The sequence below is a fragment of the Chiloscyllium punctatum genome, chromosome 1 (assembly GCF_047496795.1).
Source record: "Chiloscyllium punctatum isolate Juve2018m chromosome 1, sChiPun1.3, whole genome shotgun sequence".
Taxonomy (NCBI): Eukaryota; Metazoa; Chordata; class Chondrichthyes; order Orectolobiformes; family Hemiscylliidae; genus Chiloscyllium; species Chiloscyllium punctatum.
Genome location: NC_092739.1, coordinates 24,062,031 through 24,130,883, shown reverse-complemented (window position 1 = coordinate 24,130,883; position 68,853 = coordinate 24,062,031). Strand labels below are relative to the sequence as shown.

General features: G+C 41.4%; 1 protein-coding gene across 1 annotated transcript; it reads left to right on the top strand.

The window, feature by feature from the left end:
* Positions 1–28,224: 28,224 nt before the first annotated feature.
* Positions 28,225–68,508, top strand: LOC140481699 (von Willebrand factor A domain-containing protein 2-like). Its single transcript, XM_072578280.1, has 16 exons — positions 28,225–28,380; positions 31,321–31,384; positions 32,423–32,497; positions 38,943–39,076; positions 41,033–41,142; positions 41,296–41,487; positions 41,585–41,718; positions 44,000–44,144; positions 46,028–46,083; positions 47,525–47,632; positions 49,752–49,799; positions 52,109–52,126; positions 52,217–52,780; positions 56,802–57,353; positions 67,504–67,572; positions 68,456–68,508. The coding sequence occupies exons 2-15, from the start codon at positions 31,321–31,323 to the stop codon at positions 67,512–67,514; spliced, it is 2,211 nt and encodes a 736-aa protein (XP_072434381.1). The 5' UTR covers positions 28,225–28,380; the 3' UTR covers positions 67,515–67,572; positions 68,456–68,508.
* Positions 68,509–68,853: the final 345 nt, after the last annotated feature.

The following is a 68,853-nucleotide window of genomic DNA, read 5'->3' as shown; positions in this document are numbered from 1 at the left end:
CTGGTGACATCTTGAAAAATGTTCATATGACAGAGGAGGAAGTGCTCAATGTCTTGAAACACATAAAAGTGGATAAATCCCCAGGACCTGATCAGGTGTACCCTAGATCTCTGTGGGAAGCTAGGAAAGTGATTGCTGGGCCTCTTGCTGAGATATTTGTATCATCAATAGTCACAGATGAGGTACAGGAAGACTGGAGGTTGGCTAACGTGGTACCACTGTTTAAGAAGTGTGGTAAGGACAAGCCAGGGAACAAGAGACCAGTAAGCCTGACGTCAGTGGTGGGCAAGTTGTTGGAGTCAATCTGAAGGGACAGGATCTACATGTATTTGGAAAGACAAGGACTGTTTAGGGATAGTCAACATGGCTTTGTGCATGGGAAATCATGTCTCACAAACTTGATTGAGTTTTTTTGAAGACATAACAAAGATGAGGGCAGAGTGGTAGGCGTGATCTATATGGACTTCAGTAAGGCATTTGACAAGGTTCCCCATGGGAAACTGGTTAGCAAGGTTAGATCTCATGGAATACAGGGAGAACTCGCCATTTGGATACAGAACTGGCTCAAAGGTAGAAGACAGAGAGTGGTGGTGGAGTGTTGTTTTTCAGACTGGAGGCCTGTGACCAGTGGAGTGCCTCAAGGATCAGTGCTAGGTCCACTATTTTTCAGCATTTATATAAATGATTTGGATGCGAGCATAAGAGGTACAGTTAGTAAGTTTGCAGATGACACCAAAATTGGAGGTGTAGTGGACAGTGAAGAGGGTTACCTCAGATTACAATGGGATCTTGATCAGATGGGCCAGTGGGCTGAGAAGTGGCAGATGGAGCTTAATTTAGATAAATGCAAGGTGCATTTTGTGAATGCATTTTGGGAAAGCAAATCTTAGCAGGACTTATATACTTAATGGTAAGGTCCTAGGGAGTGTTGCTGAATTTGGAGTGCATGTCATAGCTCCTTGAAAGTGGAGTCGCAGGTAGATAGGATACTGAAGAAGGTGTTTGGTATGCTTTCCTTTATTGATCAGAGTATTGAGTACAGGAGTTGGGACGTCATGTTGCGGCTGTACAGGACATTGGTTAGGCCACTGTTGGAATATTGCATGCAATTCTGGTCTCCTTTCTATTGGAAAGATATTGTGAAACTTGAAAGGGGATAAGAAAATATTTACAAGGGTGTTGCCAGGGTTGGAGGATTTGAGCTAGAGGAAGAGGTTGAATAGACTGTGACTGTTTTCCCTGGAACATCGGAGGCTGGGGGATGACCTTATAGACATTTATAAAATCATGAGGGGCATGGATAGGATAAATAGGCAAAGTCTCTTCCCTGGGGTCAGGGAGTCCAGAACTAGATGGCATAGGTTTAGGGTGAGAGTGGAAAGATATAAAAGGGACAACGTTTTCACACAAAGGGTGGTATATGTATGGAATGAGCTGCCAGAGGAAGTGGTGGAGGCTGGTACAATTGCAACATTTTAGTGGCATTTGGATGGGTATATGAATAGGAAGGCTTTGGAGGGATATGGGCTGGGTGCTAGCAGGTGGGACTAGATTGGGTTGGGATATCTGGTTGGTATGGACAAGTTGGACTGAAGGGTCTGTTTCCGTGCTGTACATCTCTATGACTCTATGTCCCTCATGACTTTATAAACCTCTATAAGTTCATCCCTCAACCTCCAATGCTCCAGTGAAAAAAGTCACAATCTATCTGTAGAACTCAAACCCTTCAGTCCTGGTAATATCCTGGTAAATTCATTTTGAATCCTCTCTAGTACTGGAACCAATTAGACTTGGCATTATGCAGTGAAGTAGAATTATCTCATAGTGAAGGCATGCATCAGTAGCAACAACCATAATGGAATTGAATTTTACAATCAGAATGAGAGAGAAAAAAACATTTCTTTTAAATTTAAATAAAGGCAATTATGACGGCATGAAAGCAAAGTTGGCTGAAGTGAATTGGCAAATTAGGTTGAAGAATCACTCAATAGAGCTGTGGTGGCAGATATGGAGGACAGTGTAAGAAACAGCATGCAGCGACTAAACAAAAATGAGTTAAAAATAGGGCGTCTGAGAAAGCTAGCCAGAAATATAAAAGCAACTGGTAAAAGCTTCTACAAAATATTTTACAAAGAAATGAATTAGAGAATTGATAATAGAAAATAAGATGGCAGATATAAATATGTATTTTGTATCAGCCTTCACTAAAAAGGATAAAGGAAACATCACCAAATCAGTTAAACATGAGGAAAAAGCAGGGAGAAACTCAGGAAAATTAGATCTCATAAGAGAAGTGGTGCTGAGTAAATTGTTGGATTTGCAGGCTAGGAAGTGCTTGGGTTCTGATGGACTTCATCCCAGGGCCTTCAGAGAAGTGGCTCGTGAGACAGTTAGTGCATGGGTTATACTTTTCCAAAGCTCCCTTGATTTGGGTAAAGTTCCTTTCGATTGGAAGATAGCCAACATAAGTTTATTCAAAAAGAGAGGAAGATGGAAAGCAGGAATCTACAAACCAGTAGCTTAATATCTGTCACAGGGAAAATATTAGATGTTATTGTTAAAGCAGGACGCATAAATAAGTTCAAGGTAATCAGGCAGAGTCAAAATAGTTTGTGAAAGGGAAATCATATTGAACCAATCTATCGGCGTACTTGGAGGAAGTATAATGTTGTGTTGATAAAGGGAACTGATGGATGTACTTAGATTTCCCAGAGGCTCCTTGTTCGCATGTATGTATTAAATCTACAGTATAAATGAATGTTTGATGATACATTTGTTTGGACAAAGTCAGGAGTCATACAACACCAGATTATAGTCCAATGAGCTAATTTGAAATCACAAGCTTTCGGAGAGCTGCTTCTTTGTCAGGTGACTTCCTAGCACCTCAAAATTTGTTTGGGCTTAGGAATAGTTCGGCAAAAGGTCTCAGGGAACAATTGTCTCTATTTGTCTCTGAAACCTGTTCCTATTTCTTTTCATCCTGGACCTGTCCTGTTTGAGAGCCCCTCCATGGGATGCAGACACGAGAACTGGGAAAGTAGGGCAAGATTTGAACGTGTGTGTATAGGTTTCAATTCCTTGCCTGTGCCTTTCTGTGAGCAGATGGAATTTACCTGTTGGCTTCCTTATCCAGTCATCAGGTTTCTTATAGAGTGCGCTTCAGGCACAATTAATAGAGTTCAACAGCTCCTCAGAATGTAGAGCACCTAATTAGCAACCTGACAACAACCAAATCCAGACTGCTTGCACACTTTAACATAAATCTGAAAGAACAAGTTTGGCTATAGTTCTTGTGTAGTGTGCATAAGTAGGAAAATGAAAACATGAGACACAGACATATTGAGTGTTGAACAGAGATATGTGAAGAAAATCATTGGAGCCTGCCCTACTCGGCTCAAACAAAAACAATCTAATTTTATTAACTTCTAAAAATCTTTACTCTCTCCCTCTGTTGCAATGTTGCTCACCTTTTTCCTCTGGGTGTGTAATCTATCTTTAGTTGTGTTTAGTAATTGTCATTTGTTCAAGTTTATTTTTTTTTAGATTAGATTAGATTACTTACAGTGTGGAAACAGGCCCTTCGGCCCAACAAGTCCACACCGCCCCACCGAAGCATAACCCACCCATACCCCTACATCTACATCTACATCTACCCCTTACCTAACACTACGGGCAATTTAGCATGGACATCTTTTGGACTGTGGGAGGAAACCAGAGCACCCGGAGGAAACCCATGCAGACACGGGGAGAACGTGCAAACTCCACACAGTCAGTCGCCTGAGGCGGGAATTGAACCCGGGTCTCTGGCGCTGTGAGGCAGCAGTGCTAACCACTATGCCACCGTGCCGCCCATACAAGACAGTCTGGGTTTTAGCTATTTTTAAGCTATTTTTTACAGATGTCTTTAAATCTGGTTTTTATTTTGGGGTGCTCTGGACAAGTGAGGAGTAATAAGCTAAATTTTCCTTTCTCTTCATCAGTCAATTGTCCATAACAACATACATTTTAAAGGAAGTATTTTAGACTCCAAAAATTTTAAAAATAGCAAAAGAATAAGGTGGGAATGGGATAGGCAAATTAAGAGCTATAGAGGTAATCTCTGTGTGGACCCTGAAGACATGAACACAGTCCTCAATGAATACTTTGCACAGTTTTCACAATGCAAAAGGACAGCATCAGTGCAGACATCAAAGTGGGAGACTGTGAAATATTGGAAGAAATTAACATATATGGAGACAGAAGTTACAAATAGGTTTAGTGCCTTACAAGTGGATAAATCCACGGACCTGGCTGAGATGCATCCTGAGGTGTTGATTGGAAAGGATGAAAATATCAGGGACCCTGGTAATAATTTGCTGTTCCAAAGGAGTCAAGGATGACTAACATTGTCCCATTATTTAAAAGGGAAGAAAGAATAGACCAGAAAATGACAAACCAATTTAACCTTGGTAATGGGCAGGTTGTTAGAATGAATTCTGAGAGACAAAATATATTTGTACTTTGTAAGGCAGGAATTAATCAGGAATTTTCACCAGGGATTTGTAGAAGGAACGTTGTGTTTGACAAATTTGATTGAATTTTTTTGAGGAGGTAACCAGGCATATTGATGTGGCTAATACATTTAACTTGGTCTATGCAGAATTTAGCCAGGCTTTTGATAAGGTGCCTCATGGCAAACTGCTCCAAGAAAACAGAAGCCAGAGGGATCCAAGGCAAAGTGGCCTGTTGGACCCAAACTTTGCCAAGAGGCAGAAGGCAGAGAGTAATGATGGAGGGATGTTTCTGTGACTGCATGTCTGGTTCCTTCAGGGTCCTATGGGGCTGAATGCTGGGGCTCTTGTTGTTTGTGGTCTGCATTAATGATTTGGATTTAAATGGAAGGGGTATAATTAAGGTGCTTGTGGATCACATGAAAGTTGCTAAGGTAGTAAGTAATGAGGAGGATAGCTATAAACTGCAGGAGGACATTATCAGACTGGTCAGCTTGGCAGAGCGGTGGCCAACGAAAATCAATCCAGAATAGTTTGTGATAATGCATTTTGGCAGCGCACACAGGGCAAGAGATTACACTATTCTATGGTGGAACCGTGAAAAGTACTGAAGATCAGAAGGCGCTTTGCATATCTATAGATCCTTGAAGGTAGCAGGACAGGTCAATAAAGTGGTTTAAAAAGCATATATTGGATAAGGCATAGAATACAAGGGGGGGGGAGTTTATGCTGGAAGTGTATAAATTAGGCCACACCTGAAGTATTCTCTGCAATCCTCATGACCACGTTATAGGAAGGATGTGATTGCACTGGAGAGGATGCAGAGGAGATTCACCAGGATGCTGCCTGGCTGGAAGGTCTGAGCAATGAGAGATGATTGAGTAGGCTAGGATTGTTTCTCTGGAGCAACACAAGGGGGCCTGATAGAGGAGTAGAAGATTGTAGAGGAATAGATTGGGTGAAAAGGAAGGGACTCTGTCCATTAGTCAAGAGGTCAATTACTAGGGGACATCGATGTAAAGTGAAAAGTTAATGGGGGAGTTAAGGAAAACTGTCCTCATCCAGACAATTGTGATAGCCTAGAACTCACTACCTGAAATGGTATCCTGGATTAGTGGTGCTGGAAGAGCACAGCAGTTTAGGCAGCATCCAACGAGCAGCGAAATCGACGTTTCGGGCAAAAGCCGTCGATTTCGCTGCTCGTTGGATGCTGCCTGAACTGCTGTGCTCTTCCAGCACCACTAATCCAGGATTTGGTTTTCAGCATCTGCAGTCATTGTTTTTACCTGAAATGGTAGTCAACTCAGAAACTCTCAAAAGATTTGAACAGTATTTAGATGTTTACCCTCATTACTGCAGCCTGCAGGGCTATGGACCAAGACTCGGAAAATGGGATTAGAGTAGATCTTTGTTGACCAATGCAGACATGATGGGCCAAAAGGCCTCCTTCTGTGCTGTAAACATCTATGAGTCTATGACTCCTGCAGTTTTCAGTAAAAGGCACAAGGTATTCAGGTAAGCTTACATCAGAGGGAAAGATAACATTTATTCACAATACTCCCTGGAATGTAAATGTAATGAACACTTTCTTACTCATTCAGACACAAACAAACACACACACATACACAAATACACACAAAATACACACAGCCAGATTAAGAGAATACAAGAAATGAATCATGTTCTGATAGTATCCTTTAAGGTGTATATAGTCAGGTCTGGATGGACTCCCTTGTGCAGTTCTTTGAAGAAGAATAGAAGTTTGAAGTATATGATTTTTCAGACAAGTTTCTGGTCAAGTTTCTGGCAAATCCTTTCAGATGAAAATGAATTTGAACTCCTTGTACTGCCCAATTTAATTGATTGTTAGGCAGGTCTCTGTTCTTTTGGCTGGGGAAATTGTCCCTTCTGTCTTGTTGGTTTCCAGACTGGCTAGCTTCTGTCTTGTTCATGAAATAATAAGATTGATAATCTAAAAACAGTTTGGGCAAAAAGTGCACAGTTCCATTGTCCATTCAGAATGATTTGGAAGTTCAAAGACATTGCTATACTATTGGGAGATGGATTGGCATCAAGTTATAATGAACTAGTTTGCACACAGCTTTATTTGTTATATTTCAACTTGGAGACATGAAATCTGCATTTGAGTTCTAGGTAAGCCCACAAGGAATAGACGATATGAATTCAACAGCTAGTTTTCTCTTGCTATGTCCACATGGAGGGCACTCCATCCACTTTTTAGATTTTTAAGAACTTTCTGAAAGCATGTTCAGACATGAAGTAATGCTTTATTCATGCAGAAATCACAGAAGACCACCTGATTGGCAGTAGTTACCTTGGGTCAAGGTAAATTGTTGATCTGACATACTGTCCTTTCATTTCTGAAGTAAAAAAAATTCTACCATCTCCATACACTCACGCACTTATAACAAACATGACAGGGATCACCTACAGCATAAACGGCTGCTGCGATCGGTTTCATTCCTGCTGGGTAGACAGCACTAAAATCACCCATAAAATGTACAAGGTTTTCTGTTTTGACCTACAAGCAACAACGGTCAATCTTAATGTGTGCAATCAGGATTATCTGATTGATTTGGCAAAGTGCTGAAATTCAGCAATGAATTTACTTACAATATATTTGTCAGCTGGAAACAAGGTGCAGGAGATGTAATCTGGGAGGGATTACATGTACACGCCCATTCCACCAAACAACTAGAGGAAGGAAACAGTTGTAAAATACCAGTTGTCAGAAGGAATAAAAGATACCTACCAGAAACTACTAAAGGAAGAAATGGCAAGCAAAGAACATCTAAGTAAGTTACAAATTTAAAAGGCATCTGGATGGGTACATGAATAGGAAAGGTTTAGAGGGATATGGGCCAAGTGGGACGAGGCCAGGTTGGGATGTCTTGTAGGCATGGGCGAGTTGGACTAAAGGATCCTCTGTGTATATCTCCCCTATTAACTAGTATTCATTCTAATAATGGACAAGAGTAATTAATGGCTCATCTACAAGTAAAAACTGCAGCCATGTTCTTGAAACCAGAGCTAGCTCAGGTGTACTGCAAGAACAAGGAGCAGGTTGAGAAATATATAACAACAGGGTATTTGATAGATAGTCAGGGGAAGAGAGAGGGATTTCAGTTGTGAATTCAAAGTGGCATTTTGCTGCCCTGGTGCCAAGGTCCAGGAGTCATGGAGAAGCTGCAGAATACTCTGAAGAGGAGAATTAACACCTAATGGTCATGATCCATATCCATACCAACACCATTGGTGGAATGAGGTTCAGCAAGCATGTCTAAGGAAGACAAGAAAGAGACTAGCAAGCAGGATCTCAAAAGGTGGTAATCTCCAGTTTACTCTCAGCACCCTGAGATAGTGATAGAAAATAGGAGACAAGAGCAAATGAATGTGAAATTGGTAAGATGGTGTGGTAGGTAGTGCTTTAGATTCCTGGGACAATGGGAGAAGTTCCTGGAGCGATGGGATCAGTTTGAAGGCTGCACCAGAACTACCATGTGGGGAATGTGTTAGTGCTGTTGCAGAGATTTCAAACAAACTTGACGGTGGGATGAGAACCACAAGGTAAAATGCAATGGGAAGAAACAAGGTGCACAAAGAATTAGGAGAGAAAGCATGCATTAGAGTAAGATAAAGCAGGCCATGTTTTTGGGGCATGTATGTGAATGCATGGAAAATGTGTGGAAAATCAGGTTGGTGAATGGGAGATGCAGGTTGTCTTGAGAGAATATGGTAATGCGACGATAATAGAGATTTCACTCAAAAATGGCAGGACTAGGTCCTAAATCTCAGTGTCTTGTTCTGTGCTGCCATGCGCTGTTCTCATCCCTGGTGTTTCTATCCCTGGTAGGGATTTGATAAAGTATCACATTGTAGGTTTGTCATGCAACATTGAAGACCATGGCCAGAATCTTACCAGGTTTTGAGCAATGTGGATGATGGTGATATGTGTGATAAATTCAATGAGTCCCATCTCAACACTGTGATCATCTTGCCATATCATGTTCACTTTCCCTAAACAAATTGGGGAGAATCTTGCTTGGTAGTGTAAAATTCTCAATTGACGCTTAATATTGCTTATTAAACACTTTACTGACAGTCCAACTCACTTTTGGTTGTGATTTAACAAAACTCACTATTAAAATTACCATCAGGAAACCTCATCATGGATACCAAAGCAGGCTCTTGGCAGGTTCAACATGCCACTTGTTTCAAGGGATCTCCATGTTGGACACTAGGCACCAACATCTCAGGGCACTCTCCATGAGCACTAGCCACATACATCCTATGTTCTGAGACATTGACATCTAATATGTGCCACTGTCTGTGAATCCTTTTTGCACATATCCAATCCACCTATAATATATTTCTGCCTTTCAATACTGTATCTCGGGATGTACCTGCAAACATCGATGTAATGCTGCAGTAAGAACGCTGTGCTCAGGGGCATGCACTCAGCTCACTGTCTGGACCAGGTGGCTCTCAAGACTCTTTGCTTGCTTTCCTGGTGCTCATTCAATCTGATCCTACCTCGTTAATAGTAGCAGCACTGCCTTGTATTGTCTTGCCTTGCTAATTTGCATGTTTGACTAATCTTGGTTGTGGAGGTAAATTTAATTATGGCTCTCAATAAGGAATTAGGTAAACACCAGCAAGACTATGAGGAAAAGGATTAGCTGAGGTACTCTTGCGGAGAGCTGGCAATGGACATGCCTGGGCAAATGTCCTCCTGCATTAAATCACACTGATCAGTGTGATTTTGAGAGACGTTATATAGACAACAAAAGATATACAAACAGCTGGAATGATGAGATGTAAACTTAAAGGATTCGAGCTATTTAATGTTAAAATGTATTTATTCCAGTTTGCAAGATTGAGGTAATTAGAATACCCTCACCGTTGAAAGATGTTAGTAGTCCTTTGTAGTTTTCAAATTGGAAATAATTCAATGATCTATGGTTACATTTTGTTTTTAATTATAGACCTGAGTGAAGTCTTTTAAGCCATTAGAGTACTGAATCTTCAATTATTCTGAAACTTTAGACAGGCACTTAGGAAAGAACAATCATTAATAGATAGATGGAATTAGAATGATACTGTCGGAAATAGTGTGGAATCCCTATTGCAGTTGGTAGTTGAATGAGATGCTCTGCAAAGAAATATGGAAGGTGGTTTTTCTTCACCCATGTATTTTTAGAGCCTTGGACTGAAGCAAAATTGTATCTACATTCACTGCCTTCCAAAGTATTTACAGAAGGACTAGGTCTCTTTTTTTTAAAAGTGTCACTAATTTGAGCGAAAAAATAAGTTTGACTAAAAATTACTGAGGGACTATTTTCAATAGGTAACACAACTTCTAAGAGTTTCTACTTCATAAAAAAAGTGCACAAAACATGACAAAATAACCACTGACAACTTAGTTACAAAAGCTGGATCGGGTGGATTCAAATATGGAATCTTTGAAGTGATAGGGGACAGTATGGAGAGGAAGCACTGTGTAGGAGAGGGGACAGTGGCTTGCTGGGGTGCTAGGGTTAAAGGGGTGTTTTGATGGGAGTGGGGTGATAGCAGATTTTCAGAAGAAAGGTACTACACCTGCAGTGGGAGAATTAGCTTTATGGATGGCAGGGTGGGGTGGGGAGGAGGGTAAGTTGGAAACAGGATTGAGGGAGTAGTAGATGGGTCTCATAGACAAGATGAGCTCAGCAGGAGATGGAGGGGGTGGGGTTAGATAACCACAGACAGATGAGTGGTCAGGTCTAGAGTGGGGGCGTCTGACAGTCCATCCCCATGGCAATGTGAATCATATACACATTAACTTAAAATGTTAATTAACTAGCCTCTGCACACTAAACTTAATTTGATCATAGAATTTAATAGCCAGTTTAAGGCATCGTGGTGTAAAAAATCTGAAATTCCTAGTATCCTTCTGGGATTTGGAGACCAGCAATCTATCCACTATCAACACAGCTGCCATGGTCATTACTTATAACCAGTGTGACTATCTCACCCTTCCTCCCCAGTAAGACAGCATGGGAGCCCCAATGCCTCCCTCACTTCCTACTTTAACTAATAAATCAAATGAGCCAGGTTCATTGATGGACAGAACACCAAACAGATCACATGACACCCTTTATTTCTAATGTAGAGAGGCCCAAAACACAAAAATTGGACCAGGGTTACTTTCTGCTAATGTGAAGCCTCCTTGAGGTTATCTAAAGGCTGTTGAAACCTCAAAAAAGAGAGCTGCACGTAACCTGCAGGTAATCCTGGCAGAAGATCTCACAGAGAAAGATTATGCTGCAAGGGCATCTCTGCTTTTCGTGCGGGGGGGGGGGCAGAGATGCAAGGGCATCTCTGTTTTAGGGGAATTGGTGGAGGGTGTCAACAGGAGAAGGGAAGATGTCCAGATGAGATACTGAAGGATCACATCACAGAGAGGTGCAATAAAGGTGCTTGATGTCTTGACAATGGTTGCTAGGTAAGAATCCAAACTAAGTGTGGGGCTTGAATTGCCCATTATTTACATTGCGCTAGCTAAGTTCCAACCAACATGCTCCCATCCACCCAAACTTTTCCATTTCTGCTTCCGAGCGCTGTCCTACAATCACTGTCGTGCACTGTCCCACTTTCTGTTCCTGTTACTTTTATTGGCACACTCTCTACCTGCTACTCTCCTCATTTAGATTCTTCACCCACTATGCACTCCACTCTCCTCACTGACCTCTCACAATTACCCCTCCACCTGCATCCACCTATCACTTTCCCAGCTACCTTCACCTCAGTCCCACCCCCCACCCCTCAATTTATCTCTCAGCATCCTTCCCCATCCGCATTCCTGATGAGGGGGCTTCTGCCCGACTCTTCTGCTCCTCAGATGCTGCCTGACCTGCTGCATTTTTCCAGCACCACACTTTTTGACACTGATAATAATCCCCCTTCTTTCTTGTAACATTCATCATGTCGGAGGGGTGGTCAATCTGGGAATGCACATTAATGGAATTTTGGAATTCTGGGTAGCACCCAGAACTACGCCTGAAAGCAGAAAATATTAACAAATAAAGGTTCTCCATCGTTAGGAACAGAAAACCTGCCACATTTTCTGGTAATCAGACACTTTATTGGTGGTTGGCAGATTTTTCTACTGGCATTAGTACTCAGACTGAGAAGAAAAAAGGCTGCCAACAGAAGCTGGTAGCTGTAGCACAAGGCAGTGCCCAACAAGGGTCATGGCTGCTGTCATTACAGCCCTCACCAGATTCCCAGGATGACGCAGATAACCTGGAACAGATGAATGTTCTTGGGTGGTGGGAGTATCTTGCAGGGTGGGTTTTGACAGATGAAGGGGTCTGAACTAAGGAGGGGGGATGTCAGCAGCCACCCCATTGACCTATGTCCAGTCTCTCAATTGAACACAGATTAGTGTGGATCAGAGGAACTAGCTGCCACTCTGCCTACACTGGTTCACCTGTCAGGTGGCCTGACTCTCTCTTGCACTCCCAGCAGGCAATGGGGTAGGAACATGGGAGGCCCTGCCCAGAACCTCATTCCAGTTGAGGTGGAAATATGGTGGGGCTCTGGTACATCATCATTCCTCCATATCCTCATTTCATTTTCTCCCTGCCTCCAGATTTCCCACCTCAGAACTGGAAGATTCTGTCCTCTAATGGCCCAGATCTTCCAGTCTCCGCATACTCAGAGACCAGGCAGAGGCCAAGAGACGTTTACTAGGACCGGACACACTAATCCTATAGGAATTGCTTGGGAAGCTTATAATTCCAAAGGACAATTTCCCTGCTCCATGTGACTCTTCAAGAAAGCCTTCAGCTCTGAGTTAGAAGCAGAGACTCCAGTCAGTTCCAACATACTTACTTGGAAAATTGCCCAGGAAACGTTAAACAGAATATTTTTGATTGGGTTTAATTTATTAAAAAATTGATTTGGCATGTTTGTTTACAGAATCACATGTGTTTCAGTGCAAAAGGAGACCATTCCACTCATCATACCTGTACTGGCTCAATAAATGAACATCATTACCGAGAGCCAATTTCCATCTTCCCCATACCTTGCACATTATTTTTATTCAAATAATAATCCAATACCCCACTGAAAGTTTCAATTTGACTTGCCTGCATCATATTTCTAGGCAGTAGAAATGCCTTAACTATGCCCTAACTACCTCCCTGTATGAAATAAAAAAGGTTTTCCTTATTTCTTTTGCAGGTCTATGCCCAAATGTTTGTTTTTACACCTTTCATTTTTGCATTGTGGCCAAGAAGGTGCAGTGAGGGTCCATGATCAAAGAAAGCTAGTTGTGGAAGTGTTGTTGAAGGGAAATTCCATTTACTGGTGGCATACTTGCCTGAGTCTTTCACAGGTAATTTGACCAAGGGGTCAAGTTTGGATGCCACCCACCACTCCTTGCTGTTATTATTATCTGGCCCCTCAGATTACAGCTGGTGATAAGGGATGCCCTCACAATGAGTCATGGCATCACTCACCAGACAATCACAAACTTTGATGTATCTTCTGGTGATGACTATAAAAATCCCTTTCGAGAACTCCAGGTAGTGGAACCATTGTTTCAGCATAGTAACATTCTGTCTTAACACATGTCATAGGAATCATAGAATCCCTACAGTGTGGAAGTAGGCCTTTTGGCCCATTGAGTCCACACTAATCCACTGACGAAAATCACACCAATACACTGCCCCCCTCTACCCTATCCCTGTAACCCTGCATTTCTCATGGCTAAACCACCCAGCCTGCACATCCCTGAGCAATTTAGCCAATCCACTTAACCTACACATCTCTGGACTGTGGGAGGAACTAGAGAACCCAGAACAAACCCATGCAGACACGGGAGAATGTGCAAACTCTACACAGACAGTTGCCTGAGGGTAGAATCGAATCTGTGTCTCTGTGAGGTAGCAGTGCTAACCAGTGGGCTACCATGCTGCCGTCCATGTAACAGCATGCCTCTCATTGTATTCAGGCTTTGTAGGTCTGCACGAATCGTGCACCAGACTTAGCCAGGCTCTGCTTTACTGTAATTGTTCAAGAACAGCAGGCACAGTTGGTAGCACTCCTGCTCCTGAGCCACAGAATAATGAGTTCAAGTCCTAGAACTTGAGTATATAAAGGACTACCACTCGTGCATTAAAGAGGGGGGTCTGCACTGTTGGTGCTGCTGTATTTTGGCTCAGATGTTAAATGGAGCCAACTTCATCTGAATAAACAAAGTTAAGATTCCATGGTACTTGTTACGAGAATGCACTGCTAATCAAGCCCCACTCCACAAGCTGTATCAACAGGGTAAATTTGGATTAGATTAGATTAGATTCCCTACAGCGTGGAAACAGGCCTTTGACCCAACCAGTCCACACTGACCCTCCAAGAAGTTGCGAGCAACAAAGAAAGATCTCTTTCTCTCTTCCTTCCGCTCTCCTGAGAAAGTGGAAATCTTCCAGCAGGAAAAGCTGCACAGATCTCTCAGTAAAGAATCTTCTTCTGGAGAGTCAAGAGTTCCAGAAACCAATGTTTAACTACCTCTTAAAGTCTGAAAACTAAGATGGCTCTCATCAAAACTGAAGGCTAACATTTAAAGATCTACCATTGACCCTATAATTTTGAGCATTACAAATTCAATGACTGGGATTCAACTGGACTGAGAAATCTTTCCTTTTGTACATTTGAGTTTAGACTCTTGGCCCCATCAGGGTGTTATCTCATTTGAGGAGAAAGTGAGGACTGCAGATGCTGGAGATCAGAGCTGAAAATGTGTTGCTGGAAAAGCGCAGCAGGTCAGGCAGCATCCAAAGAGCAGGAGAATCGACGTTTTGGGCATGAGCCCTTCTTCAGGAATGAGGAAAGTGTGTCCAGCAGGCTAAGATAAAAGGTAGGGAGGAGGGACTTGGGGGAGAGGCGTTGGAAATGAGATAGGTTGAAGGAGGTCAAGGTGAGGGTGATAGGCCAGAGTGGGGGTGGGGGCGGAGAGATCAGGAAGAAGATTGCAGGTTAGGAAGGTGGTGCTGAGTTCGAGAGATTTGACTGAGACAAGGTGGGGGGAGGGAAAATGAGGAAACTGGAGAAATCTGAGTTCATCCCTTGTGGTTGGAGGGTTCCTAGGCGGAAGATGAGGACCCTGAACAACTTCTCTTTCCAATCCTCCCACTTCCTCCAAACCAAAGGAGTAGCCATGGGCACCCACATGGGCCCCAGCTATGCCTGCCTCTTCGTAGGATACGTGGAACAGTCCATCTTCCGCAGCTACGCTGGCACCACCCCCCACCTTTTCCTCTGCTACATCGATGACTGTATCGGCGCTGCCTCATGCTGCCACGAGGAGGTCGAACTTTACCAACACCTTCCACCCCGACCTCAAATTTACCTGGACCGTCTCAGACTCCTCCCTCCCCTTCCTAGACCTTTCCATTTCTATCTCGGACGACCAAATCAGCACGGACATTTATTATAAGCCAACCGACTCCCACAGCTTCTGGATTAGTGGTGCTGGAAGAGTATAGCAGTTCAGGCAGCATCCAAGTAGCTTTGAAATCGACGTTTCAGGCAAAAGGGTTCCTGATGAAGGGCTTTTGCCCGAAACATCGATTTCGAAGCTACTTGGATGCTGCCTGAACTGCTGTGCTCTTCCAGCACCACTAATCCAGAATCTGGTTTCCAGCATCTGCAATCATTGTTTTTATCCCACAGCTACCTAGACTACACCTCCTCCCACCCTGCCCCCTGTAAAAACGTCATCCCATATTCCCAATTCCTTCGTCTCCGCCACATCTGCTCCCAGGAGGACCAGTTCCAATACCGTATCCTCCCCTATCAGCATTCCGAAAAGACCACTCCCTCCGTGACTCCCTCGTCAGGTCCACACACCCCCACCAACCCAACCTCCACTCCCGGCACCTTCTCCTGCAACCGCAAGAAATGCAAAACTTGCGCCCACACCTCCCCCCTTACTTCCCTCCAAGGCCCCAAGGGATCCTTCCATATCCGCCACAAATTCACCTGCACCTCCACACACATCAAATGTTTATCCATTTGAGTTTTTGCTATATCAGTTGTTTATGGGTTGGGGCTGTGATACCTGCCAAATATATGTTTTAAATCTGCTATGGTTTCAATATTAAACTAATTAACTGTAGGGATATAAACAGTTTAATGAATTCTAAATTAGTTGCATTTCATGCCATGAAATACACATGAATTTATTTGCAGTCACTGAACACGAATCACAATTTTGGGATTATGATTGATAATTTGCAAAGTTTAGGAAATAATGCTGCCATGAAATAGACTTTTTAATAGATTTCCGAATATTTTTGGGATATGTGTCATTGAATGGCCAGCAATATTCATTTGAGGTTATTCACTCTCAGGACATGCGCATTGCTAGCAGGGCCAGCATTTATTGCCCTTCACTAATTTCCCTTGAAATGCAGGTAGTTTCCAGCCTTCCCGAACTGCTGTAGTCTATGGTGTATAAGGAAATACATAGTCCTGTTCAGAAGGGAGATCAAGGCTTTTGATCCAGCACCACTGAAGGAACAGTGATATATTTCCAAGTTAGGAGGCAATATGCAGATTGTGGCGTTCTCATATCTCTGCTGCCTAGCCAGCACCATCCACATACCCTAAACAAACATTTCAATAAAATATCAATAAATGCTGCCATTGGTGATGAGGGTTGGGGGAGGGGGTACTGTTGAAAGAGCTTTGCTGAGTTGCTGCAGTGCATCTTGTAGATGGCACACTTTTCTGCTGCTGAGCATTGGTGGTGGAGAGAGTGAACATTGAAGTTGGTACCAATCATTTGGGTTGCTTTATCTTGGATGATGTTGAGCTTCTTCAGTGTTGTTGGAGCGGCATTCTTCCAAGCAAGTGGGGAGTATTCCATCACACTCTTGGCCTGTGCTTTCTAGATTGTGGACAGGCTTTGGGGAGTCAGGAGGCTGAGTTACCTGCTGTAAGATTCCTAGCCTCTAACCTGCTCTTGTAGCTACAATATTTATGTGGTTATTCGAGTTCAGGCAATGGTAGATGCCAGGATATTGATAGTGAGGAATTTAGCAATAATCATTCTATATCTTTTCTATATCTTGTCCTATTTAGAATTCCATTGAGGTCAAAGGAAGTAAAAGTTGGCAGCGACATAAGACAGGCTACTGATTTCACTTGGTTTGTATTAGCATACAAGGTCGTAACTCTATGTGCAATTGGTGCATGTAATTGAAATCAGCAACAGTAAACTCTTACCAAAATTCATTAGATTTGTTGGAATGACAATTTAATTAAAAGTTAAAATTGCAAAGAATTATAATTATGTGCTTTGTCGAAGAAGTCCTTTAATGTTTAGACTTAAAATCCCAATTAGAAGAAAGCACCTGTACTGCTTTCTATTACAACATAACATTCTTTACAAGTAGTGACATGACTTAATGTCTGGCTAAACTGCAGCTCGAGGCCATAGCTAGTTTGGAATGCTGTTGAATGTCACATGATGGGTCACAATTGCATATTTTGTTCATAATGGATATCTGGCTACACCTGCTAAAATGTGCTGAAAACTTCCTATGTCTAGCCATCAATTCTATAATCATGCAATCGTTATTGCACAGACAGAGACCATTCAGCCCATTGTGCCTGCACTAGCTGTAGTATCTAGCATCAATCTTCAGCCTTTACCCCTTATCCCTAGATACTATATCTATCTAAATAATCATTCAATGCCTTCTGGAAGACGTTGAACCTGCCTTCACCACACTTCCAGGGAGTCGTTTCAGACCCCAACAATTCATTGTGTGAAAAAGGTTTTCCCCACAATGTGGGTGGCACGGTGGCACAGTGGTTAGCACTGCTACCTCACAGCACCAGAGACCCGGGTTCAATTCCCGCCTCAGGCAACTGACTGTGTGGAGTTTGCACGTTCTCCCTGTGTCTGTGTGGGTTTCCTCCGGGTGCTCCGGTTTCCTCCCACAGTCCAAAGATGTGCAGGTAAGGTGAATTGGCCATGCTAAATTGCCTGTAGTGTTAGGTAAGGGGTAAATGCAGAGATATGGGTGGGTTGTGCTTTGGTGGGGCGGTGTAGACTTGTTGGGCCGAAGGGCCTGTTGCCACACTGTAGTAATCTAATCTAAAAAACATCATCCTTGTTTCATTTGCACATCCCTTTAATCTATGCCCTCTCATTATTTTATCTTTTAGGAGTGGGAAAAGCTTCTCCCTATCTAGGTGAATTGGCCATGGTAAATTGCCCATAGTGTTAGGCGCATTAGTCAGAGGGAAATGGATCTAGGTGGGTTACTCTTTGGAGAGTCGGTGTGGGTTAGTTAGACCGAAGGGCCTGTTTCCACACTGTAGGGAATCTAATCTAATCTACTCTGTCCAGCCCACATGATTTTATTTAAGGGCAGAGCAAGCTTGTGGGGGGCTGACAATAGACAATAGATGCAGGAGTAGGCCATTCTGTCCTTCAAGCCAGCATCACCATTCATTATGATCATGGCTGGTCATCCACAATCAGTATCCTGTTGCTGCCTTATCCCCATAATGCTTGATCCCACTATATTTAAGAGCTCTATCCACCTCTTTCTTGAAAGTATCCGGAGACTTGGCCTCCACTGCCTTCTGGAGCAGAGCATTCCATATATCCACCACTCTCTGGGTGAAGAAGTTTCTCCTCAACTCTGTTCTAAATGGTGTACCCCTTATTTTTAAACTGTGTCCTCTAGTTCTGGATTCACCCATCAGCTGAAACATGCTTCCTGACTCCAGAGTGTCCAATCCATTAATAATTTTACATGTCTCAATCAGAGCCCCTCTCATCCTTCTAAACTCAAGTGTATACAAGCCCAGTCACTCCAATCTTTCAACATATGATAGTCCCGCCATTCCAGGAATTGACCTCATGAACCTACGCTGCACTCCCTCAACAGCCAGAATATCCTTCCTCAAATTTGGAGACCAAAACTGCACACAGTACTCCAGGTACAGTCTCACCAGGGCCCTGTACAGCTGCAGAAGGATCTCTTTGCTCCTATACTCAATTCCCCTTGTTATGAAGGCCAGCATGCCATTAGCTCTCTTCACTGCCTGCTGTATCTGCATGCTTGCTTTCATTGACTGATGTACAAGAACACCTAGCTCTCGTTGTACTTCCCCTTTACCTAACTTGACTCCATTTAGATAGTAATCTGCCTTCCCGTTCTTGCCACCAAAGTGGGTAACCACACATTTGTCCACATTAAACTGTATCTGCCATGCATCCGTCCACTCACCTAGCCTGTCCAAGTCACCCTGTATTCTCATAACATCCTCCTCAAATTTCACCCTGCCACCCAGCTTTGTGTCATCAGCAAATTTGCTAATATTACTTTAAATACCTTCATCTATATCATTGATGTATATTGTAAACAGCTGTGGTCCCAGCACCGAACCTTGTGGTACTCCACTGGTCACCGCCTGCCATTCCTGCCAGCCAGCCAATTTTCAATCCAAGCCTATCCTTTCTCCTTGTTCTTATGTTCAATGACAGAAGCCTGTTGGTGAACATTAAAGTCAACAAGACTTTGTCTTCTGTCATATTCTGGGGCTTAATGCAAGATTAATAGTAATTTCTTTAATGTAGAAGATTAGGAGGGTGCAATGATTAAAAATCAAACAATGTCTTCTCTTAATCTATTTAATGCAAATGAATCTTAATTGGATGAGATAAATAATGTGCCTCAGTCAGAAGCCGAGGCATTTACACTGGGCAACAAAGAAATGGCAAAAGAATTGAACACATACTTTGAATCTACCTTCATAAAAGAAGGAACAAGTAACCTCCCAGAAATGTTAAGCAAACCAAAGGTCAAGTGAAAGGTAGAATAGAAGGAAATCAGTTTTCATAAGCAAACGGTTCTGGGAAGTTGACGGAGTTAAAAGGTAACAAATCCCCAGAGCCTGAGAATCTATATGATACAGTACTAAAGGCAGTGTCCCTGGAAATACAGGATACATTGTTCGTCATCTTCAAAAAATTGTATAAACTCTGGGGCAGTTCCTACAGATTGGAGAGCGACAAATGTAGCCCATATATTTAGAAAGTGAGGGAGGGGAAAGAAAGAGAATTGCAGACCAGGAAGCTTAATACCAGTAGTGGGGGGAATGCTACAATCTGTGAGAACAAACATGATAACAGAGCATTTGGAAAGCATTAATAGGATTCGATGAAGTCAGCATGGGTCTATGAAAGAAAAATCATGCTTAACTGACCTTTTGGAGTTTTTTGAGGATGTACATAGTAGAATAGATGAAGGAGAACTGTTGGATCTGGTGTTTTTGGATTTTCAAAAGCCTTTTGATAAGGTCCAGCATAAGAGGTTGGTGGGTATAATTAAAGCACAAAGGATGGATCAAAGATTGGTTGACAGGAAATAAACAGAAAGTGGGAATAAAGTGGGTCTTTTTATATGTGACAGGCAGTGACTTGTGGTGTATGTCTAGGATCAATGCTTGGGTTCCAGTTATTCATGATACATATTAATAACCTGGATAAGAGAACCAAATGCAACATTTCCACATTTGCAGATGACACAAAACTGGCTGGAACTGTGTTGTGAGGGTGATGTAAGGAGGCTCCCAGGTAGTTTAGACAAGTTAGAATGGGTGGTCAATCACATGGCAGATGCACAACAACAAGGCACTGTCCAGGATATGGGCTAGACTACTTAGGACTAAGATGAGGAAAGGTTCGTTCACTCAAATGGCAGTGAATCTGTGGAACTTTCTACCACAGAAGGTTATAGAAGCAAAGTCACTGAATTCAAGAAAAAGATAAATTTTTAGAAATTAAAGGCATCAAGGGGTATGGAGAGAAAGTAGGAATATGGCATTGAGAGAGAGGATTAGCCACCATTTGTGTGCATGTAATGGGAAGTTTATAAGAAATTAAAATTTTAACTAGTAAAATTGCATGCCAACAGTGGATAATTGATAGCTCGGTAATCAATACTTATATTAAATAATAATTCTTGTTACTACAGAAACCAAGACTCTGCTTTCAGTCAATCTGCATCTAAAAGACAAGTAAACTGGGGAATTTTGCATCTTTTTAAAAATCATTATCTAATATGATGACTGCAGGAATAATGGGGCTTAACTTCCAGTGCATTGCCCTAGGGAGGTGCAACAATTTAAGTTATATAACTCACCGGTCTTTCCTAAGCACAGATATTAATCCCACAATGACAGTTCTCAGGTTTATGTCAATAGACAGCACTTTTTTATTTAAAGGGCAGGAGATTTAAATATTTTGAAAGCTTGATATCTCCGCATACCTTATCCACATTTTATTCCTGTTAATGTCTGCTTCTCAATCTCAAGGTGTGCCTTATATCTTCTGAAGGAATGTTGAACCTATCCAAAAAGGTACCTGACCTCTCCAAATAGCTCTGGTAGCTGTTTCTTCAAAGATCTGTAATCTACAAATCATGTTTTTAAATCCTGTTCTGGAAAATAGGATCTCGTTTTAAGGCAGTTGCACTTTTCATGTACAGCTGCCAATGTGAACCACAAATGTATAAACTGCAACTCATCTCATCACAACCCCACAACACAAATGGTATTCTGTAGTATGGGGGGAGGAAGAAGGGAGTGGTGGAGGATGGGAATGGTACTTTCAGAATCAGTGCTGTAGCACCATTTTGTCTAAACTCTTTCTATCTCAATTAAAGTTCAGGCCCATGTTGCAATTCCTATGTTTTTAGGATGATCCCTTCAAATGTTATTGTTCAACATAAATAATTAAAGCTTTTATGCTATTCCACATATAGCCAGAGATGTGCATTGCTCCACTATCATCAGATATTTTTCCATTTCTCCTCTTCTGTCTAGTATACCTTTTGCTAACTTTTAAAAATCTGTTAATATATATTCTCAGTGGTATCGTTATTCTTCCACTAGGTTGTCAACACTTAATCCAAGTTTATAGTTAGTTATACAGAAGGAGCACATTTTGCCTCACCCTTTTTTTGTGACTTGTGTTTGGGTTTCCAATCTTCCCTAGATTTACACACCTTCATCACTTATATAGTCTGGTACCATTGCACACGTTATTCCCTTTCATTAAAGGGACAGTTTTTCCTTCATCCCTTTAATTTTCTATCACGTTCTTAATGGCCTTCTTTTCCCATGGGGAGGCAGAGGGATGGTTGTTGGGGGGGAGGACGAGGAGGGGGGGATGGGCGGGAAGAATAATTGAACCATGAGATGTGGCCTCCGATGAACACAAGCTACCAACCCAAGGGACACTGCTCCCTCCCACACCCTGAACCAGCTGCAGGTCTCACCAGCATTTACCCAGCAGTCCAGTGACTGGGCATGGGTGTTTCCCACTGCTGTTAAAATTCCTCTGGAAGCAGAAGGAGGGACTTTGCACCCAGAAGTATTTCATATTCACAATATGTGTCTTCTCATAGCTTTCAAAAGACACTTCTGTTGTATGTTTTGACAAGAACCTTGTCCTGTCAATCTATGGAATTAACATTATCAAAATGCTTGCTTGCTTTGTAAGGAGTGTTGTGTCTTGACCAAATATTTTATATCTGTGAGAGATTCGGCTTGTCATTGATAGCCTGTCATTGAGTTTGATTTCTGTTGTGTACCTGACACTTTCAAATGACATCCCACAATTACAGGTCAGGAAGTCTATTTATAACAGATGGAATGTGTACTTACATGACAAAGGTTTGGTTTTACATGTTGCAAAATCCACTTCACTAATATCAATCCACCAAAGCTGAGAGCATGAGAAATCTGATTTCTTATTAAAAGTTTTCTTTGGAAGTTGGGGGAGGGGAAGAATTTGTCTTAATAAGCTTTCTAAACTGCTTTATCCCCTTTTTTATTTAACACTATAAATCTTCATTGCTCCAGATTGGACTTATGCTGGGAGATGAACAATAGGACCCTGCAGAAGCCCTGACACATGGACACATGTGGAAACTGAAGGATAACTGACCCAAGGCTCTCCATCCACTTTGAGGAACATGCAGCAGAGCAGCCAGAAAAACAAGGGTAATGTGCAATGTCTTCATAAAACCCTGGGTAAAGCTGGTGTCTCCTAGCAATAACAAATTTCAATGGTTTCCCTATGCAGCCTCTGAATCCCACTCCCAAGTCACGACCAAAAGAAGAAGATCTCCATCCAATAGGCCCAGCAAGCAGCACCTTACAGCAAATCCCAGAGAAGAAGGAGTAGCTACAAACCTCAGAGGATGCACTGTCAATGTCTTTTTGCCCAGTGTCCACAAGCACTGTGACACTCACCTCTCAGTGGTTAATCTGTCTAGAGTAGACATGATGTGGAGATACTGGAGTTGGACTGGGGTGGTCAAGGTCAAAAATCAAACAATACCAGATTATAGTCCAACAAGTTTATTTGAAATTGCAAGCTTTTGGAACTCAGCTCCTTCTCAAGCGAGGTGTGATAGAGAGGTATAGGACACAGTATATATAAGCAAAAAGTTAACAACTTTAAAACCAGCTGCCCTTGTTGAATCCTTTAATCAGTTAGGAGGTAGACTGCTGATTAAAATGCAAAATCTGGATTCCTTTCAAGTCTTTGTCCCTAGATAATTAAAGGTTTTATCAATGTATAAGAAGTGACATCAGGTTAGACACTGTACTTTAGGCATGAGGTCCCACTTCAAATCTGTCTATGTTTTAAGCTGAGGTCAGGTTTTTTTTTGACAGAACAGAATCGTGAATGAAAATGTGTTTGTGTGTGTGTGTGAGAGAGAGAAAGAGAGATAGAGAGAGAAAGAGAGAGAGAGTGTGTGAGACAGAGAGAGAGTATGCGTGTCTCTGTATCTGAGAGAGTGTGAGTGCCTGTGTGTATTTGAGGGTGTGTTAAGAGTGTGTGTGCGCGCGTGTGTGTTTGAGAATGTGAGCGTGTGTGCGCATGTATGTATATATGGATGGGAGCGTGCATGTGTGAGTGTTCGTGTGTGGAAAAGGGTCTGTGTAACTGTTGAATTATTGTTTGATTTTTGACCTTGTGTAGAGTAGATTCAGAGCCACATTCTGGAAAATGGAGCACTAATATATTGTGGTTATGGGTATGTTCGCCGAGCTGGGAAGTTGATTTGCAATCATTTTGTCCCCTGTCTGGGTGACATCTTCAGCACTTTGGAGCCTCCTGTGAAGCGCTGCTGTACTGTGTCTCTTGGGAATTTATTTGATTCTATTTCTGCTGCTTCCGCTTGCTGGTTCCGGTTGTTCGTTGTAGTGGCTGGTATATTGGGTCCAGGTCTACGTGCTTGTTGATGGAGTCCGTGGCTGAGTGCCATTTTTCTAGATGCATCCAAACTCCACATCTTTACACAAACCTTGAGCACTGATATATCCCTGCAGCATCAAAGTCACTAACAGCATTGTGGGTGATTTCCAGCTGCCCTTCTTGTCAAAGGTTAACAAATGGCGGGAGATGATTGGAATGTTGGTGGTTAGAGCTTAATTGCCTTTGTTCTGCATTGAGTGCTTTCCTTCATTGAAAAACCCTTAACTGAATTTTTCCAGAATAGTATTTTTCAGTTCCTCTTTGATTCTCTCTCTTTGAAATGTTTGCGTTGTGCAGGAAAGCATGCATCGAAATCTGAGGTCCTCGCATTTGCTATGCACACTCTCTGAGAAGCCTTGTTTTCACAATTAATGCAGACAAAGATAGTGGTAGTAAATGTTTCCTTTGAGTCATTTACACCTTACCTTCCCCATCTGGAATACACCTTCTCCCCAATAACTGTAGATGGTATTCCCTCTTACCTTCTTCAAAATTGACCCTTTTGTTATTTCCTCAATATTCCTGCTTTTCCACCTGCTCAATATAGACCCTTGTTCAGTTCAGCCTTGCTTGCCTATCCTAGTCTGATTTGCTGGTGTCAGCTAGTGAGACCAATCAGCCTCCACTGCTTGCAAGTGGTTATCTTTAGCAAAACGATTGCATAGGACTGAGACTTCTCTTCAGCAGGTCGACGTAGTGGGGTTTCACACTTACAACGTAAGTAGCTATGATTTACAGCCAGACCATAAATGGCTGAGATTCCCATGAGTTGATTGATGGAGAGAAGTTTGAAAGCACTTGAGTAAAGAAGAAGCTTGGTTATGATGGAGTTAAATAATTGTATTCACTGGAGCTTGGGGGAAGAGATCTATTCTACTAGCTCCACACCTCACAAATGTTGTTTTTGAAAATATGTTCTTGACTAATGAGATGGTGCCTATGAATGAAATTTCAAGCTGACGGGTTAGTATTCCTAAGTATTCCTAACACACAAATGAATGCAAAGGAACAAATCAACCAATTGGAAAGTTTTGAGGACTTAATAGTAAAACAATACAGGGTTATGGGGCGAGGCATGAGAATTTGGTTGACAACTGTGTCAGCCATGATCAAATAGTGGAATAGACTCAATGGGCCAAATGGCCTAATTCTGCTCTTATATCTTATGGTCAATAATCACCCATTGGGAAACTGCATTTTCGCCTCCTCCCCCACCTGTTTCTGCTAAAAGCTCTGGGAAAGCCCAGAAAATTCAATCCATCCACTCACTTATCCATCCATTAATTTGCTCACACAGATTTCATTATCAAGGATACCGTTCTCATTATGTCATGCATGTTTTACCTAGTGCTATCCATCTATACCTTAGTGGAATACAGATTTTAGTCAGACACAGGTCAGGAATGTAGTGGAATGCTCCCCACTTGCCTAGATGAATGCAACAACACTCAAGAAGCTTGACACCATCCAGGACAAAGCAGCCCGCTTAATTGGCAGCTCATCCACAAACATATACTGCCTCCCCACTGATGCTCAGTAAAAGCAGTGTCTACTAACTATAAGACGCACTTCGGAAATTCACCAAAGATCCTTAGACAGCACCTTTTAACCTGACAACCACTACCACCTAGAAGGACAAAGGCAGCAGATACATGGGAACACGGTGGGCGGCACGGTGGCACAGTGGTTAGCACTGCTGCCTCACAGCGCCAGAGACCCGGGTTCAATTCCCACCTCAGGCGACTGACTGTGTGGAGTTTGCACATTCTCCCCGTGTCTGCGTGGGTTTCCTCCAGGTGCTCCGGTTTCCTCCCACAGTCCAAAGATGTGCAGGGCAGGTGAATTGGCCATGCTAAATTGTCCGTAGCGTTTGGTAAGGGGTAGATGTAGGGGTATGGGTGGGTTGCGCTTCGGCGGGGCGGTGTGGACTTGTTGGGCCGAAGGGCCTGTTTCCACACTGTAAGTAATCTAATCTAATCTAATCTAAACTACTACCTGCAAGTTCCCTCCAAGCCCCTCGCCATCGTGACTTGGAAATACATCGCCGTTCCTACAATGATGTTGGGACAAAATCCTGGAACTCCCTTGCTAAGGTTTATCTATAATATTTGAAGTGCAGCTGTTCAAGAAAGCAGCTCACCATTACTTTCACTAGCGCAACTAGAGACAGGCAACAAATGGTGGCCAGTCAGTGATGCCCATGCAGCAGAGAAAGTGAATTTTTAAAAATCCAGGTTTTCAGATGACATTATGTTATGCAAATCAATAAGTCGTGTAAATTCGAACAGGGAGTTGAAAATGGACAAAGATAGATTATATGGCTTGAACAAAACTAAAGCAAGTGTAGTTCATTGTGAGAAAATATGTTCCATTAGTTTGGATGCAAAACAGATAAATTGGAATATTGTCTAAATAGGGGAAATGAATGACTTCTAAAGAGCAAAGAGTATTGGGAGTCTTAAGCTCAAAAATTAGTCAAAAGCTTATTTAAAAACCTAGCAAAAAAAGCTGATGGAAAATTGGCCGTTAACTTAAAGTAGGTGCAATATAAAAGAAAGAAAGTTAAGTTTCAGCTGAGCCTCGATCAGGCCCCATCTGGCCTACTGTATTCAAGCTGAAGCAGTGTACCTCAGGCAAGATATACAGTATTGCCTTTGAAGGGGGTGTGTGGTGTCAATTCAGCAAAATGATTTTGAGGCTTAGTGAGTTAAATGATGAGGATAGGTTGCACAATGTGACTTTTACAGTAGCTAACTCTTTGTCTGACATCTGCCACCGGATGAACAGAAGTTGAAGCCAACAGAAAATTGGAGAGTCCAAACGCATGGTACTCATTCTCAAGTACACATTCTGTTCTCTTGTTACTGATGCTATCTCCTTAGCTTGGCTCTACCAAACTTCTCGCACACTTAGTGTCATTTTTGACTTTGAGATGAGCCTCTGATTACCTCTCCATGCCACCATGGAGTCTATATATTTCCACTCATGTAATATCACCGAACTTCACTCTTGTCTCAGCTTGTCTGCTGCTGAAACCCTCACTTTGTACCTTTGTTGCCTCAACTATTCCAGTATGCTCCTGACCTGCTTCCTCCCCTAAACTTGAGGTTATCAAAAATTCTGCATCATCTGTTCTTAATCACAACAAGTCCCATTCTTCTAATCCCATCCCAACCCCTCTCCCAATTCACAGATCTATACTTGATTCCAGTTATATTTTGAAACTAATCTTCCCTGTTGTCAAACTTGTGCCTGAATCTTTATCTTTCACTTGATTCTTATTTATCTCAACTCACCTCACCTCACCCTCACTAATATTCCAGATTGTATGAGATGTACCTCTTGCCTTTCTTGCCCCATTGCCAATAAGAGCCGACAACCATGTTTCCCATCCTCATCCCACATAGGTTGATATTATAAACTGTTTCCTCTTCTCAGTCATGTTTGCCCTCTTGCAAAGTTCTACTTCACCATCAAACTCAATTTGATTTGATTTGATTTGATTTATTATTGTCACGTTTACTGCCAAACAATGGAAAGTATGTTATGTGTGTTATCCTGACAAGTCGCCCCTTGCATAATTACATAAGGGTAATAAAGCAGGACATAGAATATAATGTCAAAGCTACAGAGAAAGTGCAGAGAAAGATCAACTCTCATATATGAGAGGTGTGTTTATAACCACAGGGAAGACGTTTTTTTTGAATTTGTTGGTATGTGTTTTCAAACTTTTTTCCTCTTCAGAGTCTCTTGACCGTGCCTTGCCTGTATTTCCCATACCTTCACGTTCAATTTCCTCTAACGTTTTTTTTCAGCTTCTCCACAAGATTGAAACAACCTTAATCAATGTCACAGCTGATAGGCTCATTGGACTTGAAAGCTTCACTTCCTCGGTACCGAACTTTAGTTGAGTTTTTCCAACATTTTCTCTTTTCACTATAAGTGACGGTGAGGTTAATTATCCCTCCATGTCCTTTCTGACATCTCAGCGTTCTTATGTAACCCTCCTGGAGGAGCTCTTCTCTGTTGTCCAGCTGAATGGCACCGCCGTGACCTGGCTTCAGTTGTAGTCAGAGAATCTCCTGCAATGAGTGATGTTCAAATTCTCTTACTGCTAAGTGTTACACAACATGTGAAAGCGTACCTCCTCCACTTTACAAACTACACATGATGTATCGCCTTAACTACTATCTATTGTTTAATTTTTCGGTGGGTCTTGACATGGATTTTGTTTTCCAATCTCACTGAGCTTCTACTGGATGCTTTTCCCAATGTGTGAGATCTCTGGGCGTGGTCGGCGTTTATAGTTTATGCAGGTGTGTGAGGGAAGATGCTTTAAAAGCAGACGTGTGACAGCAGGAATCTGAACAGAAAGCTGAATATCTGACTGCCTGGACCCGAGGCTGATCCCTCTTTTGTTTTGACGTAGCTGCACTTGTTCACAATCGCCAAGTGTAAGAGGCATTTCAGTGTGGCAGCATCTCCCGAGTATCAGAACAGCATAGTCATCCTGCCTTCTCAACTGGGGAGGTGAGTCTTTCAGCGACAGTGATTTGAATGATTAGAGGGAGCAAAGTGCATCGCTCACTGAGAGTGTGCACTATACACTGAGTTTAATGTCACATCTAGGCTGCACAATTTAAGAAGCGATTTGCTCTCCATTGATTGTTGAGCCCAATGTTTAATATTTGAACCCCGTACCTGTCTCTAAAGTCTGACGTTCTTTACACGCATATCAAAGGAGAGAATGGTCTGTCGCTTTGACAGCTACGTGTTCCAACTTGCTGCAGTTCAGAATAAAATTGGAGACGAAAGGGTCGCCTGCATTATACTGAAATGTTAGCTCTGAAGTCTGCAAGTTTATTTTTATATCCAGTCAGTCTGCAGGCATTGCTTTGTAAATTATGTCAACGTTTTCAGCCGAAGATTACGGTTAGGAACAATCACCAGATTCCAATAACAAAGTGTTGTCGTTCTCACACATCTAGAAATGTTTTGATTTTTTTTGCCCTGCTGTAATGACTGTTCTCAGGATTTCCGTCTGAAAGATATTCCTTTTGTCAGAACTTCAAGTTGCACGGCTCTCCTTTTAGCAGATCATGGGAGAATGGGATTTGGGGGAAAACGCTAATCAGCCAACCAGACACTGATCTCGTTGGGTTCACTGATCATTTCAGTCCCTTGTTCCTCGTCTCCGATTTCAATTTCAAACGCACGGAATGTAGTGACCAGCCAGGGTCCAAGTGAACTGCATTTCTCAACAAGTCAAATTCAGGTGGCTCATTGTAAATGTAAGGAGGAGAAAGTGAGGACTGCAGATGCTGGAGATCAGAGCTGAAAATGTGATGCTGGAAAAGCGCTTATTGCCTGAAACGTCGATTTCGAAGCTACTTGGATGCTGCCTGAACTGCTGTGCTCTTCCAGCACCACATTTTCAGCTCATTGTATATGTAAGCTGTTCTTTATAATAAGGTGTATCCATTTACTTTGAGGATAATCCCTGTTTGCCATCTGAAGCAGTAAAATGATTCATTTTAATCACCAGTCATCTTGTAACCTATGTCACCTGTTCAATTGACTGTGGTATAGAAGGAATCACTTATCTACTGCATGATTTTGTGGAATATTTAGCTCTGAATTAGCTTGGTTTCAAAACTGAAATTTGAGCAGTTCTGATTGTAAAGGGCAATGATAACTGGTTTATACTCTTAGATCATCAACCCTGAATTAGCTGACAATAGTTCTGGGTTTGACATATAAGATTCTCCTTTGATGTGCTAACCATTTTGGCTGACCGAATCTCAGCTACCTCAGATTTCCTCCCCACATTCTAGATAGTCCTAACGGAACTTTACAGGAGTGAGTGAGGGAAAGTATGGATTGAGTGAGGACATCAGTCAAACGGAGCACTTCTAGCAAACAGGATCACCTATTAACTTTTTATGTTGTACTTTCTTTAAAGCTTCTCTCTATGTAAGTTAAGTGCATATCTTCAACAAGGAGTAAGTGATATGCACACTAATTAGAAAGATGTGTTCACTCTCATGGATTTTACTCATGTCTTTGAGGGAAGATTACACATTCATGTGAGAGAGTTACATTATAAATCATTGATTGTGCAGAATTATTAACTGACAGCCCCAATTATTGGAAATTATTATGTCCTTTAATCATTCAGTGGCCCAGGTGTCAGGAACATTAGGTATTACAACTTTTACTCACAGCAGAAGTCTTCCTTGGTTGTATTCACTGTATGGATGTACACCATGATGTAAAAAATGGAAGAATTATGGAAGTATTCAAGTTGTGGCAATATCTGTGGAGAGGAACAAGGTTAACATTTCACGTCTCTAATCTTTCATTGAAACCAGAAAAAAAAAAGCCCTGTCAAAAAATAGTTGGGACAAGGATAAAGCAAGGATTGTGTTAGGAAGACTATATGACAGAAGAGTTTATCTCCCAGGCCCAAGGGAACAGCAATGGGGTAAGAAGAGAAATGAAAGCTGTACCTAGAGCAGGTGTGCTGTTCAAGGAAGGAAAACAAATAAGACAAGCAAAGAAAAAGAATTAGAAAGGGGGCAGAGATTATGCTCTGCAATTGTTGAACTCAGTGTAAGGTTTGGAAGGTTATAAAATACCCAATGAAAAGGTGAGACTGATATAGTCATTGACGTACCAGAAAATGAAAAGATCGGGTTGAAAAAAGATATGTTCAACATATCCTACAAAAGGTCAAGCATTCTTCAGTAGCTTCATCAAATGACCTTCCCTCCAGGGAGGGGAGAATTGGTTAAAAAAAGTATACAGTGTATTCATGATGTTCTGAATGAATCCTGCAGGCATTAAGCCTTATCTCCTTGGAAACAGATCTGTTTAACCTGGTCTGTATGACAGGAGAACTCAGTATGACAGGAGAACTCACCAAACTGAAGATTTTGTCATCTTAGCCTTGACAAAATGGAATGGGTCAGTTCAAAAGTGCAAGGAGGAGCCTACTATTTGTTGGAAATATGGCAAAGAATTTTCATTGGGCCATATCAATGATATTTTTCAGGAGCTCCTCCCTCCAGAGCAGGTACCATCTGCCAAAGTATGGTGACTGTTTCTAATACTAATTCTGTTAAGATGGAATCCATACCAGAGCTCACCAACAAGCTCCCACCAGGCTTTCACTTAAGGGGGGATGTATTTTTCATTTCAATAATTACACCTCTTTTTTTTTCATTGTTGTCTCTTCTAATCCTAGAAGAATTGAATCCCACGAAACATACTTAGCAGGTGCTAAATTTCCCCTTCACCTTACCTAAATGATTTTGTTTTGTTAATCCACAAAATAAGTGTGAGATGACAGATCATGCAAAGGAACATCACAGATTTCATTTAGGGCTGAATAACTGAATTATTCTAAAATAAAAGGTAATTTAGATCTTAATTAGCTCATAATATTTTAATTCTGATTTTTATCTTTAGATGAACCTGGGGATGAGGTCCATCAGTGGAAGTTTGTGTTCTGTCCTATCCCTCACAATTTTGGGTAAGATTCTTTTTCCATAAATGTTCTGTATCGGCAGTCTGACTATTCCCATCCTGTCAGTTATATAATGCAAATAACATTAATACATGAATCCACTTGAAACTAGACTAAGAGATCACTGGTTCATTTCACTTAGCATTATCAATAGAAAGATTATTAGCCTAATTATCTATGAAGCTAAATGCTGGAGATGAAAAATCAGTACTCAGTTTTATAATTTGGAGACTTTAAGTAACATTAATGTATGGTAATTAAAATTAAAGCAGAGCTAAAATAACAGGAATTAAGGTATAGATAGCATTGGTTCAATCAGCAGAGTTCAAAGTGAATGTTTGTCATTTTCATATATTCCCCTTAGCACATTTTTAGGCTGACACCAAATTCATTCAACAACCAACTACTTGCCTAAAGATTGTGTGTAGAGGAATGTAATAAGAACATCTGAAGCTTTAATATGTGAAGTCCACTGCTCAGAAAATAAGCTCCATATGCACATGGCCAAGAGGAACACAGAAATGGGAAATCTGATAATATGAAGTCAATGGCATGCTCTGATCTGATCAATTAATTTGGAAGAGCTTGCAGAAAATATGAGAATATAGATCATATGATTAATTGAGCACTCTATCAAATATTGACCAACTAAAATTTAGAATATTGTGCATTGGGTACGAAAGAATTTTTGTAAAGTATGGAGAGCCCAGAGAAAAGATAGCAGAGTGACAGGGAGAGTAAAGAATGTCATTTGACTTTGTTGATGAAAAGCTTGAAAGGAGACAAAGTCCAAATATTTAAACTAATAAGAGAAAGAAAAGCAGGGTGTGGGTCAATGAACTATAGTACACAACTCAGGACATCGGTACAAGATGAATATGAATTTAGAAATGTCATGTGCTAGCAAACTTGATCAAGTATTACCAATGGTTGATATGACATTTGATATATAAGGAAGTATTACAAACAAGTCTAAGTTTGGAGTCCATATTAATGAGTTTAAGTACATAGACTTTAAATGATTTATTTGTTTTCTTTGAACAGTCTCCCAAAGTTGTGGCTTGCAGCAGCTCATGGCTGACAAAGAAACAATTGTGAAGATTTTGTCTTCAGGAAAGTGTAAGTTTAAACTACAAGTATCAAGTGAGGGGAGATATGCTACAAAGTAAAGGGTGAAGCAAAGTATTAGGGAAGGGCAGCAATTTGGCTAATGAATGTCAAAGTGTGATAAGAAGGAATAGACAATACAAATGTAAGAGTACTTCAGCAGAGGAGGCCAAAGATAGTAAACCTGATTTTAAAAAAAAGACTATAGGGTCCTGTACCTGAATCCATGAAAAATCTATAATGAATAGGATGAATTCTTCACACAGACAGAGAGACATAGAATCTGTACAGTGTGGAAGCAGGCCATTCAGCCCATTGAGTCCACACCAACACTCTGAAGAGCATCCCATCCAGACCCATCCTCCCATCCCTGTAACCCTGCATTTCCCATGTTTAATCGACCTTGCCTCTACATCCCTGGACACAACGGGAAATTTAGCATGGCCAATCCACCTAACCCGCACATCTTTGGTCTGTGGAAGGAAACTGGAATACCTGGAGGAAACCCAGGCAGACATGGGGAGAATGCAAAAACTCCATGCTGTCAGTCATCCAAGGGTGGAATTGATCTCAAGTCCTTGGCACTGAGACAACAATGAGCCACCATTAAGTGAGTGAGCCATTAAGCCACCATACCACATATACTTTGTGTGATTTGATAAGCATGACAGAAACATGGTTGAAAGGTGGCCAAGTCTAGCCTGATTGTTGAATTTATTTGTCATATTGGAACAACAGGAAGTTAGAAAAAACATGCTGTGTAGCTTTGTTAATTAATTATGGTATTAACTCTGTACTTAATTTGTAAGATCAAAATGTAGAATCAGTTTGGGTAGAGATAGGAAATAATAAAACTAAAAGTCACATATAGGAGTAGTTTCGAAGCACCATAATGGCAGTTACATTGTATGATAGAATACACAGGGATGAATTAAATCGGGCATGTAAGGAAAGTACTGCAATAATGATGGGTGACTTTAATCTATAATAAAATTGTTAGAATCAAATTGGCTTGGAGGTAAGATAACCTGGAGTATGAAGTGATCGAGTGTTTTGGGGATGATTTCTTAAAGAAGTATTTTCTAGAGCCAACAATGGAGCAGGCTATTGCTGACTTAGTAATGTGTAAAGAAAGAAGATTAGTCAAGTAACTCATCGCAATAGAGCCTCCAGGTGATATCAATCATAATATGATGGAATTTCATGTTTAGTTTGAAATGGGGAAGTGTAAGTCTATGACTACTGAAAATATGCATGTGGCCAAGGCAAACACAATAATGGGGATTCCTTTGAACTGAGGCCAGGGGTATGCTCTGATCTATTTACCATTTTAAATTTAAATAAAGGGCAGAGCTGGATAATGTGAACTGAGAAATTAAGTTTAAAGGTAAGACAATATAGTTGTGTTGGCAGACTTTTATGGAGACATTTAACAACTCAGAACAACTATTTATGTCTGTGAGAAGGAGAAACATTTTGAGAATGATGCATTATCCATAGTTAAATAAGGAACTTAAGGCTAGTATTAAGTTGAAAGAACACTGTATAAGGCTGCAAAGATTAATCACAAGTAAACAATTGGATAAACTTTAAGAACTAACAAAGAATGACTGAAAGGATTAAAAGGAGTCCAAAAGTGGTGTATGAGAGAAGGCCACCTAGTAATATGAATATAGCTAGCAAAAGTTCCTAGATGTATTTCAACAGGAATGCTGTTCCTCTGAAGAGTGAGTCTGGGGAATTGAAAATGGCAAACAAAGAACTGGCAGGTATTTTCCAATGCGCTCACAGTAGAAGACTTAGACTACCTCATAAAGATAATAGAAAATCGAGAGGTAACAGGGAGGAATGAACTTAAAACAATTACCAGGGGAAACGTGCTAAGGAAACTATTGGGTTTAAAGGCTGACATATCCCCCTAACCCACACCCTTGGGTTTTGAAAGATTTGGCAGCACTGATAGTAAACTCATTGGTTATAATGTTCAAAAATTCTTTAGATTCTGGAAGAATGGATTGGGACTGAGTTCCTTGTGGGGCAATTTATTAATGCCATTGGGAGGGCTTTAAACTAACTTGGCAGTATTGTGGGAATCAAGATAGAAAAGCAGAGGGGAATTCCAGGACTTGCAAAATACTGAGGGATGCAGCTAGCACTAGCATATAGAATGGTAAGTTAATGAGTAAACTCAGAGTAGGAGTAAAAGAAAGGAATTCTAAAACAAAGTTAATGTGCACGTATGTAAATACATGAAATATAGTAGATTAAGTTAGGGAGTTAGAGACGCAGATTGCAATGTGGAAATATGATATGGTATCAGCGATGGAGACCTCATTCAAGAAAAGGTAAGACTGAGTGTAAAATATTCCTGGGTATGAGGTGTTCAAGAACAATAGAAATGCAAGGAAAGTAGGTAAGGTAGCAATGTTGGTCAAGAAGGGCATTGCACTGTTGGAGAAGGAGGAAGTCTCAGAGAGTTCAAAGGCAGAGTCAATTTGGCTATAGGCATAGAATGAAAAAAAGGTACAATTACATTGCTTGATGTAGTCTATGGCACACCAACTAGTGGAAGGGATGTGGATGGACAAATGCCAACATTGCAGAGTAGCCATAATGGGGGAATCTCAATTAGCTAAATATACACTGAGATACAAGGGGGTGGGAAGGGGCATGTGTTCTTAGCTTGTGTTCAGGAGAGTTTTCTTTTGCAGTATGGGTCCAGTCTAATGAGGAGGGAGGTGTTATTGGATCTGGATTAGGTGAGTCCAGTGAATCAAGTGTCAGTGGGGAAACATTTAAGAGACAGTGATCATTGTAGAGTAAGATTCAGGATGCTGTTGGAGAATGACATGCAACAATTCAGAGTGAGAAATATCAATTAGCAGAGAGCTGACATTAGGAGCCAGACAAAGCTGGAAAGGATCGATTGGAATAAGAGATTGGTGGGAAAAGTAGTAACTGAACCATCTTCAAGGAGCAGATCATTTGGTATGGTCAAGGTGTATTCCTTCTAATGGAGAAAGTAGGACAATCAAATCCAGAGTTCCCTGAATGACAAAAGAGGTAGAAATTAACATTAGAAAAAAAACATGCTTATAATAGGTCTAATGCAAAAAAAAAGAACAATTGAGAATCTCCAGGAATGTGGAAAGTTGAGAGTGGAGATGGAGAAAGTGAGGACTGCAGATGCTGGGGATCAGAGCTTAAAAATGTGTTGCTGGAAAAGCGCAGCAGGTCAGGCAGCATCAAAGGAGAAGGAGAATTGACGTTTCGGTCATAAGCCCTAACCAAGGGGACTGTATGCTGCATTAACTGCACTCTCTACATGTTCTGCCAGCTTCAATAATCTGTGCACATATACATCCAAGTCACTCTGCTCGTGTATCCCTTTTAGATTTGTACTGCTACTCTGTATTGTCTTTCAATGCTTTTCTGGCCAAAGTGCATCACTTCACACTTCACTGCATTGAACTTCATCTACAACCGAACTGCCCATTCCACCAACCTGTCCATATTCTTTTGGAGTTCTACACTGTCCTCCTCACATTTTACAATTCTTCCAAGTTTGTGTATTCTGCAAGCTTGGAAATCCAATTTATTAACATGTACCAGGAAAAGCAAAGGTCCCACCATCAACCCTTGCAGAACTCCATGAGAAACTATTCTCTGGCCTGAAACCTATCCATTGGCCATTACTCTCTGTTTCCTATCACTCAGCCCATTTTGTAACCACATTACTAGTGATCCTTGTATTCCATGCCCCATACCTTTCATCACAAGTCTGTTGTGCGGCACTGCATCAAATGCCTTTTGGAAATCTATGTTACCAAGTCAACAGGGTTTCTTCATTGATTTTTTTTCTGATGCCTCTTCAATAAACTCCAGCAAGTTCATTAAACAATTTCCTCTTTAGAAATCTGTGCTGATTGTCCCTAATCAACACAACTTAATCCACGTGATTACTAATCCTGCATAATTGTTTTGAGAAGTTTCCCCAGCACTGAAGTTAAGATAACTGGGTCTGTAATTGCTGGGATTATTCTTAAAGCCTTTCTTGAACAAGGCCATAACCCCCCCCCACCCCACCCCCCCCTCCCCCCCCCAACCCGGTGTCAAGACTGCAAGAAAGCCAGTGCCTTCATAAATTTCATCCCTCACTTCCTTCAAAATTGTTGGATTCATTTCATCTAAATGTTCATTAAATGTTTCCTAGCTACTTGTCAAATTTAAGTACGAGCAGTCTATCCAAGGTTTCTTCCTTGTTAACTTTGAACGCTTCTAATGACAGAGTTTCCTGTCTGTCTTCATGGCCTTGCAGCCTCCTTCTCTCTTGTAAAGACAAATAGAAATTATTCATGTAACACATTGGCTATGCCCCTGTCCCCATGTGTGTATAATCAGCCCTATTCCTCCTTTAATCATTCTCTTACTGTTTATATGTCCATAGAAGCCTCTGGGATTTCCCCTTCTGTTAGCTGCTAGTCTTTGTAATAATTCCTTTTTGTTTCTCTTATTAGTTTTTCCTTCTCCAGTAATGTGGTTACAAAATGGGCTGAGTAATAGGAAACAGAGAGTGATGGCCAATGGATACATGAGCAGAGTGACTTGGATGTATATGTGCACAGATTATTGAAGCTGGCAGAACATGTAGAGAGTGCAGTTAATGCAGCATATAGTGTCCTTGGTTTTATTAATAGAATACAAGAGCATAGGCATTGAGTGTGATGTTGAACTTGTACAAGACACTTGTTAGACCTCAGCTGGAGTATTGTGTGAGTTGTGGGTGTCACCTTATTGGAAAGATGTGATTACATTGGAGGGAATGCAGAAGTGATTTACAAGAATGGTTCCAGGAATGAAAAAGTTAATCTATGAGGATAGATTGAAGAAGTTGGGAACATTGTCCATGGAGAGAAGGCTGAGAGGAGATTTCATTGAGGTTTCAAAATCAGGGTGGGCTGGACAGTGCAAATAATGACAAGCTGTTCCTATGCAGAAAAGAAAAAAGAATGAGAGGGCATTAATTTAAAGTGATGTGCAAACAAACCAAAGGTGATGTGAGAAAAATATTCTTATCCAGCAGGTAGTTATGGTCTGGAATGCACTGACCAGAAATCTGATGGGGACAGATTCAATTGAAGCTTTCAAGAGGGCTTTGGATGTTCCTTCAAATAGAAGTGGTGTGTGTCGATATGAAAAAAGGCAGGAGATTGGGACTAGGGAATAGAACTGGTGCAGGCACAATGGGCCAATTGACCTTCTGCATTGTAACAATTCTGTGGTTGCAAAATGTCAAATGTAAAACATTTTATTCAAGAAGGAAGGAGGCAGAAAATCTAATGTCTGACATAGGGAAAATGCTAGAATCCATTAATAAACAATTAATAGAAAGATACTTAGGTGATCAAAAAGTGATTAGGAAGAGCCAACATGATATCGTGAAATGGAAACTTAATTAACTAATCTATTAAAGACTTTTGACAAAGTAACATCCATTGTTTATTGAGGGAAACCCATAGATATTATGAATACTGATTTCCACATGGTTTTTGATAAGGTGTCATATCATGGGTTGCTGCACAAGATAAGAGAACATGGTTTAAGGCAGGACTTTACCACCTGAGTGGGGTTGCGAGTTGAAACTTTAGGGTGAGCTTTGATGCAGCAATAACTGCTAGGGAACTTTGACAGACTGTACCCTCACTCTAATGGAACCTCTGCTCTCATGGCATCATCCCAAACCACAATTCTCACCAATTGCTGCAACCATTTTCAAGCCTCAAAGTGAGATCACAGTGGGAGCAAAATTGGGAGTCACTGGTGTTGGAAGTAATATATTTGCAAGGGCAAAGGATTGGTTAGCTATAGGAAGCAAGAAGTCGGGATAAATGGATCTTTTTTGATTTGGCAAGTTGAGACAAAGGAAGTGCCCTAAGGATTATTGTTGGGGCCTCAATGAAATGACATCAAGATAATTAGGAAAGTAAATTGTCAAGAGGTAAATTGTCTGTAAAGGGATATAGAGAGCTGAAGCAAGTTGGCAAACATTTGACAGATGGTATTTAACATGGGTAAATGTGTTTTCCTCCACTTTATGAATGGAGCCATGGTTTAGGAAATAAAAATCTCCTATTTCAATCTAAGGGACACCACCATGATGAGAAAGTTTTGTGGAATCTTTTACTGTAACTTTTTTCAATATGTATCAAATACATCCGATCACTAGCACATGGTATCTTTTTAAAGAAGGTGAAGTTGGCTTTCCTCATAATATTATCCTGCATGATAGAAACAGTGCCTCCTACAATTATTTTCTCATGAGTTTTGCATTACTGTTCTAAGTTTTTCCTGAACTAATACTGTTTGAAAGCAAAAGTATGTTTAGAGTTTCAAAATATTGGAACACTTGAAAACTGTTAATTCTAGAACTCAACTATGTGCTTTATTTCATTTTCAGTAATCCAGTGCTCAGCAGCTATGGACATTTTATTGCTGATGGATGGATCCTATAGCATCGGGAAAGGAAGCTTTGAGCGGTCAAAGCACTTTGCTGCCAAACTCTGTGATATTCTTGACATTAATCCTGACCGGGTAAGAGTGAATGAATGAAATAAAATTAGTTGGAAAATTGAAGCATCATGTTTATTCTAAATCCAGGTTGTTTTTTTAAAGTACCTGGTATGCATTTCTACTCAAAAAGCCATCACCCTAAATATGCAGGTTAGATCACAGTTAGTGTATTTTATCCATTATACTTACATAAATCTGAAACAAACAGTTAACCCTTTCTTACTGCTATCCCTCAATTTCAGATTTAAGTTTAGCAATTGACATGCACAGTTTAGTACATGTAACACCCAGGTCTTAAACTAGATATTCCAGTCATTTATAAGGCATTCATCATGTTAGTGATTTCAAGTTTTCCTGGATCTTTGTTATCTGATCTTTTTTTTTTGTTATCAGGTTTAATACTGCTCTCTTTTGCAGCCTCATCCTTCCTTCATTTGCCTTGTAGCTACCTTTACCCATCCCTTCCATATGCTCATGCTCCAGTCCAATTACTCTTGCATCATCCTCCTCCCCTGGGGCAGGGCCTTGGTGAGGCCACAATGATACAGTTTCGGTCTCCTTGCTTGATAAAGTATTTAACTGAGCAGTTCAGAGAAAGTTCACTTGACTCAGTTCGGAGATGAAAATCTTATGAAGGAAGGATGAACAGGCCATTATATTGGAGGTTTAGAAGATTGAGTGATCTCATTGATTCATATAGAATGCTGATGGGACTTGGTGCAGTGGCCAAGGAGATGATGTAACCTGTTGAGGGGAGACTAGAGTCTGGGGAGAGGAATTTAAATGTCTCAATTTTTAAGATGGAGATGAGGACAATTGTCTTCTGTCTGAGGGTATTTATCTGTGGAAGTTACTTCTCTAGAAAGAAGTGAAGGCTGGGTCATTCAATTTATCGAAGGCTGAGCTAGATAGGTTCCAGATGGAGAAGACAATCAGGGTAAAGGGGAAAGACAGTGAGGTGCAGCTGAGATCATAACCAGATTACTCATGATCTTATTGTTTGTGGTAAAGCAGGGTCTACGGGCTGAATGGTCTCATCCTGCTGTGTTCCAGTGAAATCTGGTTGTCATAATCTGAAAATGTGACAATCATTCTTTCATGACCTTAACACATCCTCAAGTGTTACACATCCAATAAATTATCCTTCAGGTGTAGTGACTATTATTATGTGGACAAATGCAAATGAAAATTTGCACACAGTACGATAACACAAACAGCTTGCTTTGGTGTTTGTGGAAATAATAGTCTCTGAGAAGATGGTGAGGCAGAAACCGTCTTAACATTTCATAAGTACTTGTATGTGCAGTTGAACCTACAATGTTACAAAGCTGGAAAGTGGGATTAGATTGGATGGCTACTTGTCAGATAGCACAGACCTGTTGGGCCAAATGACCTACTTCTGTGCTGAAAATATCTATGATTCAATGGAGAATCTTTTGTATTTCTTAGAATAATGCGAAGTGATCTTGAATTCAGGTTTGAGCAACAGCTTTCCTGACAAGAATGCTATCAACTAATATAAGCTAGTAAGAGATGTTCTGAAAAATGCATTTCAGGTGTGTTTCATTTGAGGCCATAGAAAAACATAATTTTACCTCGAAGTCTCGCAACGCTAGGAGAAAAAGCTCTAGTTCAAACAAGTTCAAATCAACTTTATTTTAAACTGAAGTGAGTTAGCCTGTGGCAATACTTAATGTGCTTTAAACTTAAAATTCAACATATGTTCATTTCACTGTGCAAAAGACATTTGTCAGAAAATTAAATTTATATGTTTTGTAAATCAAGTACATCTGATATGTTGGACCTTGTTTGAAAAGACAGCTTTAGCAAGGCGGATTAAAACTTAAACTAGATCAACTTGTACAAAAATTATGCACTTAAATGCCGCAGCACAATAAGAATGGCTAAGGTCATGAATCTGTCTATGTTCAAGTTTCATTTTGCACCATGCTAAAGGCGGGATTTCATCTCAAATAGGTTCGCATAGGAGTGATCCAGTTCAGTTCAAAACCAAAAGTAGAATTTGGGTTAGAAACCTATCCCACAAGACAAGAAACAAAAGAAGCTATCAAAAAAATTTTCTTCAGGCAAGTATGGCCACTGCATAACTTGTAGAAAGTAGCACCTCTTTACCTGGGCAACATTGCTGAGAGATAGGACTATAACTTTTTAATGAATTCCAAACTTCAACAGCTATCTTAAAGAGTTAACCTGTTGTTTTCTCTTCATATTTCATATAGGGGTGGTGGCACAGAGATTGGCACTGCAGTAAAGTATGTGCTACATAAAGGGTTTCATGGAGGACGGCAAGGTGTCCTGAAGGTCATTGTAATTCTTACAGATGGTAAATCGCAAGATAATGCAACTGTGCCTTTGAGATTTGCTAAGAACAGTGGAATGACAGTATTTGCTGTGGGAGTCAAGCATCCAGGGTAAGAATAATTGTGCTGAGAGAGAGGTGTGATATTTTATGTGTGGACAACGTTTGCTACATGGTTCTTCACTAGTTGCTTATGGTGTCATCCATAGGTGGAAAGAACTGGCTAGTTTAGCCAGCATGCCCAGTGAGATGCATGTGTTCTATGCAGCACACTATAATGATGCTGTTAATGGTTTGTATACTACACTGACACAGTCTACAGTCTGCTCTGATGTACATCCAGGTAGGTAACATTGGTTTTAATCCTCTTTCTGAAAGAATGCAGTAAATCTCTACAGGTGCTTGACATATCCAAAAATATTTCAGGTTAATTTCTGAATTTTGCACTCCCATTGGATACCTGGTGTGCACATTGCATGATTTTCCATTTAATTAAAATGTTCATTGTGCAGTCAGATTTCCAAAAAGTCAGACCACTAGATATTCCTTGTGAAGAGGAAACTCTGCCTTCATGTAGAGGATACCCTCTGTTGTATAGTGTGCGCATTGTCATTGTTCTGAATGAAAGATCCATCAACACAAGTCTCGGCATCCAAGAAGTGCAGTGAGCCATCAGCAGCTGAATTGTATCCAACCCCAATCTACAACCTCATGCCCAACATATTCCCTGTCTATAGTTGCCACTAGGCCAGGTGATCAATCCTGGCTCAATAAAACTTATGGGTAGTGGTTGGGGGAGTTATTCCATGTTGGTAAGAAATAAAACAAGTTTCTTAATGAATGAATTAAAAAAGAATAGCTGGGAAACCACAACCAATTGATCAAATCTAAGCTCTGCAGTTCTGCATCAACCCGTCATGAACAGTGGTGGACAATTAAACAACTCACTGGGGGAGGAGGAGGCTCAACAAATATCCACATCTTCAATGATGGGAGACCCCAGCACATCAGTGGACTGAGACAAAACTAAAGTGTTTGCAACTACTTTTGGAGGAAGTACCAAGTACCTCCTACTGAGGTACCCAACATTACAGATACCAATCTTCAACCAATTCCAATTCACTCTATGTGATATCAAGAAATGGTTGGAGGCACTGAATATTGCAAAAGTTATAGGCCCTGACACCATTCTGGCAATAGTACTGAAGAGATATGCTCCAGAACTTGCTGCTCTCCTAACCAACCTGTTTCATTGCAGCTATAATACTGGCATATATCTGACAATGTGGAAAATTGTCCAGGTATGTTCTATAGTCAAAAAGCAGGACAAATCCAACCCAGCCAATGACTGCTCAATCATTCTACCCTCTATCATCAGTAAATTGATGGAAGGTGTCATCAACAGTGCTATCAAGCTGTATTTTTCTATTGTGAATAAATAATCTCCACTTGCTTGGATGTGCACAGCTCCAAAGACATGTCACAGCTTGACACTATGCAGGACAATACAGCCAACTTAACTAACATCACATCCACAAACATTTGGTTCTTCCACCACTGATGCTAGATTTACAGGATACACTGCAGAAAGTCACCAAGGCTTTTTAGACTGCACCTTCCAAACTCACAACTGCTATCATTTCGAGGACAAGAGCAGCAGATACATGGAATACCCACCAGCTGCAAGTTCCCTTCGAAGCAAACCATCGTCCTTACATGTGACTGGGTCCAAGCCCTGGAAATCCCTCCCCAATAGCATTATGCAGATACCTACACCAAATGGATGGAGGATGTTCAAGAAGGCAACTCACTACCACCTTTTCCAGGGCAGCTAAGGATGGGCAACAAATGCTTGCCCAGCCTGTGAAGCCCATGTTGCATGAATGAATTAATGCAAAAAAAAACTGCCTGCTAAGTTCACCTCCATTACCCCCTCTCCCTGCATTCCTCATCCCGTGAGAAGAAATAGAGACAACTTGCTGTGGAATCCTCTCTGGATTAAGCTTCGACTGATGGCCTTTACAACACAGGCACGAAATGCTTGCCAGTGTGCTGTCCTATCACTCTTAAGGAGATGATTGATAAGTGATCCAGTGATTATCTCACAGTGGGAGTTGTGTGTTAGCCACCACCCAATATCTCACTCCCAGACTTAGAAAAATATCGGAAAATATTGACCATATTTGCAAACTTGCAAACATTCAGGTTCTAGTTCCATTACAATCGCAACACAGGTTTCAGAGGAAGAATTATGCAAAATGACCAGATCAATTTCAGTAGTTTTTCATCCAATGGAAGATTAGCTTGGTGACTCTGACATCCAAACAGAAGAAACAATGATTGATGTTGCAGATACCTTTTGGCTTTAATGATTTTTTTTATGGGTTTGGAGCAGGGAATTAAAGTAGTTATACTGGAATCAGATGACTTGTAGGAGGTGGACAAAATAGGATTGCTAGAATGGAATCTGGATGTTGGAGGGAGCTGGATAACTTGGTCTTTTCAATTTTTAAATATTTACTCCATTTTGAATGAAGGTCTTGAATTATCTTTCAAGACCTTTAAAATTCACAAGGAAACGTAGAAATATTTAATTCAGTCACAGTTGTCCTCTGATTTCACAGCCTGCAAGGTGGTATCACGGTTTTGCCAGAGAACAACAGTCAATGCTGAGAAGAAATACCTTGGAAGCCATATTTGCTGGAAAGGCAACATTGACGGCCTGAAAGGACATGGAAAACCAATGGCTACCTTCTGTCCTTCCTACAGGTCAGTTTGTTCAACTCTTAATAACAGTAGGTGCTTTCAAGAGTTTGATTATTTCACCAGAACCTGATTTCATCAATAGTCATCCTGCTAACCCATGAACAGGACAGCTGATGGAAGGGATGGTGGCTAGGAATCAAAACACAGTGTCTAAGTGCATGTATGCATATACGCATCTAATCACAGAAATACATACATATCATGGAATTGTTCGCAAGCATTGCTCTAGATCTACACATCTTACCTTTGGTTGCTATGTGCAGTAATATCCGTTGGGAGAATTTTTTGGAAAACATTTACATGGCTTGAGCCTAGATATTTGTTCCCAAGGGGAATGAATGTGGAGAAAAAACAGGAGTATTTGGCAACACAAACCCAAACTTTAGAATGGCTTCTCAAACATTTTGATGTAAGGGGCAGGCTGGATTAGGAGGCAGGTCAGCTGACCTGGAAAAACCTGAAGAGGATGTCAATGTGATGGCAGGATGGGGAAATAAAAAAAACCTGCTTGGAGGTTTCCACACTGTGTTGAAAGCTTAAAAATAGAGATTAAAATAAGCCATCTTTCCTGTTCTGATACCTCACAGCTCTTATTACCCATGCCATCTAATTCCTAGTACTTATCCCCTTGTCCCCCATACCCTCCTTATCAATCTATGCCCCTCTGCTGACCCCCAGTTCTTTATAGTTCCTATGTCAACTTGGTGCCAACCCATGCCAAGTCTTGACCCCACCTACTACCTTTGTCCTTTTACCAACCCCACCAACTCACTCAGTATTCACTAGAAGCGGATCTCAGGACTTGTGCACAGAAAAGAAAAATTAATGTTCTAATGAAGTCGGTGTATTGCAGAGTTTACTTTATTGCAAAGAAAACAGTTACTCATAGAAACACTTCTACTGCATTTAAATTCCTTCATTTCAATAAGTCCTTTATGAAAACAAATATTTTGTTCAAGTGGAACAAATATTGAAAATTACAGTTCACATCAAGGAATCCAAAGCTGCTTGTAGTTGTCAATCGAACGTTGAAAGGGAGACACTAAACTGCTCTTTGTGAAACCTGCTCTTTGTGAAACCAATCCAGTAATATAGGTCATCAGGCTAGTCTCAATGCATTGAAAGAGAAAGCCATTTTTTCTGAACACTCCAGACCTTTTTTTCCAAACATAAAATGGCGTTGAGTTTTAAATGCATATCCCTTTGACAGTGTCAATGAGTTTATGCATTTCTTCTGTACAGGCATGTAGCAATCCTAAAGGACACCCCGACTTCTCCTAAATGACACATTATCTCCACCAAAGGACAGATTACTTCCCCTCAAAGGCATCCCAGGTCCAGATCCAAAGAGGTACCTTGCCCCTTTGTAAATGTACACTGACTGTCCAAGTGAATCCATGAGGTTTAGACTTGCACCGTTTAGGGTTCTGACAGTCATCAAACTTAAGCAGAAACAGGAAGCAGCTGATGCTTTAAGCAGTCCGCTGCCTCCATTAAGTTTAGATCCTCAAGTCCAAACGAAATCCTTTGAAAGTGGGAATTGCTGTGTGCTCATGGTTGAAACTTAGGAGTTCTGAGAGCTTTGGTTATTTTCACTATGTTGGAGTGTTTGTCTGATGCAATGAAAATCTGGTCTTTAATGTCAGTTCTGTCAGGTATACGATCTAAGTTACTGTAGTTGGGAATTCAGTTTTATCAATCATTAGTTAAATTTCAGCTGATTGATTTATTGAATAATTACTCATTTGAAATGGGACCACTGTCACAATAAAGAGATGAATATGTAAACTACCTTGTAAAGACTATTACGCTGAAGCAGTTTTTTTAAAAGACTCCTGAGAAATGTGGATGCTTGATTTTAATATGGATATTTTCAATCCATTTAGCTGGAAAAGGACATACAGTCAGATTCAAACTCGCTGTATCCGCACCCTGTGTCCAGGTAAATTGAAATGTCTGGAATTTCTGCAGGAATTTTTCAAAATTAAATCAGGAAATGTTTGAGCCTGTGTGGAACTATGACCTTAACTAATATGAGCATCATGTTCTATTACTTTTCATTATTTTTACCTTTTGTTTATGGCATGATGATGTTGCAACTGCTGATTAAATGTTGCAGAAATATGCCCAGCGTGCCTTTTCCTTTATTCCTCAGGGAATTGACTAGCATCAGCTTAATCCCCAGGATTTTATTATCCTAAGTACAGATTCTATGCATAGCCCTGCTTACCCTAACCCCGGGCTATGAAGTTAAGGGAGCCTGGCGAATATGGACATGGTGGTTCACAGGCTGAAGGTGGGAATTCAGCTCTTCAAGAACCTCAGAGACCTGCTGGCCAGGCAGAGGTCACCCGAGCAGCTCTCTGGTGCTTAGGGACAAGGGCATGTGCGATTTGATCAGCTTTTGGGAATGAGGCTGGGTGCAAAGCTGGCAGGGGCATGCGGAGTACAGTAAGCTGGGCTTTGAGAGGCAATGGCGAGAGGTCAATCTGGAGAGGAATCATCCGAGTAGGTGGCAGAGGGTTTCTGACATCCCCACTGGGTCTTGGGGGACAGGGCCTACTAACTGCCTGCCTCTAGTGTGGAGAAAGCTGCCAGGCTGACAGTCTGGCATGTGCCTCTGATTAAATCACAGAGAATCCAAGTTGAGGAGTTTAAGAGAGCCTGTGAAAGGACCTGACTTGGCTGACTGGTTGATGGACTACTCAGTGCCACCTCTAATAAGACTAACTGAGGCAGATGGATGGCAGTTGGCGAGCAGACCACCCACTGGATTTACTGAGCTTCCTGCCTTAAAACCCACTGCTGGGTGAGCATAAAATCCAGCCATTCGTTCCAGCAACTCAACTTGAAAGAGAATGAGGAATTTCTCACTTGATCATAATGAGATTAACAAGGATATTGGAGGGAAGGAAATGCTTGGTACAGTATTCATTAGAACATGTGAATGTCAACATTGGGCCAGTTTAACCTTCTGCTCATAGTTATCTCCACTGCAGTATCTTCAGGAGATGTTTAACAGCGGGCAGAAGGGAAAACGGTAACAGTAGACCCCCGTACACTCACTTTCAGAGCTGTGGATACTGGAAACAGAATACTCTCTCTTGGCTGGAGAAAATGTGAGCTATTGGGTATCTCAAAGAGAAGGTATCTCTTTGGTGACCAGGAAATATTTTATGCAAGAGGCAACCTTATGCAGATGGTAGAAATTTGACACTAAAATGAAAATACCAGTAATTTTGATAAATTCCTTTATTTTAAACAAGCTGGCCATTTAATGCATGTCTGAAATTACCAAAATGTTTGCTAAGCCATCCTTCTAATCTCTTCATATAGAATCACAAATATGAAATGTGATTTACCTTATCAGTGTATTGTTACAGATCCCTGTGATTCAGGTCCATGTCGTAATGGAGGAACCTGTGTTTCAGAGACCGTGGATGAGTACAGCTGCTTGTGTCCCCTGGGATATGGAGGGGATAAACATTGTAGTAAGTATCTCTTATAAGATCATAGAATCCGAGAATCATAGAATCCCTACAGTGTGGAAACAGGCCCTTTGGCCCAACAGGTCCACACTGACCCTCCAAAGTGCATCCCACCCAAACCTATTCCCCATGACTCTATATATACTCCTGAATAATGCACCTAACCTACACATCCCATGGCCAATTCACCTAACCTGCACATCTTTGGATTGTGGGAGGAAACCGGAGCACCCAGAGGAAACCCATGCAGACACGAGAAGAACATGCAAACTCCAACAGACACAGTCACCTAAGGCCGGAATCAAGCCCAGGTCCCTAGTCTTGAGGCAGCAGTGCTAACCACTGAGCCACTGTGCCACCCAATCTAGCCTGCTCTACCACTCAAAAGAGAATATGGTTATGGTCTCAAGGCTAATTACCAGTCTGTTCCCCTGTGGCCCTTAATTCCCTTACCTATCAAAATCTACACAACTGCCTTAAATAAGTTCACAATACTAAACTCATTATTTTCTGAGGATGAGAATTTTACAAACCATCAACAAAAATCCTCCAAGGAGAAAAAGAAACTCAAATTCTAGTCTCCCACTAAAGTAGTAAACTTATTTAAATAATTATATCAACTGTTACTTGTTTTCCATAACTGTAGGTAGCTTTCTCCTTTATAAAAAATGCTTTGAAGATCTTGAACCAAAGACTTTATTTTCAATTATGTTACTTGTTTACGATTCAAATACAAAAGCATTCTGAAATAAGGTAGCAGATAACACCAGAAAAATGGGGCAATTGGACATGTTTCCTGGGAGAAATTGGATCGAAGGATGAAATGAAAGAATTGGTAGATGGATCTGACCTCAAGAATAATGAGAAGTATGTTTTGATCCTTTTTTAATCTCTCTTCTTAAAAGTTCTTACTTCTCAGTCTGGAAATGATTCTGCATCTTCAAGCATTTTGGGCAGAATTTTAGTGTAAGTTGCCATGGTTCAGGTTTGGGGCAGGGGTGATGCAAACTCTGCTCTTGGGTCAGAAAGCTGAAAGGATGCCACCGACCATGATCAGAATTAACCCCAGTGAGCTGAAAGTTGGGTGAGAAATCAATGTGGAGCTATTGGGTAAATAATTTACTGATTTAAACAGGCAATTCCTTTAGAATAAGATTGTGGCTTTAACAGTCAGAGAACAGGTTCCCCAAACTGTATCGAACTTGCCAAGGGAGAACACAATGGGCAGCCATTGTTCAATGGTTTCTCAGGCTTAAATTAACAATCATAGCTACTGGGCTAGACTTGGGCTCTCTGCACTTAATTTGAGGTTGTGGTTTTGTTGCCTCACAGGCGACTTCTGAAAGCAATTCTTCCTCCTTTGATCCACACTTTGCCTTCAGTAGCCCCTCAGTGCTGTGGGACAGTGCTCCATTTTGCACCTCAAATGAGGAACTGCATTAGCAGTGCCAGCTGCCATCTCTTCCACTACATACTGCTGCAGAGTACAAAGCGGGTGGAGGCGGAAATCTCTCTTGGGCACTGGTGCTAATCTTGGCGCATGTCATCCATTCTTTTTGGGGTATGTCATTTGGGTAGAGATGAGGACTTCAACTTTTCTAACATCATCAATGTGGTATGTCAAGTTTGCCGCACATACTTTCTGGCTGAAGGTTTGCAGGTTGTAACATTGCAGTTATGTCTTGGAAGTCCTTGACATACTTGCATGCCTTGGATGAAGGAACTGAGGGCACTGTTGCTAAGTTTGCAGATGATACAAAGATAGGTGGAGAAACAGTTAATGTTGAGGAAATGGGGAGGCTGCAAAAGGCTAGGAGAGTGGGCAAAAGTGCCAGATGAAATACAATGTGGGAAAGCGTGAGTTTATGCACTTTGATAGGAAGAATGGACATGTAGACTATTTCTAAATTGGTAAAGGCTTGAGAATTCACACAAGGAGTTAGGAATCCTAGTTCAGGATTCACTTTAGGTTAATATGCAGGTTCAGTTGATGGTTAGGAAGGCAAATGCAATGTTAGCATTCATTTTGAGAAGGCTGGAATACAAGAGCAGAAATGTACTGCTGAAACTGTGTAATAGAATCGAATGGACATTTATTGTCACAATTCCTCCAATCCTTCAGAAATATTCTTTCACTTCAGTCCCTTGGATCCTGCAGCAAGATCTTCAGGTAAGAGGGAGATACCTGGAGTGGGATTGGGGGCGGGCACTAGGTGCAAACTTCCCAGGGCTCTGACCTCAGGAAGCAATGGAGATTTTTTTTAGATTAGATTCCCTACAGTATGGAAAATGGCCCTTCGGCCCAACACCGACCCACCGAAGAGGAACCCACTCAGACCCATTCCCCTACCCTATACTTCACCCTAACTAATGCACCTAACACTATGGGCAATTTGGCATGGCCAATTCAGCTGACCAGCACATCTTTGGACTGTGGGAGGAAACCGGAGCACCCGGAGGAAACCCACGCAGACACGGGGAGAATGTGCAAACTCCACACAGACAGTTGCTCGAGGTGGGAATCCAACCCGGGTCCCTGGTGCTGTGAGGCAACAGTGCTAACCACTGAGCCACCGTGTTGTCCCAATTTCAACCATTCTGACCCTGTGCTCTCACCACTCACATTTTGATTAATCTGGAAAGCTGGAAAGTTGGAAATAGTTTGCGAATGGTGTGGATGAGTAAATTTCTACAAAACCTACTGCTACAGCAAATAGGTTTCCAACCTTCTGGCAGCTTCCTCAGCCCACTGCAAGCAGATCCATTATATAAAAAAACTCCCCCCTCCCCCCATTTGTTGCTTTAATTTCAGAAATTGTGAGCTGCAACATCAAATAATACAGTATAGAACATAATCTTTCACATTAGAAATCATACCTCTCAGTGTCACCCTTAGGTTTAAAATACATTAGTCAGGAAAAACAGGCATCACACATCAGGTACCTGTCATATCATATATATATGGTATACACATCTGAGCATACAAAGTAGTCTCAGTGTTTCAAAGATATCAGAACATCACTATCTGTAGCCAGGAAAACTAGCATGTGTGTGTGTGTGTGTGTGTGGTGGGGGGGGGGGGGGGGGGGGGGGGGGGCTCAGGTTTCAATCTGCAGTCCTTGTTTTTACCTTGCAAAAAGAGTGGTCAAGTGATCTGATACAAACTCTAAATATTGATGGAGATTACAGTCTGGTTCCCTGACAAAGTGGATGTTGGTTAAATGAACAAAAAAGGTACATTAGAAATGCTTTAAATTCATGGTTGAGAATTTTGAGGCAATGTATTTTGGTAGAAGAAACATGAAGAGACAATACAAGCTCAATGGTACAACTTTGAGAGGAGTACAGGAACAGAGGGACTGTGGGGTTCACGCCAATGATTCTCTGAAGGTAACCAGGCAAGCTGAAAATAGTTGTTAAGAAAGCCTGTAAGATTCTTGGATTTATAAACAGAGGATTATAGTATAAAAGCAAGGAAGTGACACTTCATCACTACGAACCATTGGTCAGACCACATTTGGAGTAATGTAACAATCTGAGCATCTTATTTAAGGAAGGATTTGAAGCCATGGAGAGAGTGCAGAGGAGATTTACTAGAATGATATCAGGAATGAGGGATTTTAGATACAAAGAAAGATTAGAGAAATTGGATTTATTCTCCTTGGAGCAGAGAATATCAAGAGGTGACATTATTAGATTTAGATTAGATTAGATTACTTACAGTGTGGAAACAGTCCCTTTGGCCCAACAAGTCCACACCGCCCCGCCGAAGCGCAACCCACCCATACCCCTACAATACCCCTTCACCTAACACTACGGGCAATTTAGCTAATTCACCTGACCTGCACATTTTTGGACTGTGGGAGGAAACCGGAGAACCCGGAGGAAACTCACGCAGACATGGGGAGAATGTACAAACTCCACACAGTCGCGGGAATTTAACCCGGGTCTCTGCTGTGAGGCAGCAGTGCTAACCACTGTGCCACCCACGTGTCACCGTGCCGCCCACAATTATTGAAGTGTAAAAAAATTATATAACAACATTGACAGGATAACGAGGGATATTCTGTTTCCTATGTTATTCTGTTTGCTATGACTAGGAGTGAGATGAGGAAAAAGTTCTTTTTTCAGAGAATTATTAAGATTTGGAATCATTGTCTGGGAGCGTGATGGAGGCAGATTCCACATAAGGTTTCAAAGAAGAGCTGGATACATATTTGAAAGTGATAACTTTAGAGGACTGAGAACATAGGGCTGCAGCTGGGTAGCTCTTCTGGGAGTCAGTGATGGGTCAAATGGCCTCCTTCTGTACTGTAAAATTCTATGATTCAATATCTTTTGATAACTGTACAGCTAATATCCCTTATACATTATATTTAATAAAAGGTTTATGATTGCTAGAATCTAACAATTAGCAATTGTATCAACTTTAATGAACATTTTTCTTCACTAATTATCTTTTATTGTTTTATTATTCAGCTGGAAACAGATACCTGAGTAAGTATCTGACTTAAACAATTCATTCAGTGGAATGTGCAATTGCAAAGCCATGTCCTCATGATCAATGTATTTACCTTCCCCATGCAGTACCTGCTGGCATTATGGACTGTTCTGTTAACTTGATGTTTTTGGTGGATGGGTCATGGAACATGGGCCTCGAGGGATTCCTTCAAGCTAAAGCTTTTATTAAAAGACTTCTTCGGTCCATTATGAGTTCTTCAGCAAGACTCCTAGTGGGATTTGCTCAGTACAGTGACAACGTTTGTATTGAGATTGGATTGGGACAGTACAGTGACTTCAATCATTTGTTAAAAGCAATTGATGGCATATCCTTTAACGGCGGTAAGACTTTCACTGGAAAGGCCCTGCAATATGTAGCAGAAAATGGTTTCAGTGAAGACTCTCGAACGAATGTTCCTCATGTTCTCGTAGTATTTTCCAATTCCAAATCTCATGATTCAGTGCTACTCGCTGCACAACACACCAAAGAAAAGGAGATATTTATTCTCTCCATTGGAAAAAAACACATAAAAAATCAACTGAACCATATAGCTGGAGACAGTCAGCTGGCATTTGCATATAATGAACCCCAGGAACTTTACAGTAAGGTTTTGGAGCTCAGGACAAAGATATGTGGATTTAACATGCCTGGTAAGTCGGAGTTTAATTATATACTTTTTTAGCATAGATTTTAATGCTGGGTGAGATTTGGGTGGGTACATGAAAAGGTGACTTGCTGCAGCAGAAATGAGACTGGTTATTTTACTTTGAGACAATGGCAATGCCCGTACCCAGTTTGAGGCAGCAGTAAGAGAATGATTTCACTATGTAAAATAACTTATCCCCAGATCTAATGCTGTATCTAGGTATTCAATAGGTATGAATTCTGAGCATTATATTCCCTTAATATCTTCATATCTTCAGTAATGTCTGGTAGAGTCAAAATGTGAAGTAAAAAATGTATGGAGTAGAAGTCTAGAGACATTCCCTTTCATTCTTGGTGAAGAAAATCGCATAGAGGAAATTTTCTGCTGTGGTGTGTCTGGCTACAAAGATGAACTTTCAGTAAGAGGTAAGAAGTTAAAAGTTTTATCTTGGACCTCAAGGTTCAAGTAACCACAGGCGGCAATCCCTGTCATTATACTGGATGCTGGCTAATAGTAATCTGTGGCATTAAGCTCACAGTGTATTTTGGAGCCAGTGACAAGTGATGTATTGTAAATATCTATACCTTGAGGGATACATCTCAGTTAGTCAACAGCCACTGGCTTTACTGTCTGTGGCTGTCCAAGCTGCTCCTGGATGTTCCAGGCTGGTCACACCTTTACAAGAAGATTGGAGCTCGAAGATCTGGGTCCCTTTCCTCTTCAGAGGAGGGTAACCATTTCTTTGCTTTTCATGAAGGAATGGCAGTATTCTCTTTGCATTCTCACTTGTGTTCAGTGACTCACCTGAATACGCCTGTCTGATTCTGTAATTGATTTTTATGAGGGAGCACCTTTTTGCTGGTGCAAGTAGATGTCAAGATGTGGTTGGTGAGAATGTGGCAACAGCATGTGGATCTCCAATTGGATAGGCAGTCACCGGCATTGTGGACCTCTTCCTCTAAGGCACCCTCTTCAATGTGAAGATTAAAGATTAGTTTAGTTGTGAGCTTAGTTACATTTGCCTCTGCTTTGTAATCCTGAAAGGAAGCTCAGGATGCCTAATTTGCCTTTGTCAACCTTCTCCTGCTACCTTGACTCCAACCCACCCTCCCTACTGGATCTCCATTTGTCTATATTTGTGTATCTATTGCTTCTTTCCTATGCACTTGGGGGTTTTCAGTGATCCACTGGTCAATTGTGCAGCACTGCTGGAATTCATCAATTGCTGAAACCCACCCCCCACCCATTTCTGAGCTCCAGATTGACATCCTCCTCACATCTTCCACTCTCCAGATCCTGCTTGACTGTGAAAACTGCTGACTATTCCAGGATTATCTTGGAGTAACTCTGGTTCCTTGACTTTGGCATGCTGAACTTGCCCTGTTTCTGCTTCCTCAGCTGCTGCAGTCTCTCCCTGTCAATATTCACCTCATTTCAGCTGCAGGATTCCTAAAATAATAGTAGTAAGCTCAATTGTCTTCAATATTTTCTATACATTTGGATCTTCTATTCCTCAGGCGTCTTTGCACGAAATTCAAGTCTGCATTGCTGCTCACCAGAGGGTATTTCCCTGATTGTCACCTCATGCTATCTGCCACTTCTGTCAGTGTGTGGTTCAGAGTGAGGGTTGTTAGAGATACCTCCCTTCCACAAATCCTCATTTTATCATTAGACAGATCCTAGAGAAAATATTGATAGTGATAGAGGGTACACTACCATAGAGTCTACAGGAAAAGGCACAGTTCTTAGTTAACAAGATGGTTAATTACATGATAGCAATAACTCCAACTGTATTATGAATCAAACATCACTACTAGGAGTCTCAGGATCTGTAGGCTACTGTAGAAATCATTGCTTCCAGCCACTAACTGTGTCACTTCACCAGAAACTCAATGTAATATAAACATTAACTTCTTTGAAATCTTATACAATACCTTCTCACCTATCTCCACTACTCTCACCTCTAACAACATTTGTAAGTGCTCAGAAACCTCTGTCACTAAGTTTGAGAACATCTGATTGGCTGTTTCTGTCTCTTCAATCCCTTTTTCTACCTCACTTTTACTAAGGTTTCCCCTTACTTTGCTGTAACCTTCCATTTTTCTCTAATGTCTCTCCAGTCACCCCATCAAGCTCATCTTATCTATAAGATTTACTTCCAGGTCTCTCAAACCTCTTTGTCACTAATTTACTGAATATTAAAGGATTGGACACTCTGGAGGCAGGAAACATGTTTCCGCTGATGGGTGAGTGCCGAACCAGAGGACACAGCTTAAAAATACAGGGTAGACCATTTAGGACAGAGATGAGGAGAAGCTTCTTCACCCAGAGAGTGGTGGCTGTGTGGAATGCTCTGCCCCAGAGGGCAGTGGAGGCCCAGTCTCTGGATTCGTTTAAGAAAGAGTTGGATAGAGCTCTCAAGGATTGTGGAATCAAGGGTTATGGAGATAAGGCAGGAATAGGATACTGATTAAGGATGATCAGCCATGATCATATTGAATGGTGGTGCAGGCTCGAAGGGCAGAATGGCCTACTCCTGCACCTATTGTCTATTGTCTATTGTCTAATATCCAGCGTCTCTTCCTGGATCTCATGTTAATCAATCGATTAGAGCTTTACTCTTGCCAATTAGTTTTTTCTTCAGCATTAACCAGCTCCTCAAGAAGTCTTTTCATCTCTCTACCATTTCAAAGTACCATTTCTGTCTTTCCCTTTCTAAAGTTCTTGAAGCTTTTTCATTTCCTGAATCCATGTATTCCATGTTTGAATCTCTCCAGTGAGGTGTCAATTCTTGCCATTGTGCCAAATTGCCTCTTGTCAAAGTAATGAAACAGTGTCTAAAATGACTATCCATCCCCACTCTTTCTTGACCTGACTGCAGTTTTAATTACGGTTCACCATAACCTCCTCCTCCAAAATTGTTCTGCTGTCATCCGGCTTTAGGGATCCGCAGGACTTTCACATAGTTCTTTTTTTTTTCCTAGTGAAGGGGGACACTCCTGTTTATTTTTTTTTATTTCGCCTAAGTGCGGTAGTGCTTATTTTTATTCCCCAGCACCCATGGTGTGTGTGTGCAGGTGCGAGACACAGTGAAAGACACAAAGTGTACCAATCTTTATTCAATTTCCACCACCAGGAAGATAGGAAAAACACCCGAGTGGCCAGTGACAAGCACTGCCCTTCACATCAAAGGGCAATGCTGTGTGATCAAAACAGTGAAGGGGAGGGTAGGGACTAAATCAAAATAGAGTTGGAGGGAGAAATAATACACTCCACTCCCTGCAGCGCCCACCTCTCCCTGAACGACTCCAGGGTGTTGGTGGACACCGCGTGCTCCTTCTCCAAGGACACCCGGGCTCTAACGTAACCCCGGAAGAGGGGCAGGCAGTCGGCCCTAACGACCCCCTCCACGGCCCGCTGCCTGGACCTGTTGATGGCCAGTTTGGCCAGGCCCAGGAGCAGACCCACGAGGAGGTCCTCGGAACACATAGTTCTATTCTTCATGATCTAATTATAGCCAGAGAATGGTCTGTGGTGGTTCCTCTTCCTGCCCTTTCCCTGTTACTCCTCATGTCCCCTAAGGATCTACAATACTGATAACATTCGCCCTTCCAAATTTGCTTCTGTGGAAGAAAACAAGAGCTTATGCAAAAATTCTGTGAAAATATGAAAACTACAGAGATATCCTTTGTTTCATAAGACAAAGAACTGTAGCTGCTGGAGATTTGAAAAAAAAAACAGAAATTGCTAGCGAAACTCAGCAGGTCTGATGAAGAGTTAGCCAGACATGCCAATTTTCACTAGTAATCTTTGTTTTCATTTGACATACTTTGTTTGAAATTTCTATCACTTTAGGGCTTATAGCAGAAGCTGGAAAGTAAAGATTCATATACAAGGTGCTAACAATGGTATTGATATAAATGTAGTTATGTTTACAGACTCAGAGACAAATTGACAGATAATAGATTATGATATAGTGGAACATAAACACGTGTATGTCAGTGTGTGACTTCATTGTTTTACAGGTTGTTTTTCCAAGTCTTTAGATCTAGTATTTACCGTGGATGCTTCTGGTCAAGTTGGAAGACAGAATTTTCGTCAAATAAAAGGGTTTGTGAGGAGCATTGTTTCACATTTTGATATCGACAGAGACCTTACACAGGTTGCTATGGTGATCTACAGCAACAAGCCCCGAACTCTCTTTAACTTGGATTCATTTGACAGTGAAGGAAAAATTAAAAGGGCAATCAGCTCAGGCCCATTTCTGGATGGGAGTGCTCACACTGGGAAAGCTCTTAAATACATACTGGAGAATACCTTAAGTATCAAGAAAGGAGCAAGGCCAGGAATCCACAAGGTGGTTGTGGTGATTACTAATGGACAGAGTTCAGATGATCTTGTTCCCAATGCTGAAAAACTCAGACGAAATGGGATTACCGTAATTGCACTGGGAATGGTGGACACTCAGGCAACAGCACTCCTCAGAGTTGCAGGAAGCCACAGACTTGTGATTCCTGTTCGTTCCTACGAAGATTTTAAACATTACGAAGTCAAATTGGTACGGAAAATATGTGAAGGTAAGCTGCACCTACCCTGCTTTTAAGCTTGCAGAGAACTGTTATACGAGATTTTCTTTTAGCATGGTGAATGGGTGCAGGGCTGATAATAGGAGAAAGTGAGGACTGCAGGTTGCTTCCTGATGAAGGGCTTATGCCCAAAATGTGGATTCTCCTGCTCCTCGGATGCTGCCTGACCAGCTGCGCCTTTCCAGCACCATACTCTCAACGCAGGGCATATAATGGAACTATGAGAAAGTGAGGACTGCAGATGTTGGAGATCAGAGTCAAAGTGTGGTGCTGACAAAGCACAGCCTGTCAGCCAGCATATGAGGAGCAGGAGAGTTGATATTTCAGGCATAAGCCCTTCTTCAAGAATGAGGCTTGTGGGCTAAGAGGGCTGAAAGATAAATGGGAAAGGGTGGGGCTGGTGGCAAGGTAGCTGGGAATGCAATAGGTAGATGAAGGTGGGGGTGAAAGTGGTAGGTGGGAGAGGAGGGTGGAGCAGATAGATAGAAAGGAAGATGGGCAGGTAGGACCGTTCAAGAGGGCAGTTGGGAGGTGGGTTCTTGGATAAGGTGGGGGAGTGGGGAAATGGGGAAACTGGCAAAATCCACATTGATCCCATATGGTTGGAGGGTCCCAAGAAGGAAGAATAGGTGTTCTTCATCCAGGCATTGAGTGGTTAGGGTTTGGTGACGGAGGAGGCCCAGGACCTGCATGTGTTTGGCAGAGTGGGAGGTTGTCTCTGAAATGATTTGCCAGTTGGCATCTTGTCTCCCCACTGTAGAGGAGACCACATCAGATACAACAGATGCAGCAGATGACGTGTGTGGTAGGACAGGTACATTTCTGTCAGATATTGAAGGATGCTTTGGGGCCTTGGATGGAGGTGAGGAGGGAGATTTGGGCGCAGGTTTTGAACTTCATGCAATGGCAGGGGAAGGTGCCAGGAGGGGAGGGTGGGTTGGTGGGGGGCATGGACCTAACAAGGGAGGCACAGAAAGAATGGCCTCTCCAAAATGCAGATAGAGACGGGAAGGGAAATATAATCGCTGGTAGTGGAGTCTGTTTGTTGGTGGAAAAGGTGGAAGATGATGTAGTGTATCTGGAGATTGGTGGGGTGGAAGGTCAGGACCAGGGCGGTTCTGACCTTGTTGCGGTTGGAGAGGTGAGGTTCAAGGTGCAGCAAGTGGAGGAGATGCGCAAGAGGGCATCATTGACCATGTGGGAGGGGAAATTGCTGTCTTTGAAGAAGGAGGCCATCTGGGATGTTCTATGGTGGTTCTCCTGGGAGAAGATGCAGTAGAGGCAGAGGAATTGAGAGTAAAGGATAGAATTTTTACAGGAGGCAGGATAGGAGGAGGTGTAGTCCAGGTAGCTGTGGGAGTCGGTGGGTTTGTAGTGGATGTCTGTGTGGAGTCAGTTGCCAGAAATGGAGAGGTCCAGGAAGGGGAGGGAGCTGTCTGAGATGGTACAGGTGAAGTGGAGGTCAGGATTGAAGATGCTTATGAAGTTGATGAACTGTTCAACTTCCCCGTGGGAGCACGAGGTGCCGATATAGTCATCAATGTAGTGGAGAAAAAGGTGGGGAATGGTGCTGGTGTAGCTGTGACTGATGGACTATTCCACATACCCAATGAAGAGGCAGGCATAGCTGGGGTCCATGCGAGTACCCATAGCTAACCCTTTGGTCTGGAGGTAGTGGAAGGAGAAATTGTTGAGGGCGAGGACCAGTTCAGTCAATTAAATGAGAGTGTCAGTGGAGGGGTACTGATTGGGTCGGCATGAGAGGAAGAAATGGAGAGTTTGGAGGCTTATGCCATGGCTGATGAACGTGCACAGGGACTGGATGTCCATGGTGAAGTTAGGGCATTGGGGGCCAGGAAAATGAAAATCATGGAGGAGGTGGTGTCCCGAATGTAGTTGGGGAGACCCTGGACTAAGTGGGACAGGGTGGTGTCAAGGTATGCAGAGATAAGTTCAGTGAGGCAGAAGCAGGCTGAGACAATGGGTCAACCAGGGCTATGTATGAGAAGCCTCAGCCATCGACAGAGTCCATAACATATTATTTCATCTTGGTCTATAGCATTCTTATAATCTTCAATCTCATTATCACCAAATGCATATCCAACATTGATGTTTGAAGTCTGCTTTGAAGCAAGACAAGACATGGCATCAGCTTTTGCTGAAAGTCTTTTAGAGTCATAGAGTCCTACAGCACAGAAAGATCCTTTGGACCAACTCATCTATGCTGACTAGATATCCATAATTAATCTCTTTCCATTTGCCAGCACTTAGCCCGTATCCCTCTAAACCCTTCCTATTCATATACCCATCGTGATGCCTTTTAAAGGTTATAACTGTATCAGCTTCTACTGCTTCGTCTGGCAGCTCATTCCATACATTCACCACCCTCTATGTGAAAACCTTGCTCCTTAGATCCCTGCTGAACTTTTCCCCTCTCACCTTCAACCTATGCCCTGTAGTTTTGGACTCCCCTTCCCTAGTGTTACCAGACTTTGGTTAATCAACTTATCCATCCCTTCATAATTGTATAAACTTCTATAAAGTTACCTCTCAGCCTCCAACACTCCAGGAAAAATAGCCCCAGCCTATTCAGCCTCTCTCCATAGCTCAAACCCTCCAACCCCGGCAGCATCATTTTAAATCTTTTCTGCACCCTTTCAAGTTTACCATAATCTTTGCTATGGCAGGGAGACCAGAATTGAACACAATATTCCAAAAATGGCCTAACCAAAGTCCTGTAAAGCTAAAACATGACATCTTAATTCCTATACTCAATACACTGACCAATGATAGCAAGTGTACCAAACATTTCTTCACTACCCTGTTTGTCTGCAACTCAACCTTCAAAGAACAATGAACTTGCACCCCATGGTCTCTTTGTTCAGCAACACTCCCCAGGACCTTACTATTAAGTGTATAAGTCCTGCCCTGATTTGCCTTGTCAAAATGAAACAGCCCACATTCATCTAGATTAAACTCCATCTGCCACTACTCGGCCCATTGGCCCATCTAATCAAAATCCTGTTGTACGCTGAGATAAGCTTCCGCACTTTCTTTGGAGAATAGTTGTCATGAATGGAAGGGACATTTTTTAATGTTTCAAACTTATTGGGGTTCGTTGTTCATGAGGCATGGAGCAACATACACGTACTGCATAAAGAAATTATCAATACAGGTACAGGAGCATGATGCTAGTGCCAATGCCCCTACTTCTGGGCTTGGAGGCCTAGGTTCAATCTCATCTGCACCAGAAGTGTCTAATACCATCTCTAAACAGGTTGATCAAAATAATTATTGTATTGCTTGTACCTGCTAAATCAGCAGGAGATACGAGCAGAATTCAACAGAACTTTTTTTCACAGAATCCAGACAGTGAGGAAGCAGGCCATTCACCCCACGTAGTCCACACAAACCCTCCAAAGAGCATCCACACAGATCCACTCTCTTACCCTATCCCTGTAACCCTACATGTTCCCATGGCTGACCCACCTAGCCTGCACATCCCTGGATACTATGGAACAATTTAGCATGGTCAATCCACCTAACCTGCACATTTTTGTTTGGTGGGAAGAAACCAGAGCATCTGGAGGAAACCCAAGCAGATATGGGGAGAATGTGCAAACATCACAGACAGTCACCCAGGGTTGAAATCAAACCTGGGTCCCAGGTGCTGTGAGGCATTAGTGCTAACCACTGAACCACCATGCTGCCTTCTGTGGAATATTGGCTGGTCATTCAGGTTCTTGATTGTCTCATAGCAATGAGGTGATAACAGACATAAGAAATTTAATGGTATAATTCCTAAATAAAAAGATTCCATAACCACACAGGCAACTAAATTATGCTATATTATTTAAAGCAATATATGCACCAAATAAACCTAAAATATGTATTGTAGACCTGAGTAGGGCATTAAGGGACTGAAGCCAAATGAAAGAATTGGTATTAATTATATCACAGTATTTCAACAGTAAATCACTAAACTTGAGAACTAGCTAAATATATCACATACTTTAAAAGCTGAGGAATATAGAATATGCTGGGTAGCAGAGTGACAAAATGTCAAGCTGGGAGATGTTGATAGAAAGAAGAAAGAGGGCCAGAAGTTGGAAACAGAGTGGGCAGGATTTGAGCTCATTATTAGAGCAAATTAACTGGAGCATGATCAAGGATCAATTTACAGAAGGTGCCTTTAAAAGAATGGAGAATGCTGGCAGAAATGATGCTCATCTTAACTACAAGGTACATTGTTAAATGGGAACCCAGTGAGCAGAGAGTGAGGCAGTGAAGACTTGAGGATCAGAAGGATGGATAGGTAAAGAATCATACAGAGGCACTTTGGCCCAACAAGCCTGTACTGCCAAAAATATGCGACTAGCTAAATTAGCCCCACTTGCCTGAATGTTATGACACTTCAAGTGTTTATCCAAGTACTTTTTCACAGGTAAAACAAAGAACTGCAGATGTGGAGATCTGAAACAAAAACAGAAATTGCTGGCGCAAGTCTGACAGCATCTTTGGGAGGAAAGCAGCATTCACAATTTCAGTCTAGTGACTCTTCATCAGAACTGCTAGGAAAAAGTGGTATTTATACAATTATACTGGAAAATAGCTGATGTAATTCCTTTATTCAAAAAGAGTGCAAGGCAGAAAGCAGTTAGCTGAACATCTGTCATAGGGAAAATGTTAGATCTATTATTAAAGACATTGTAACAAGGCACTCAGGGTAATTAGGCAAATGGCTTTGTCAAAAGGAAATCATATGTACCTAATTTATTGGAGATTTTTTGAAGAAATATCTTGGGACCTTCTTGTGGAGCAGTGGTAGTGACTCTACCCCTGTACCAGGATGCCCAGATTCAAGCCCCACCTGCTCCAGGTGTGTCTAATAACATCTCTAAACAGGTTGATTAGAAAAAGTGGTGAAGAAGTGACTAGTGCTGTAGAGAAAGAATAATAGGGTGGTTATGGTAGGGATTTTAACTTTCCAAACATAGTCTGGGGCTGTCATAGTGTTAAGTGGATGTATCAAACTTAGATTTTTGGAAGGCATTTGATGAAGTGGATACTTAAAGCTCATAGTGCAGATGGCAATAGATTTACATGGATAGAAGATTGGCTGGCAGGATATCACAGGTGGTGTGCGACAAGGGTCAGTGTTGGAGCCTGCACTCTACAATTTATATAACTGATCTGAATGAAAGAATTGAAGATGTGGTTCCTGAATTTACTGATATCACAAAGATAGGTGAGAAAATAAGTTGTGAAGAGGACATCAGGAACCTACAAAGGGGTATACATAGGTTAAGTGAATGTGCAAAGAGCTGAAAGATGGGCTGGACAAATGTAGGGAAGTATGAAATTGTCTATTTTGGTTGAAAGAATAAAGGAGAATCGCATTAATTAAATGGTGAGTGGTTGCAAAGCTCAGAGATGTAGAGAGTTCTGACTATCCTAGTGCATGAATTGTAGAAGGTTAGTATGCAGATGCAGCAAGCAATCAGGAAGCAAATAGAATGTTATGTTTTATTGTGAGAGGACTTAGATGCAGAAGCTGGGAGGTTATGCTTAAGTTATACAGTATTGATATGACCACATCTGTGTACAGAACTGGTCAGTGTACTTGCAGTTGTTTTGGAAGCAGTTCAGAGACGCTTTACTTGGAATGAGTGGATTGCCTTATGAGGAAAGACTGGACAGACTTGACCTCCATCCTCTGAATTTAGAAAAGTCAGACATGACTTAATTGAAACATATAAGATCCCGATGGGATTGATTATATTATAGACCCCTAGTAGTCAGAGGGAAATTGAGAAACAAATTTTTAAGGAGATCTCAGTTATCTGTAAGAATAATAGGGTGGTTATGATAGAGATGTTAACTTTCTAAACATAGTCTGGGGCTGTCATAGTGTTAAGGGTTTAGATGGAGAAGAATTTGTTAAGTGTGTCCAAGAACATTTTCTGATTCAGTATGTGGATGTACATACTAGAGAAGGTGCAAAACTTTACCTATTCTTGGGAAATAAGGCAGGACAGGTGACTGAGGTTCAGTGGGGGAGCACTTTGGGGCCAGAAACCATAATTCTATTAGATTTAAAATAGTGATGCAAAATGATAGACCAGATCTAAAAGTTGAAGTCCTAAATTGGAGAAAGGCCAATTTTGACATTATTAGGCAAGAACTTTCAAAAGCTGATTGGGGGCACATGTTCGCAGATAAAGGGACAGCTGGAAAACGGGAAGCCCTCAGAAATGAGATAATGAGAGTCCAGAGAAAGTATATTCCTGTTAGGGTGAAAGGAAAGGCTGGTAGGTATAGAGAATGCTTGATGACTAAAGAAATTGAGGGTTTGGTTAAGAAAAAGAAGGAAGGATATGTCAGGTATAGACAGGATAGATCGAGTGAATCCTGAGAAGAGTATAAAGGCAGTAGGAGTATACTTAAGAGGGAAAACAGGAGGACAAAAGGGGACATGAGATAGCTTTGGCAAATAGAGTTAAGGAGAATCCAAAGGGTTTTTACAAATATATTAAGGACAAAAGGGTAACTAGGGAGAGAATAGGGCCCCTAAAAAAATCAGCAAGGCAGCCTTTGTGTGGAGCGCAGGAGATGGGGAGATACTAAACGAGTATTTTACATCAGTATGTACTGGAAAAGGACATGGAAGATATAGAATGTAGGGAAATAGTTGGTAACATCTTGAAAAATGCCCATATTACAGACGAGGAAGTGCTGGATGTCTTGAAACACATAGAAGTGGATAAATCCCCAGGACCGGATCAGGTACCCTGGAACTCTGTGGAAGCTAGGGAAGAGATTGCTGGGCCTCTTGCTGAGATATTTGTATCATCGATAGTCACAGGTGAGGTGCCGGAAGACTGGAGGTTGGCAAACATGGTGCTACTGTTTAAGAAGGGTGGTACGGACAAGCTTGTGAGCCTGACGTCAATGGTGGGCAAGTTGTTAGAGGGAATCCTGAGGGACAGGATGTACATGTATTTAGAAAGGCAAGGACTGATTAGGGATAGTCAACATGGCTTTATGCGTTGGAAATCATGTCTCACAAATTTGATTGAGTTTTTTGAAGAAGTAACAAAGAGGATTAATGAGGGCAGAGCAGTAGATGTGATCCATATGGACTTCAGTAAGGCGTTCGACAAGGTTTCCCATAGGAGACTGGTTGGCAAGGTTAGATCTCATGGAATACAGGGAGAACTAGCCATTTGGATACAGAACTGGCTCAAAGGTAGAAGACAGAGGGTGGTGGTGGAGGGTTGTTTTTCAGACTGGAGGCCTGTGACCAGTGGAGTGCCACAAGGATCGGTGCTAGGTGCACTATTTTTCATCATTTGTATAAATGATTTGGATTTGAGCATAAGAGGTATAGTTAGTAAGTTTGCAGATGACACCAAAATTGGAAGTGTTGTGGACAGCGAAGAAGGTTATCTCAGATTACAATGGGATCTTGATCAGATGGGCCAGTGGACTGAGAAGTGGCAGATGAAGTTTAATTTAGATAAATGTGAGGTGATGCATTTTGGGAAAGCAAATCTTAACAGGACTTATACATTTAATGGTAAGGTCCTGGGTAGTGTTGCTGAACAAAGAGACTTTGGAGTGCAGGTTCATAGCTCCTTGAAAGTGGAGTCATAGGTAGATAGGATAATGAAGAAGGCGTTTGGTATGCTTTCCTTTATTGGTCAGAGTATTGAGTACAGGAGTTGGGAGGTCATGTTGCGGCTGTACAGGAGATTTGTTCGGCCACTGTTAGAATATTGCTTGCAATTCTGGTCTCCTTCCTATCGGAAAGATGTTGTGAAACTTGAAAGGGTTCAGAAAAGATTTACAAGGATGTTGCCAGGGTTGGAGGATTTGAGTTATAAGGAGAGGGTGAATAGGCTGGGGCTGTTTTCCCTGGAGCATTGGAGTCTGAGGGGTGACCTCATAGAGGTTTATAAAATCATGAGAGGCATGGATAGGATAAATAGACAAGTCTTTTCGCTGGGGTGGGTGAGTCCAGAACTAGAGGGCATAGGTTTAGGGTGAGGGGGGAAAAGATATAAAAGAGACCTAAGGGGGAAGCTTTTCATGCAGAGGGTGGTACATGTATAGAATGAGCTGCCAGAGGAAGTGGTGGAGGCTGGTATAATTGCAACATTTAACAGGCATTTGGATGGGTATATGAATAGGAAGGGTTTGGAGGGATATGGGCCGGGTGCTGGCAGGTGAGACTAGATTGGATTGGGATATCTGGTCAGCATGGACGGGTTGGACCGAAGGGTCTGTTTCCATGCTGTACGTCTCTATGACTCTAAGAGAAGAACTACCCTCTGTGATTATGGCTATGGCCATCATGCAATCCTCTGACCCAGAGCATCGATACAAAGCAGCCCATTGTTTGATGGGTCCATAGTGTAGCAGATGACAGCCTTCCTGAAGATAAGCTTCTGATTTTTGGAGCAGGTTGGTAAAGCCTTGCCACACATGCCAGACAGTTCTTCTCTGTACACCTGGACCAGGCAATGAGGAGATGTGATGGTGGTTGAAGAGGTGGGAGAACAGAATCAGTCTTCCAAGGAGAAAGATGAGAACATCAAATTATTCACAAATAGAGAGCAGCAGCCAGACAGGAGTCAATTGACACTCGGAGGTTCCAGTAGCTGAGAGTTTGGTGCAGAGATCATTCATTGACTACAAATGAGTTGCCACTTGAAAAGCAAGCAGTACAGTCCTGTTCGAAGAGGCATATACAGCTTCTATTTGCTTCTGCTGTTGATGAATAAAAGTATTTTGAACTGTTTGAAAGCTTTCCAGTTTGTGATGGTCCTGTATTAAACAATGAAAAGATGCTGGGCATTGGCAAAAGATTAGCACTCCCTTGGACAAAGCTGTAAGATGGCACGTGGCTCAGGATGGATAAGCCCTGTACCTTGGTTCTTAAACAATGATAGATATATTGTGTGCACATTGAAATGTAATCACACAACTTATTTGCATAAAGAAGCATTGTCATTTTCGGTTGTCATCTTACTAAGAACATTGTGAAGGGCAGCTCTGGACTTCCAATGCTTGATTAAGTGCAAGGCTGTGCTTCAGAGATGGTGCCAAAGATCCCAGGGTATCCAGGTAGTGATGAGAACTTCTGCCAGTGTCAAATGGGAAATTTGATGGGGGTGGAGGTGTACCATAATCAAAAGGTAATGTGGTGAGTTTAGGACAAGAGTGTAAGAAAACCCACTAGTGCTCATGGAGAGAAACCTCTGTAAAACTCACCAAAAATGACACTTAGCCAATTTTTGTTAAGAATCAGTTCTGTATGACATTACAGCGGGTGTTACTTGAAGCAATCCTCAGTATTAACCTTAAACACATTTACATATTCCTCTGTGTGGGTGCTGGATAGATAGAGAATGTCCAAAATACAGTGCACCTGTCCATTCGGTAACACAGTAGTAGCTACTATCATTATCATAGATACCCTGTGATCTTGCAAACTGGGTGCTGGATTTTTATAAATCACACGATTTCAGCAGTGATTGTAACAAGGTCAGCCAACTGGACCTCATAGAATATGAGTTTCCTGACTGGACCAGACTAACAGCCTGAATCAAGGCACCCTGGCTGACAGATATAAACAGCTGTGTGTTAGAGATACTGGCACTTTGGTACCTGACTCTGTATGAGGACATACTAAAAGTCAAGAATATCTGGTTGGGGTAGACTAGTTGGACCGAAGGGTTTGTTTCTGTGTTGTATAACTCTGACTCCATCACTGTCCCCCTCCAAATAAAGGGCAACTTGGTAACAGAAGACTGGCCTCTGTAGAGTTATTTCAGTTTTTAATCCTTTTTATCAGTAACTCAATTCTGCAATATTCAAAGTAAGGATCAAAATAACATGCAAATGCAATTAATATAATTAAATGTATATATATTGAATTGTCTTTATGTTTTTAAATGCCTTCATTAGAAGTTTTACTTAAAGCCTGTTCCAAACTCCTGGAATTATTTTTGCCCAGATTTGTGATTTTGCACTGAATTTAATTTGCATGCTCTCAGTATATACCCAATTTGTAAAGATGGAGGAGCACTGTTCAGTCCACTCTCTTGGTGGAATGTCTTTCTTTGTCTTCTTGCAGACCCTGCCTAGTAGCTTTGCTTCAAATTAACTTGAAAAACAAAAGGACAATTTCAAAAGTTTCCCTGAGGTACTTATTTTCTCTACTGTTTTTTCTTAAAATAGAGTTCGACTGTATGTAAATCAGTAAAGAGAACTTTATAGGTTTTCTGTTTTATGAAGTTTAGAAAATGGAAATGAAATTAAAAAATATTTTTTCTTCATGATTTCAAAACAAATCTTTTGAATTTTTAAGTAAACTAATTATCTCCATCAGAAAGAATTAATGCTAATAGAATATATCACTGTGATTCTAATAACCAAGAAGGACAGGAATACTGACAGCATTTTTTTCACATTGGCATTAACTTATTTTTTAGAGCAGGAAGTATAATTTTGAAAGTAGCTGAAACCTTTGGAGGGGAACAGGAAGAAGGATTGGATAAGGAAGAAACAAACTGGTTGAGGTGTTAAGGCGATAAGTAACAGTAGAATGAAGCATTTACAAGATGCATTGTAGAAACTCACCAATGCTGCTTTGACAGCTCTTTCTGAACTTGCAATGTCTAACGCTTCAAAGCACAGGGCATTGAAAACACCACCATCTATCCGTAAGTTCCCCTCCAAGTCACACGCCATCTTGGCTTGGAACTGTGACACTATTCCTTCACTGTGGTTGGTTCAAAATGCTTGACCTACCTCCTTGACAGTATTGTATTGTGACCACACCCCAACAACTGCAGTGTTTCAAGACAGCAGCTTACCACCACTTTCTCAAAGGTACTTAGGGATGGACAATAAATGTTGGCCAAGCCAATGATACCATATTCCATGACAGCATAAAAAAATTGTAGTAGATCCATCTATTTGCAGCATTAAGTGCATATTAGTAAATTTCCTGTGACAATATTAAAGTTTAGGTCAGTATGTGGGATATAGTTCAACCATATTGATGGTATTTATTGATTTAACAGGGCCACTTCAGCATTATTCACAAGACCCAATCTTCTGAGATATGCAGACGTACTTAAAAATTATTGTTCAGTTGAAGAAAAACCGGAATAATGGGAATGACATTTAACTGGACAACCAGTGGAAGTTCCACCTTCTGCTTTTTGATGCAAGAAACCTTCGGATTGATCACAATTTTGAAAATCTGGTTTATTGTTTTGAATTGTAGGAAAAGGTCCCCAACACAGATATTTACTTTCTATTTCTCACGGCCTGCTTTTTTGTTTAAATAAACATGTTCAGTGTTGTTTGTATCTCCTTTGCCATGTAGTCTGCTTCAGAGACCATCTGTTGTCTAATTGCATGGCCACCATCACAATGTCAGATCTTATACTGAGCTATTTTAGAACAGTTGTGGTTG

Coding starts and splice junctions, on each gene's coding strand:
- LOC140481699 (XM_072578280.1), top strand. CDS start 31,321: ATGAACCTGGGGATGAGGTCCATCAGTGGAAGTTTGTGTTCTGTCCTA. Junction 39,077..41,032: donor TTGACATTAATCCTGACCGG/GTAAGAGTGAAT, acceptor CATCTCAAATAG/GTTCGCATAGGAGTGATCCA. Junction 46,084..47,524: donor TATCCGCACCCTGTGTCCAG/GTAAATTGAAAT, acceptor GTATTGTTACAG/ATCCCTGTGATTCAGGTCCA.